The sequence below is a fragment of the Squalius cephalus genome (genome assembly GCF_949319135.1).
Source record: "Squalius cephalus genome assembly, chromosome: 18".
Classification (NCBI taxonomy): Eukaryota; Metazoa; Chordata; class Actinopteri; order Cypriniformes; family Leuciscidae; genus Squalius; species Squalius cephalus.
In genome coordinates, this window is record NC_137139.1 from 30,402,946 (window position 1) to 30,475,034 (window position 72,089).

General features: G+C 40.6%; 4 protein-coding genes across 4 annotated transcripts in view; 1 reads left to right on the plus strand and 3 right to left on the minus strand.

The window, feature by feature from the left end:
• LOC307146288 (protein-glutamine gamma-glutamyltransferase K-like) overlaps positions 1 to 6,604 on the minus strand; it is a gene marked incomplete at its 5' end in the record, with an annotated part of 6,958 nt that extends 354 nt beyond the window's left edge. The window contains 12 exons of the mRNA XM_079850186.1: positions 43 to 179; positions 325 to 485; positions 1,383 to 1,667; positions 2,090 to 2,243; positions 2,552 to 2,738; positions 2,850 to 2,988; positions 3,099 to 3,276; positions 3,411 to 3,518; positions 3,597 to 3,715; positions 3,849 to 4,100; positions 6,063 to 6,254; positions 6,403 to 6,604. Coding sequence (XP_079706312.1) covers positions 43 to 179; positions 325 to 485; positions 1,383 to 1,667; positions 2,090 to 2,243; positions 2,552 to 2,738; positions 2,850 to 2,988; positions 3,099 to 3,276; positions 3,411 to 3,518; positions 3,597 to 3,715; positions 3,849 to 4,100; positions 6,063 to 6,254; positions 6,403 to 6,604 — 2,114 coding nt within the window. The remainder of the gene's footprint in view (positions 1 to 42; positions 180 to 324; positions 486 to 1,382; positions 1,668 to 2,089; positions 2,244 to 2,551; positions 2,739 to 2,849; positions 2,989 to 3,098; positions 3,277 to 3,410; positions 3,519 to 3,596; positions 3,716 to 3,848; positions 4,101 to 6,062; positions 6,255 to 6,402) is intronic.
• A 7,099-nt stretch (positions 6,605 to 13,703) lies between these two features.
• On the plus strand, positions 13,704 to 19,129 carry LOC307146213 (uncharacterized protein). Its single transcript, XM_079850091.1, has 3 exons — positions 13,704 to 13,915; positions 18,359 to 18,512; positions 18,623 to 19,129. The coding sequence occupies exons 2-3, from the start codon at positions 18,362 to 18,364 to the stop codon at positions 19,036 to 19,038; spliced, it is 567 nt and encodes a 188-aa protein (XP_079706217.1). The 5' UTR covers positions 13,704 to 13,915; positions 18,359 to 18,361; the 3' UTR covers positions 19,039 to 19,129.
• Positions 19,130 to 21,482: 2,353 nt separating this feature from the next.
• On the minus strand, positions 21,483 to 35,492 carry LOC307145366 (cytochrome P450 2J4). Its single transcript, XM_079848436.1, has 11 exons — positions 35,334 to 35,492; positions 29,519 to 29,568; positions 28,489 to 28,691; positions 28,233 to 28,395; positions 27,364 to 27,513; positions 27,074 to 27,234; positions 25,567 to 25,743; positions 25,205 to 25,343; positions 24,933 to 25,120; positions 23,098 to 23,239; positions 21,483 to 22,733 (listed from the first exon to the last, which is right to left on the minus strand). The coding sequence occupies exons 3-11, from the start codon at positions 28,684 to 28,686 to the stop codon at positions 22,558 to 22,560; spliced, it is 1,494 nt and encodes a 497-aa protein (XP_079704562.1). The 5' UTR covers positions 28,687 to 28,691; positions 29,519 to 29,568; positions 35,334 to 35,492; the 3' UTR covers positions 21,483 to 22,557.
• Positions 35,493 to 54,000: 18,508 nt separating this feature from the next.
• LOC307146289 (uncharacterized protein) overlaps positions 54,001 to 72,089 on the minus strand; it is a gene marked incomplete at its 5' end in the record, with an annotated part of 23,641 nt that continues 5,552 nt past the window's right edge. The window contains 11 exons of the mRNA XM_079850187.1: positions 54,001 to 56,457; positions 56,540 to 56,681; positions 57,360 to 57,547; positions 57,640 to 57,778; positions 60,719 to 60,895; positions 61,073 to 61,233; positions 61,676 to 61,825; positions 61,922 to 62,084; positions 62,166 to 62,368; positions 62,802 to 62,953; positions 64,341 to 64,746. Coding sequence (XP_079706313.1) covers positions 56,282 to 56,457; positions 56,540 to 56,681; positions 57,360 to 57,547; positions 57,640 to 57,778; positions 60,719 to 60,895; positions 61,073 to 61,233; positions 61,676 to 61,825; positions 61,922 to 62,084; positions 62,166 to 62,368; positions 62,802 to 62,953; positions 64,341 to 64,746 — 2,057 coding nt within the window. The 3' untranslated portion in view covers positions 54,001 to 56,281. The remainder of the gene's footprint in view (positions 56,458 to 56,539; positions 56,682 to 57,359; positions 57,548 to 57,639; positions 57,779 to 60,718; positions 60,896 to 61,072; positions 61,234 to 61,675; positions 61,826 to 61,921; positions 62,085 to 62,165; positions 62,369 to 62,801; positions 62,954 to 64,340; positions 64,747 to 72,089) is intronic.

Sequence of the window (72,089 nt, forward strand, 5' to 3'; positions counted from 1 at the left end):
TGTAATTTATATCAAGCAGTGCAAATTAATATTGCGTCTTACCCATAGTTAATTGTTCTGATACACTGCAATCCCAGTCCTTCAAAATGGAAAACTACATTCTTCAGCACACAGGGCAGTGGGTTCTGGAATTTGATTTTGAATGTCATCTCTTTGCCCACTAACCCACCACAGACGGGCTGAAAAAGAAAGGTTTACAGAAGATAATCAGGCAAATTATGGTGAAAAAAAAAAGTAAGAACTGGGTTGCAAAAACTCTAGCTCGAACACATACACTGGCAGATGATATTTCTATATAAAGAGTTCATAAATAAGAAAACTCACAATGATAATGAGATCTGGTGTGCGCAGTCTGAAGTTGAACTGGGTGGCCAGTATCTGTGTCGTCTCTGAGACCCGTCCAGCGAGTGTAAGCATCAACGCCGCTTGATCAACCAGGTGGTCCTTATAGTCCTCATACCGCAAGGTCCACTCCAGAATCTGGACTACAGATAAAAGAACCCAAGAGAAACAGTGAGTGAATACAAATGCTTTCATAACAAATTTTCATTTGAAATGAATGATCATCCTCATCGTTATGCTTTTCTTCACAGCTGATATACTGTATGTGAAGTCTAAGATGAAATTGGTCCTATAGGACTCGGTTAACATGGTTTGTGGCAAATTAATACACAACTAGAAAAGGTAAGTATGTCAAGACAAGCGTTGATGTCGGCTTTACAAAGTATTTCCTGAAAGTTTATAAAGGGTCTAAATTTGCATTTTAAAGGTGCACTGTGTAATTTTTAGCAGCATCTAGTGGTGAGGTTGCGAATTGCACCCAACAGAAGTTACGGTGGCCGACAGGAAGTGATGTCGTCGTCTGAGACAGCAGAGAGTCTCCATAAGCAATGAGGTTTCTTTACAAAGATAAATTAAGAAATTAGCTTTACTTAATTATTCAGTAAAACGATATGCTATTGCGAATATTATTGTTACTTGTTCATCATTGTGTCAGTGTTTTATTCGCTGACTTTAGTTATCTTCTTTGCACGAAGAACAACATAGTGACGAAACGCGTTTGTCCGTTCAGGGCCACTGTAGAAACATGTCGCCGCATTTCAATGTAAGAGAAGTGTATGTAGATAGAAATGGCTCTCTAAGGTAATAAAAACATAACGATTCACTGAAAACATAGTTATGTATATGATATTGCATTTCTGTCTACAGATCCTCCTAAATATTACACAATGCACCTTTAAGTCAGAACAGCCTGAAGGATTGTGGCCAGTTTGGAACACGTCTGTCATCAAAACTAATTCTTCAAGTACAATAATTCAGTACACTATCTGATCTATTTTAGACTATCTTTCAAAGTATTTCAACCTTCTATCATATCTCACCCTCATAAGAGTTGAGCTCAATGAGTGTCTGGTTCTTTTTCACCAAGGCCCTGCCGGCTCCGGTGTAGTGCATGGCTGCCACCTGGCTGTAAAGAGTGAGGCTACGAGGATACATGCAATTGTTCTTCAGAATGATGGAAAGCACAGCATCCTGACCAACACATGGTCCATCGCCCTGCATGTTGACCTCAATGATCACATCCTCACTGTAAGACAATGAGTAAATGGACCGTTTTGAGCCATGGCGACAGGCTGTTTCTTCAGCAATTCGTGCCCCATCCGAACCTGATGAATACATCAAATAATAAACGATTAACTGTAATATGAATATTAAAACGTCTTTATATCCATTAATCACTGCAATCACATCACAGAGACAGGACAAACCTGTTAGAAAACTAGCAAACTGAAATGTTCTTTGTTTAAAGAGGTCTATAATAATATGATGAAATGCTTGTTTTTATATAATAATATACTTAATTTTATATTTTATCAGAATACATGGCTACGTTTGAATGGCAGTCAATGGAGAAAGATGCTTTTCCCCACAGCATGGTGTAGTTAGCTCTGCATGCTAACCAGCCAAACCTAATACAGAAACCAAGACATTTGGCTTTAGTGACTAGTGTCATTAAGATCCTTTATACAAGAGCTGCGCCAGCTACAGCATGCATGTGTTTCTGTGATGTACATGTGTAGGTTTTCACCTTCTGGGTGTTTGTAGAGGTGTGTGATATCTACACATTTGTCTGAGCCGACAGCTTTGGTGCTGATGCAGTGACCCACTGCGCTCTTGTCAACCCGAATCACAGCGAAGTTTTCATTAGCTTTACGCTGCCAGTAGACTTTATCGCTGTTCACCTACAACACAGAGACAAACATTCAGTCCACCAGGTTTGTGCATCTGTCCATTCCACTTCAGTTCCTAGATGCAGAATTGTAATTTGAATCTAAGGGTATAGAATTATTAATTTTATTTAATACATTTCATTTTTCAATTATTAACCAAAATCGTGTTATCATCATACACACAGAATATGACATTTCCTGAAACATTACATGACATTTATACTTAGAATTTAAAAGAAATTTGTACTTGTATGTTTACATGTGGAAATATTACATGCAACATCAAACCCTGGATGATGGAAGGTAAAGCATTAACATACTCCAGCGAAAAGGAAGGATGCATCATGCTGAACCTGTCCACTGCGGATCGCAGCAACAGATGTTGGGCCGCAGCGGAAGAAGCCCTGGCTGGTCATTTGAGGAGTGGAATCAACCACCTGCCAACCTCCAAAACCAGATGGCATGTCGGGACGAGCCATCCAGGCCTCATTCCACACGTGGAAGTTCCTACATAGAGAGAATAGAATAGAATCAACCAAGAAGGGTATAGAAATTGAAATTAATATGGATGTAGTGTACTCAAAGAAACAGGAATGTTTTTACGCCATGTGATCTTACCAGACCGAATAACGGTTTAGATGTTCAATTGGCTCAAATTTCTCATCTAAATAAACATCAGTTGTCAATGAAACATCAGTGTCATGAGCAGAATTGAAGTTTGAGACCGGACGAGTGGGAATTCCCAAACATCTCAACACTGAGGATGGAGAGATTGAGAGAAGAATTAATCCAATACACATAACTTCATCAATTCTCCCAGTCGCGTTATTGCTCGCTTTTTTCCATCCAATATGTTTGACATCTTACTTGTGTTGGTGACTCCAGCAAAGACCCAACACTGTCCATATTTGACAGGTTTTCCTCCACTTTTGTGGTATTGTTTCAGGATGGCACTGCTTCCGCACCAGGATGAAGGGGAAATTCCGTCTGTGTTGGTATTTGACCAACTACCCATCATCACACCACTGTTGTCATTGCCATTAATCTGTCACATTGATAAAATATCAATGTTATATATATTGTCATCTGCTCTTTTACCTAAAGATTGTTGTTCTCATTGTCTAATCAGGTTGTTACCCAGACCCAAAAAAATAGTTTGAAAATGTCTGGAAAACTCACTATTGCAGATGCTACTCTGGCCACGTTAACAGGGTCGCCCCATCCTGAACAAAGACCTCCACTGTTCTCCAACACAAAGAAACACGCACCCAAGACTCCTTCATCAAACTAAGAATAATAAGAAATGTAATTAAGACATGTTTGCATGTACTTTTATATGAATATGAATGAACGTTTGGCTCTTACTTGACCAAAGTTCCATGTCCTGCAGCCAATCTGCTGTTTAGTCCCATAGTAGATTCTGCCCATGTCGTTCAGCACATACTCGACTCTCTCCGCCTCTTCATGCAGGTACACACCGTCATCTGATAAAGAGAAATTATTCTATATTTAACAGCGCTTTCTAGTTCTTCCTCATTTTTTGCTCAGCATCAGGCTTCAGATGTGATTTAAAAGCCCACTAAAATAAAAAGAGACTGCAATATCATGTGCACATACCTTTACACCAGGGGTTGAACAGCATGTAAATGTCATTTTCAGGAGTGTCTTGTGAAGTGGCCTTTCCTCCTGGGCTGTTGGTTATGACAGTGAGCTTGTATCGTCCAATAGAAGATGTTGACTGAGAGTAAACACTCAGTTTGATTCGGTTTTGCATTTGTTCAACAATCTTGGCTTCCCAGCAGTCTTCCTTGAATTCCTTCACTAATGGAACCATCATGAGTGTCTCGTTCCATGTTGATGAGATGTTACCTATAAAACATACGACACAAGAAGAGGAAATTATGGTGTGGATTTATCCATATAAATGGATTGGAGAGAACTGTACAGAGGGTAAGATGTTTTTCCAGCCAATGAAGCACAAGATGCTTTGGATCATCTCAACTCATACTGGAGAACATGATCAACAGGACATTCTTAAATTGTCGAAAATGTTCATTGTTTCAATGTAACTGTTAAAGGGGGGGTGAAATGCTATTTCATGCATACTGAGTTTTTTACACTGTTAAAGAGTTGGATTCCCATGCTAAACATGGACAAAGTTTCAAAAATTAAATTGTACGTTTGAAGGAGTATTTCTGTGCCAAAAATTGTTCTTCCGGTTTGTCACAAGTTTCGGAAAGTTTTTTTCGAGTATGGGCCTGCGTGACGTCAGCTGGGGCGGAATTTCCTTATATGGGTCCTAAGGGCTCTTCTGCCGGAAAGCAGCGGGCGCGGGCGCGCGCGCACTCGTAGACCAGAGCAAGAGAGCGAAAGCAGTTCGCCCATCAAAGCGCTCTGCTCGGCTTTTGGAAGTCAATGTCACCAAAGAAGTGGGTTTTTGGTTGCCAGGGCAAGACAACCCTGCACAGATTCCCAAAGAACCCAGCGTTAAGGGACCAGTGGATGTAGTTTGTTTTTCCAGAGTTGTGCAAGACTGTTTGTTCCCTGCATTTCGACGATGATTGTTTTATAAACAAAGCCCAGATCGACGGATTTGCAGATCGTCTAATGCTTAAGGATCGAGCAGTCACAATGATAAAGGTTCGCGGTCGCAGGCGGTGAGTAAAACTGCTTCAAATGTCTCTGTGTGTTGTTAGCAATCGGCGCGTTAGCACACAGCTTTAGCTTCGCTCACACGGCCCGCCCCCAGCCGCTCGTTTTTTTCCGGAAAGACTCGTTACAGCCTATCTTTCTTTTATAAATATAATAAAACTAAAGACTTTTTGGAGATATGAAGGATGCAATACTACTCTATAGGTACTCAAGATTAACAGGAGATTGAGTGAAAATGAGCATTTCACCCCCCCCCTTTAATCTGATACACATAATTTCTCAGTGGTCTCAGACATTTTGGACTTGTTTTGCCTTCTAAATGTAATATCCAGATTTGTCATGACAACTCTCAGAGAGATTGGCATGGTAATGGATACGGCAATGTTAATGTATTTGGTCATGGTATTGGCATGGTAATGGATACGGCAATGTTAATGTATTTGGTCATGGTGGAGTAGATCTGCTACACTGCTGCTACCGAAACTTGCTACTGCCAATACATTCAGATCTATACAGGTGGAGCTGGGGAAGGTGTAGGGTTTCTGAAAGCGCGCTGCAGACTGCTAACAGCAAACACTACCCAGCTAGCAACAGCCGTCATTTCACCGTCTAGGTTAACTATAGACCCGATATAGTCCGGCTATGAGTAACCCACTTCTAGCCATTAACCTTGAATTTGGTTACATGTCGTTTTTGCCAAAATAACTTGCGAGATGTAAGCATCGTGTAAGCAAAGTAAACGGTGATTACAAGGTGTTTGGTTTTATTTCTTCACTCATTTCATTTCTTTGTTATCTAATTGATGACTAGTCTATTCTTGGTCTATGGTTTATACGTCTATTAAATCTTCACTGACAGCCCAAATTTTCCTTGTTTTAGCCTAGACTTCTGGGCTGTGTTTGGACGGCTATTAGACATCTTTTAAACGCAAAATTGCTTGCTGGGTACCGAATTTGAATGTTGAGCCACAGCTCATTGCCCGCTGTTACAACAGCAACCAATCAGTTGCGCTTTGGATAATGATGTGATCGCGGCCAAATTGAGTTAAGGACCTATCAGCCTGCGCCATCTACAATTTCATGACAGAACTTGGTTTTTATTCATTTTCTTTAGGGTGTCAGAAGGGTGTTCATCTGGCTGGGTATTCTGACAGCATCAACCAAAAATGCCTTAACTGACATAGTCTCAGCTCCAGGTGAAGTTGTTCACAGTTTGGATTAAAGGGACGGGACAGCTCAATCCACATCTCAAAACATTGTCCTCTACGGATGATGAGGTGATCGCTAAGATAACAATCCGTGTGATGCTCTCGTCGATTTTGTCCTGTCCTGGATTTGATGAGGTCAACAGAACACACATGCAATGGCAGATCTGAGAAATAGAAAACAGTTAATGAATAGAGTAGGGCAGTCAGTTCATTAGAATTTTGAATCAAATTCATCCTGCATACAATTGGCTGATGTAGAAGTTATGCTTAAGCACATCTTAAATCATGCATTACATCCCAAAGACTTCTTACCATTCACCACATGCTCCACATGTGTCCTAGAGTCTGTGCAATAATTTGTAGTTCCGGTCTTGACATGCTCCTTGTCATAAGATTTTTGACATGATTTGAAGTGATTGCAACAGCAATGCTCACAAACGGACACGCTGTCCTCCTCTGTACACTTTTCTGACTCCAGTATAATGGATTTGAATGACCTTTTACAAGAATGCATGATTAGATCATCATCAGTGGTTGTTAAAAAACAGAACTCACATAATGAACCATTTGAAAGAAGGTTGTTGAGGTTTGAAGCCTTCATGGCTTTCTCAACTTCTTTAACTCTCAAACGGATTTTAGCAACAAAACACTAATAAGGATCCACATCCTTTTTTTTTTTGTTAATCCTGCCAGGATATATTTTTTTGCCTTTATAACTTTATCATTCAGTGACTTTTACATATACAGATACAGATTACCTCTTCACATAATCAGAGAACAAATATAAACAGTCTGCTAAAGACGTTCCTGGACTTCACTTGACCAAATTTTTAGCAATATGGAAATAAAATCAGATCACAAGAGCATAAAACAATATTTAAGTTCATTACTTACATTGTTGTAGTTCTAAATGTGTTTCAAGAGTGTGCTATCTGAGTGTGTGTCTCTTCTTTTGTGCAACTATTTCTCTCCAGATCAGCCCAGTATATATTCAAACCTCTATCTCCACCCCATCCACAGCTCAGAGCTGAAGAGTGTGAAGAATGATGAGAGAGAGTTTAGTGCTTAGGATGAGTCTCACAAGTTAATTGTAACAGCTTATTTCAATACTGCATCAGCGCAAATTTTCATTGCCAAACCATCAAGGTATTAAAGATGGAATGTGTTGTAAATGGCTCCAGTGAACAGTTTAAGCCTCTGGAAAAAGAAAAAGACATTCATCAACATGGCCAACAGAATGTCTCATTGACACACAGTAATTCCTCACTTAACTACAGACACACCAAATTCCACATTGTTTGCCTATATCAATAATTACAAACATCTCAAATTTGCTATGCCACTGTTAGCATGTACAGAAAAACAACATTTTTTTTTTGTATATAATGTATATAATGTAATATATGGCCAAATATGTGGAAAATCCACTTAAACAAGCTCATGACCAAAAATTGGAAATAACATCACAACATTTTTTCCATCAAGCTGTGCATCAGTTTCTGGTCAAGATCTTGTATAGTTAATGCAAGAGTCCAGCACTCTGTAAAGTCTCCTCAAGCACATCCTAAAGACTTTCAATGAATTTAAGCTCTGGACTCAGAGTCGTCAGTTCATGTGTGAAAATGATTCTTCATTCTCCCTCTCAACCATTCTTTCACAGTTTGATCCTGATGAATCTTTACATTGTCATCCTGGAATATGGCCATGATGTGTTTTTCTACATGATTGTTTAAGATATGAAAAGCTACACACTCCAACAATTAGGGTTAGAAGAACTGTTCCCAAACATATAACATGATAGAAAATTTTATTGTTTATATGTCTATGTGGTGTTTGTAATATGCTTTAAGACAAACCATGTGTAAATTCATGTCAACACCATTGCTGAGTATTTTCTCCTTAAAACTGCAGTGAACCAAAGACAGTCTCAAAAACACAGTTTGAAATCGCTGGTGTTTCTGACGTCACAAACTACCTTGTAACCAATCAGGTCAACGTGTGATCGTCAACGAGTGGATCTCTGAGCTGCTGTGAGTGAGTGGAGGCGGGGCTCATTTGCATATTCATAGAACCGCGTATACTAAATGAAGCAAGGGTGTAGAGATACATTCAAGCTATGTTAAGGGATTACGTTTTTTTTTTTTCAAGGAAAATACGTTTAAATATGTAATTTTGGTGATCAAAGATGAGTTTTAAGGGATAAAGTGATTGACTACTGGGGAACTTTAAGCATTTGCCTATTTAAATACAAACAGCAACTTTTTTTTTTTTTTTTTTTTTTGCCGGGCAGTGGTGCAGAAATGATAAAATTTAGAGAAATAATGCATTAACACGTTTTTATTTTGACATCTTTATTTTCCATTTATTTCTTTGTACTTTTATCAGTGTTACAGAAAATAATCAAGCAAAACAATAACTTTCTGCTACATTTTTGACTGTAAACTAAGGACAGCAGTCATCACAATCCAACACACAGTAATCACATCATGTTGTCGATTGCACTGGCATGAGTCGGCTTGCAGCACGGCCCTTCTGAATCCAGTTTGATGACTGGAAAGCGCCCAATCATCTTGTTTCCACATGACTGAATGCCTTTGCAGTCACTGCTAACATTCTTGACGTCTTGATCAAGGCATGACATCAGAGTGTTGCGCTCACAAACCGGCTTGCAGAAAGCCTCTTTTGAATCTCCTGAATGGATAACTTGAAAACGCCCGATCACCTTTCTTCCACATGGTGGCACGCCATTGCAGTCATCTTTAATATTCTTGCAGGAAACTTGCTTATAATCATAGTCAAAGCATGGTGGGATGTAGTTGCAGAGGTTACTGCAAGGATTGTTGCATGGCACTTTATTGCTGTCGTCCTTAAAACCATAATCACAGCATGATGGGACACAGTTGCAGAATTTAGTGCAAGGTTTAACACAGCATGCCACTTTCTTGCTGTTGCTCTTACAACCACATTCACAGCATGATTGGATGAGGTTGTAAGGACAACTGCAAGGGTTTTTGCAAACCGGCACACAGCATGGCGCTTTCTTGCAATCGTCCAGCGTAGTGACTGCAAAGAGTCCGACCGGGCAACACTTGATGATTGACTTTTCACAAGACATAGTGTGAGCTGCAACAAACAAATAAAAAGAGTGTGAGAGAAAGAGATTGGGAGAGAATAAATGGAAAGACAAAACTGTCTTTTAGTAGTTATTCAAAAACAGATAACCCTTGTCATTGGATAAAGCATGTTTCCTAGAGTTTGCCTTATTAAATATTCATGCACTTATAGTCATAAAGTTTCTGAACAATTCAATTGTCTGTCAGACACAGTTCAAAATGTCTAACAATGACAGCAAATGTTTTTAGTAGTTTTTTAGAAATTCAAATAAATGGATGAGAAATGCTTCTCCCCAACATCTACAAGGTCATTCTCTGAAATCTGCATGCCCGTTGTCTGAAAGCACCAGAATCTGCGTTAAAAACTCACGTTTTTCTTGATTGTGTTGAAAGACTCTTGTCTGTCTTCTCTCGCTCTGATGTTTCTGTCCTCTGCAGCCCGGTATATATTCACCTCTTCATCTCCACCTCATCCACAGCTCAGAGCTGAAGAGTGTGAACAATTTCTCCGTCTCGTGAGAGGGACAGTTTAGTGTTCAGGATGAGTCTCACTTATTTAACTTAAAAACAGCTCCAGTGCAATCTTCACATTATTACATAAGCAAATTGTGTTAATTAAGTAATGATGGGGAGGGAGGTTGAATGAGAAGTAATGAGAGTATAACACAATGCCATTCATTGTTATCTAGACTAAAATTCAATTTCATTATAAATGAATGAGAATTTTTAAGCATTTGTCTGTATGTCCTTACCATACCACAGTCTTCTATTATTTTATAACATAAATTAGAAATATATACTTTAAACAAACCAAAATAATGATAATTTGTTCTAATAAACCTTTTACATAATCTTATATATTTGTAGTCTCATCTAAAAGCCACAGTGCAGAACATAATAGTGTAATTATTGTAATATTATGTTTTTATAATTATGCAGCTGAATAAGTCAGCTATCAGTCTTTACTGACTCAAGCCTGCAGTTTGTGGACTAGTCATGCTTAAAATCACACAAGATGCTTCATTCTACCATCCAGTCAGTCACATGACATCATCAACAAGGATCATCAATGCAAACTGCTCAACTGAATGATTCAATCCTCTGGAAAATAGGCAAATTATGTTCTATATGTTTCTCACTGAAACAATTAATTGCAACAAAAGGCACACCAAAGTTTGGACTACGTGCTTAAAAGCAACAAGTTTCAATTTTCACATTTTACATAAAAAATGGTTTTGTGTGTGTGTGTGTATGTTACGTTTTGTAATACATGTATTTCATGCCCTGGGCCATCCGGGACACTATTAGCATGCTAGCCAGGGTTCAAAGCATCAATTGCGAGTAGAAATCGGCGTTGAAATTAGCCTGGTTAAAACCAGACCATTCTCAGTAGTAACTGAGTTATGGTCTGGCAAAGCTTCTTTAATAACTCATTTCCAAAGGGGCGTCACCAACGGACGTCGCTCAAATGCCTCCGGGCGCAATTGGATAGACCTAAAACTCCTAAAACCAATCAGAGCGATCGTCATCGTGCAAAGCCATATGCTGTGTCCCAAGTCGCCTTTAGTTACACTACGCCATAAAAGTATGTACTCTTTTTGTGAAGAAAAGGTATTTACTTTTGAATGTGTAGCAAAAAAGTAGGCAAGCTTTTGGACATACTACTTCGTCATCTTTATCGGACGGATCTGTCACGTACATCCTGTCACGTAAACTGCCCTGTCAATCATCGTGTTACAGTTAAAATCCTCTATTAAATCTAATTTAATTTCCTACCGTTTCGGAGAGAAATGTAGTAGCACGTTCATCTGCCAGTGGGTCTTTCATGGAGACTGTCCTCATGTGTTTGCAATTTGAATTTAAAAGTTGGTGCGCTTCACCAACGGATGTCGCTCAAATGCCTCTGGGCGCAATTGGATAGGCTAGACCTAAAACCAATCAGAGCGATCGTCATCGTGTAAAGCCCGCCTCAACGTTTCTGATTGGTGCCGCGATTTCGACGGCTTGGAAATGGGCTTGAATGAGCTCTTTGCCAGACTACTTGCAGAGCAAATCTAAATTTGCCGGAAGTTGTCTGGGTTTTCCCAGGCTACGTTGAAATGGCACTTTTTTTTATGAATTTTGACAATGCATGGTGGAGAGAATGTGATATGGCTTAGTGCGTTCATCAAATCGCAGTGGTTGTGATGTAAGAATATAAATATATAGACGGACGTGTTGCATGTTCTAAAACAATATAAAATAAGATAAAAAATTATGTTAATAATAATTATTAACATTGTTAATAATAATAATAATAATAATAACAATTCTATTAATACTTTTTTATAACATATTGTATTATAATATATTATTATTTCATGATTATTAAATACTCTATTTTCAAATTTTACAGTACAATAGTATATATTATTGCAATTTAGGATGTATCTTTTTTTAATTTGATAAAAAAAATTAAATGGGGCAAAAAATTAAAAAAATTAAAATTAAAAAATTAAAAAAATTAAATCTCCTTCTTTTTTGTCTTTAGCTGATCACATGCCTGTCGCTGTTCGCTAAATCGAGTGTTGAATAACGAATTTTCCTCTGTGGAGAACAATGCCATGTGAAAGGAACAATGTTTTGATACTTTTTCATATTGAATATGATTGCAGGGTCTGTTTACAGTGTATTCAGGGTAGTAGGCCTATTAATGTTTCTCTAATATTGTTGTTGTTAAGGGGGTGTTATAAAATATTCAACTAACACAATTAATCCCAGCCAACACTGTATGTGGGGCCCATATGGGTATGAAATGGGCTGAAAAATGAGCCCCATATAGAATTGTCCACGGGTTCCATAATGGCCCCAAGTTAATTGCCCAGATGATGGACTTCATGCAGGATTGCACCTGCCACTAGGTGGACTCAAGTGGACAACATGCACAAGACCCATCTCGGTCCCACCTTTAACCCAGCCAGCATTTTGAAATGGGCTGAAAAAAACACATTGGTTCTAGACTTCAAATGGGCTCTATATGGGATTGTCCGCGGGCTCCATAATGCCCCATGTTAGTATCCCAGATGGATTTCATTCAGGACTGCACTTACAAGGTGGGACTCAAGTGGGCAACATGCACAAGACCCATCTCGGTCCCAAGACAAAAAAAGCATACATGCAGATTCTTTTTTTTTTAGATTGTTTTAGTCAGTGAGCTTTTTTTTATATTAAAATGTGTTGTATTCAAATGTGAAAATATCCCACATTCTGTTCTGATCTCTATATTTGAGTTCAGTAACACAAGTGCATGTTTAGAACTATAAGAATAATCCATCCACACGTGCATATTCTTTGTAAAGTTTTTATTTTTCATTTCTTTGTATTTTTAGCCACATTTTTCCATTTTCATTCAACGTCAATTTAACAATAACATTTCTTTTATTCTTCCAAACAGAAGAACCCGAGGACTGAAACATCACAGTCCAACATAATCACAGCTTTCTGTCAGTTTTTGTCAGTTGATCACAAGCCGGATTGCAGCTCACGCTCTTCCACTTATTGACTGGGAATGAGACGGACACTTCATTTCCACATGGTCTCCTGCCTTCATCCTGGATGAGCGTCTGGACTCCATGATCATGGCATGACGTCAGGTCGCTGCAGGGGTTGTGCTGACAAACTGGCTTGAAGCAGCCGTACACCTGCTGTCCACACACTCCACTGCACTTCCAGTCATCCTGGAGGACCACAGCCTTACGACCACAGCTCGTCTCACAGCTGCAAGAGTTCCTGCCAACAGCAGCGCAGCTCTTCACTTCACTGCAGTCGGCCTGGAGTTTAACGGCTGGGAAACGGCCCACCTGGCAACAGTTGTTGATGTCTGACTGATCACAGGACATAGTGTGAGCTGAAACCATTGAGAGGAGAGATTGATGAATAGCAAGAAAACACGCAATCAGCTTTTTGAACGGCATGATTATCTAAGTTAAATACTTACATGTTTTGAGTCTTTTTTCCTGAATGTATTTGAATAATGACCTGTGTCTCTGTGTTTTCAGTCTCACTGGAAGCAACTCACTGTTGTTTTTCTCTCACAAGTGACCCGGTATATATATTCACATCTTCATCTCCACCCCATCCACAGCTCAGAGCTGAAGAATTCAATGTTTCATGAAAGGGCAGGTTAAGTGTTTAGAATTAAATATAATTATTTAAACTTAAATACATTTAAATGCATTTTTTTGCAGTGCTACATATGAGAAAAAGATTGTTTCACTAGCCATATTTAAGATAAGTGTATTTAGCATTGTATAAATTAAAGTGTGAGTCATTTCAGTGATAATGGGAAAGGTTTAACAAGAAGTAAAAATATACCTCAGCTGACCTTACAAAATTAATCAGACTAATTAACCAACTAATATCTTGATTTGATGTCTTCAAGGCCCTGTTTACAGCCGGTATTAAGATGTGTTTTAGTTGATCGGATCACAAGTAGATGAGGGAGAAACAAACCCGTTTACACCTGGTGTTTTAATCCATCTCTTTTGTCCACTTTCAACCACTTCTGTCCTGATTTCTTCAAGAGGAGGGTCTATGGGCGGGTAAATGTTTGGGCTTTTTTAGTTCTTTCGAGCTGATGGACAAAATAATCTCAAGCTATTTACATATGAACACGACCGGAGGCGACAGGAAAACATACAGAGAGCAGCAATGAGTGTTAGAAATCAGGAAAGGTGAGAGAACATTGTGCTTGGTACATTTTTCATCTTCAAACCAAACTTGAATCTTCAGTCAGCAAAGTTTAAATCCCGTTTGGCTAGCACACTTCCCATAATGTTCACGTATTAGATCAACAGGCGGAGAGTAAACAGTATTTTGGGGCTGTTTCTGTCACGGCAAACTAAGAACAAAAATGTGAGGACTCAAACGCTGGAGAAAAGTAGTATTTAATAACAAAAATGCAAAACAAAACCCACGAGGGGGAAAAATAGAACCAAGTAAATACAAAAACAATAAACAAACTCAGAACACTCTGGCAGGTCTCGGGGAACAGGAAACAAAAGACAATGTACCGACACAGACTGCAAACAAGAGGGAACTAATAAAGGGAAACTAATCAGGAGGGAACAGGTGGATGAACTCAAACAATAATCAGATAACAAGGGGGAGGGATCAGACAACAACAAGAGCACATGGCCCAAAATAACAAAACACCCATGTGCAGCACAAGACAGGACAGGCATGTGACATTACCCCCTCCCTACGGAGCGGCTACCAGACGCTCCATAAGACCCAGACGGGACAGACCAGGGCGGAACGGGAGGGACAGACCAGGGCGGGACGGGAGGGACAGACATGGGTGGGACGGGAGAAACAAAATGATTGTGACACCAGAGTGGCCCACAGGGTTCGAGAGACCAGGACGGCAATGTCAGTCCATCTGGTGGCCAGGGTGGAGACTTTCCCTCAGGTGGCCAGGGCGGAGACGACCCTTCAGGCGGCCACGGCAGAGATTCTCCCTCGGGCGACCAGGGCGGAGAAGATCGTGTAGGCAGCCAGGGCTGAGACGATCTGTCAGGAGGCCATGGCGGAGACGACCCCTCGGGCGGCCATGGCGGAGACGACCCCTCGGGCGGCCATGGCGGAGACGACCCCTCGGGCGGCCATGGCGGAGACGACCCCTCGGGCGGCCATGGCACAGGAACCGACACCGGCTCAGGAACAGGAACCGACACCGGCTCAGGAACAGGAACCGACACCGGCTCAGGAACAGGAACTGACTCAGGAACTGGCACCGACAGCACCGGCTCAGGAGCTGGCACCAACGGCTCAGGCACTGGAACTGGCACCAACGGCTCAGGCACTGGAACTGGCACCAACGGCTCAGGCACTGGAACTGGCACCAACGGCTCAGGCACTGGAACTGGCACCAACGGCTCAGGCACTGGAACTGGCACCAACGGCTCAGGCACTGGAACTGGCACCAACGGCTCAGGCACTGGAACTGGCACCAACGGCTCAGGCACTGGAACTGGCACCAACGGCTCAGGCACTGGAACTGGCACCAACGGCTCAGGCACTGGAACTGGCACCAACGGCTCAGGCACTGGAACTGGCACCAACGGCTCAGGCACTGGAACTGGCACCAACGGCTCAGGCACTGGAACTGGCACCAACGGCTCAGGCACTGGAACTGGCACCAACGGCTCAGGCACTGGAACTGGCACCAACGGCTCAGGCACTGGAACTGGCACCAACGGCTCAGGCACTGGAACTGGCACCAACGGCTCAGGCACTGGAACTGGCACCAACGGCTCAGGCACTGGAACTGGCACCAACGGCTCAGGCACTGGAACTGGCACCAACGGCTCAGGCACTGGAACTGGCACCAACGGCTCAGGCACTGGAACTGGCACCAACGGCTCAGGCACTGGAACTGGCACCAACGGCTCAGGCACTGGAACTGGCACCAACGGCTCAGGCACTGGAACTGGCACCAACGGCTCAGGCACTGGAACTGGCACCAACGGCTCAGGCACTGGAACTGGCACCAACGGCTCAGGCACTGGAACTGGCACCAACGGCTCAGGCACTGGAACTGGCACCAACGGCTCAGGCACTGGAACTGGCACCAACGGCTCAGGCACTGGAACTGGCACCAACGGCTCAGGCACTGGAACTGGCACCAACGGCTCAGGCACTGGAACTGGCACCAACGGCTCAGGCACTGGAACTGGCACCAACGGCTCAGGCACTGGAACTGGCACCAACGGCTCAGGCACTGGAACTGGCACCAACGGCTCAGGCACTGGAACAGACACTGGCTCCGGCTCAGGAACAGACACTGGCTCCGGCTCAGGAACAGACACTGGCTCCGGCTCAGGAACAGACACTGGCTCCGGCTCAGGAACAGACACTGGCTCCGGCTCAGGAACAGACACTGGCTCCGGCTCAGGAACAGACACTGGCTCCGGCTCAGGAACAGACACTGGCTCCGGCTCAGGAACAGACACTGGCTCCGGCTCAGGAACAGACACTGGCTCCGGCTCAGGAACAGACACTGGCTCCGGCTCAGGAACAGACACTGGCTCCGGCTCAGGAACAGACACTGGCTCCGGCTCAGGAACAGACACTGGCTCGGCGGTGGCCATCTTGTCCGAAGACACAGGTTTGGTGGTGGCCATTATGTCCGAAGACACAGGCTCGGCAGACGTGACGTGAATAGTCTCTGTGGCGGCCATCTTGTCCGAAGACCCAGGCTCGGCAGACGTGACGTGAACAGTCTCTGGATCAGCAGAAGTGATGTGAACAGTCTCTGTGGCGGCCATCTTGTCCAAAGACACAGGCTCTGCAGACGTGACGTGAATAGTCTCTGTGGCAGCCATCTTGTCTGAAGACCCAGGCTCGGCAGACGTGACCGGTCGCTGGGGTGGTGCCGGCAGGACGAGCAATTTGGGCGAGACCGGCAGTGCGAGCAGCTCGGGTGGGGCCGGTAGGGCGAGCAGCTTGGGCGGGGCCGGTAGGGCGAGCAGCTTGGGCGGGGCTGGCAAGGCAAGGTACCAGGGCGACGCGTCAGGGATGGCAGTCACCTCCGGGATGGCCTCCGGGTTAGGAGCCGCCGGAAAGGTCATTGAGGAGGCTTTTCTCTTTCTCCTCCTTCCCCGGACCACCGGAACTGGGACCACCGGAACTGGGACCACCGGAACTGGGACCACCGGAACTGGGACCACTGGACTCGGGACCACTGGACTCGGGACCACCGGACTCGGGACCACCGGACTCTGGACCACCGGACTCGGGACCACCGGACTCGGGACCACCGAAACTGGGACCACCGGACTCGGGACCACCGGAACTGGGTCCACCGGAACTGGGTCCACCGGAATAGCCACGGAGGGGTTCTTCCTTCTCCTCCTCCGTTTCGGAACCACTGGAACTGGGACCACCGGAACTGGGTCAACCAGAACTTGGATCACCGGAACAGAGACCACTCCCCTGGCGATCCTCTCCCGATGGCGAATAAAACCCTCCACCATCGCCTCAAAGCTGACATGGTCAAAAGCCCTACAGATCAGCCAGTCCATCGGTTCATCCAGCGCATAATTAAACAGATCCCTGCAAGCCTCCTCGCCCAGGTTCAGCCCTTCAGCAGCGCGACGGAACCTCTGACCAAACTCCCTCACCTCCATCCCCTGCTGACGGAGGGAGACCAACTCCTGAAAACGGAGAATCCGCTCCCATTGCGGACAGGAGACTGGTGACGCCTCTCTTCTCCGCTGAGTCCTCATAATGGTCGGTACATTCTGTCACGGCAAACTAAGAACAAAAATGTGAGGACTCAAACGCTGGAGAAAAGAAGTATTTAATAACAAAAATGCAAAGCAAAACAAAACCCACGAGGGGGAAAAATAGAACCAAGTAAATACAAAAACAATAAACAAACTCAGAACACTCTGGCAGGTCTCGGGGAACAGGAAACAAAAGACAATGTACCGACACAGACTGCAAACAAGAGGGAACTAATAAAGGGAAACTAATCAGGAGGGAACAGGTGGATGAACTCAAACAATAATCAGATAACAAGGGGGAGGGATCAGACAATAACAAGAGCACATGGCCCAAAATAACAAAACACCCATGTGCAGCACAAGACAGGACAGGCATGTGACAGTTTCAAGCATTTGAGCGTTTACACTACAAAAGCAATCCAGTCGAATGAGTCTTTCATCTACCTCTGGAAGTGGTCGAAAGTGGACAAACTCAAATTGATTTAGACCCAGTTTACGCCTGTATTTAGCATCGTCCACTAGTGATCCAATCGACCAAAACACATCTTAATTCAAGGTGTAAATGGAGGCCTTATGAATTGTGTGAATCCAACATAACAGAATGATTACATTCTATCCTCGTATTCATAAATAAGAGGGGTTTTTTTTCTACATAGTGCATGTAGTATGAAAACATAATTTGAGAATAAATGCTCCTGCTGAATTTTTTTTCTACTGCATATATGGAGATTCCACACGTGCCGTTTATTAACTCAGTTTGAGTAAACATCCATTCCCAGTGATAAAAACTGACACTTTCTTTTATGTAAAGCTGTAAAGATTGCACTAATGCTGTACTTAAAATTAATTAAGTGAGACTCATCATAAACACCAAACTCTCCCTGCCAGTGCATGAGACAGAGAAATTCTTCACACTCTTCAGCTCTGAGCTGTGGACGGGGTGGAGATGAAGAGGTGAATATATACCGGGCTGATCAGGAGAAAAACACCAGAGCGAGAGAAGAGACTTACTCCGAGTGCAATAACTCAAGACTAAATACATGTAAGTATTCAACTCAACTCTTTACTTCTGTTTCATTTTAAATGATAACCATTGGCTTCAGATTGTGTGTTTTCTTGCTATTCATCAATCTCTCCTCTCAATGGTTTCAGCTCACACTATGTCCTGTGATCAGTCAGACATCAACAACTGTTGCCAGGTGGGCCGTTTCCCAGCCGTTAAACTCCAGGCCGACTGCAGTGAAGTGAAGAGCTGCGCTGCTGTTGGCAGGAACTCTTGCAGCTGTGAGACGAGCTGTGGTCGTAAGGCTGTGGTCCTCCAGGATGACTGGAAGTGCAGTGGAGTGTGTGGACAGCAGGTGTACGGCTGCTTCAAGCCAGTTTGTCAGCACAACCCCTGCAGCGACCTGACGTCATGCCATGATCATGGAGTCCAGACGCTCATCCAGGATGAAGGCAGGAGACCATGTGGAAATGAAGTGTCCGTCTCATTCCCAGTCAATAAGTGGAAGAGCGTGAGCTGCAATCCGGCTTGTGATCAACTGACAAAAACTGACAGAAAGCTGTGATTATGTTGGACTGTGATGTTTCAGTCCTCGGGTTCTTCTGTCAAGAATTATGAAGCAGAAATGTAATGCAAAAGTTTAGAATTATAAAGAAATATCAAATGAAAAATAAAAACTTTACAAAAAGAAAATGTGTGTATGGTTTATTTCTGTAATATAAAGAATCTTTCTTTAGTGTGTAATGTAAGGACCATCCATTGGCCCAACGACGGAATCCACCGGCCTGGCGAAGGTTTAAAGCGTGTATGTCTTTTCAGCTCTCCAGTGAAGTTCACTTAATCTATTGGAACCTAGTTTTAGTATTACTTTAGCTCTATGCGTAATCTGACTCCAATTTCAAATGATAATCAAATTTAGATTGTATTTCTGATTAGAAAATAATCATAAATATTGATTATGAATTAATTTAGATCTTTGATTATTCTGATTATCCCATACTTTCAATTATTCGTTCATTACGGACCTAGTGTCGCTTTGAGACGTCACGTCGCGACTGCGCGCTCACGATCACAAACTAGCCAGTCCTGAAATAGTCAGAGGGTGCAGTGCAAGTATTTTACCCTATGCAGTCGCGCACTACAGACTCATAGGCGTAATTTTTTATAATATTTGCAGCATACAACATGCTAAGTCAGGGAATAGTCAGAAATCAGGAGGTCTTCCTAAGATGTGCCCCATGGTCCATTCAAAGTGCCTCCAGTTTGATCTATTCTGGACAAAGTTTTGCGGAAACACCAGACTACACATTAATCTACTGGAAATAATGATTTCAGAAGAATGCAGAATAAATCAAGATGTAACATTTATTTGTCAGGTAAAAATATATCATGCCAATTACAGAAGTAAATGATTAAAACCCAATTCAGAAAATATATGACATCATTTACTCAAAGGTGACTCTAAAAGTAAGTAATGTTTTCCTGACAAAGACATAGTAATGTGTCAGGGCTTTCCAACTGAAAAGCACTGAAACATCACTATGGGGGATGATCCTGGTAAAGAGTCCCAATGATTGCTCTGTCCCCTCACCTTAAATACCAGACCAGAACAACAGGGGTTATACAAATGTTGTTTAGAGTTGTTTGGGCCAATCCATGTACCCCAGGGGGGTAGCACCTGGTTTCTTGAGATATCGTAAAGAGATATCAGCCAGCGAGGAGAAACAGGATTCTCCTAAGTTCTCAATCTTTCTCATTAAACCAATGACTGCAATGAAATTAAGACCATTTTACCAATCGCACTGTGCCCTTTAAAATGACACCAAACATGAAAAGGAAAAACAACATATTCACAAGATGCACCATATGTTAAATAGACATTCCTTGAGGAAGGAGAGGGGGGATGAGTTGAAGTCCAACAAGGGGACAATGAGATAAGTTTGGGCAGGACAAGGTTCTGTGCTCTGTCTTTGTTATCTGTTGTCCAGGGTGCATTTTATGGCGTTATTGCAGGGTGAGTTTTGTTTTAGCAGGAAAATCAGTTCTTACAGTAATGTTGCTGTTTGAGCATGAAAAAGCTCTGCAAAGTTATAAAGTCTCTCCAGCGGGAGTTATTCTCTATATACCGTAAGTGTCAGTGTTTCTGAACTCCCTGAAACGCCTCCATTGTAGTCTTGAGTTTTCTTCTGGGAATGAACACGTCACAATATTCCTCATTTTTGGGTATTCTTCGAATTTTAACAATTCTGATTCTGTTTATCGATTACGATACTTATCGATTCCTAGTTGGGATTCCAATAAGGTAAAAATTATTCTAAATATTATTTCTGCAAAACATTTCATTGCAGCTGAATACCATGAACAAAAATTAACAGGCTAAAAAACACTTACACCGGGAACTTCTGCCTGTGGTTTAAAAATACCATAGCAAAAACAACTAGCTTAAATTTCAAGCATTATTAAAGACAAGTAAACAATCAGTGATTAAAAAAAAAAAAAAAACTAGCAAATCACACAAATAAATGCAACTGGACAAAGATATGATGGAAAATAACATTGTTTACAGGTACAGAATCTGTAATCAAATGTAAAATAACACCACTTTATAAATAAAATATATATTATAAATATAGTTACAAAAGTTATTCAGTCAATAACTGCAAGTGAATTTTCTCTGTCTTTTGTTTGATTAACATTAATGTCACAAAGTGACAGCAGCCTAATAAACCTGCTGTCGTCAAAGACCTGACGCACAGACCCATTATACCGTTACACATGAGTTTTCCTTCTCAACGGTTTAAGTTGAGACATAATTAAGACATAACCGACTGTGTTTATGTGGATATTGTGACATTTTTGTGTGTATTTGTGCGTTCAAGTGCAAAAAGACGCGGAAGAGAACTCAGTTCAGTATTGGTGTGCGCACAGCACAGAAAACAGCACTCAGGTTTTCTTGCGCTTGAATGGTTAAAAGTCATATTAAAATGCACACAGAGAAATCAAAAAGAAGAATCAAAATTTTAATCTCATAACAAGTGTCCGATTTTAATTATACATAAAAGGTTAAAAAAGGTACCATCAACCAACCTGAAACTACCAAAATGACCTGCTTATTATTACAAGGCTACTTATCAAATAAATACACAGACGTAAAATAGTAATTTAAATGGAGGTTATTTTATTATCCAAAACAAGCGCAAGAAGCAAGAAGAGATGTGAAACTAGAGCAGCTGTGTAGGAACATGGTCAATATGGTGTAGAACGCAGTGATTCATTTCAATAGCAGTTTCTCAGCTGAGCAAGTAAGTTACTCACCAATCTTCATAAATGCCATTTGATTAATGAAGACAGGAAAATGACGTCATCATGACAAAAATGATGGCACCACAAGAATATACACAGACCCAAAACCTTCACGAGAAAATATCCTAAACCGTGACGCCAGAGACAGTCATGCTTTTAATACACCTTATTTTTAAGAGCGGGTGCAGCCATTGCTAATTTAAATGTGTGAGGCTTCTGGTATAATTCACTTCCAGTTATTTTAGCTGTACAAAATAGTCCGTAATTCTGGTTGATATTGCAATATGGCATGTTATTTTAACCTGTCATCGTTATCAACACACTGGCTTGTAGCACAAATAGTTTTAGTTTACTGCACTTTGTTATTGTTCTTCATCTCCCTATAGCGCTAATGAATCAGAAGTCTCGCACGTTCACAGAAAAGACCTTTATTCCGCATTGCATTTCAATTGCATTCTTTCACAAGCGTTTTGCATTCGCTCACAAAACTTTTGCATTCTAGGTGAGCGAAAGTTGCACCCTAAATGGCTTAATCTAAAAGCTTAACCTTTGTGAATATTTCATTGACTCTGACTGTGCAGCAAAGTCGACTGCCTTCGATTTCCAACACGTCTCCTATGTACTGTAGTAGCCTGACTACTGACCTTGTGTATGAAATGAAAATAAAAATGACATATTCATAACTACATGTTTCGCATGTTACCAGAGAAAGAAATGGTTATCTGTACTTCAATGTGCTTTAATGAGGCAATTCTTTCATTTAGGTTGCAATAGTGTCGCATTATCGAAGTAAAGCACGAATATGGAAAGGTTCAGGAGCAGAAGCGATGGCAGCTGTTCTTTTGAGACTCAGCGTTTGTCCCTCAGGAGGCAGGAAGGTAAAACGCTGCATCAGAGATGTGAAGAAGAGGAAGAGCTCCATACCAGCGAGCTGCTCACCTGGACACATCCTCTTACCTGGAAATCATGGTCTGAATCAGTAAAGCTAAGGTAAATTTGATAAAATCTCATTTTAGTGTATATTAGTTTATATACACTACCATTCAAAAGTTTCGGGGTCAGTAACTTTTTTTTTTTTACATTTTACTCAGCAAGGACACATTAAATTGATCAAAAGTGAGAGTAAAGATGTTACTAGAGATGAAAGATATATCGGCCAACATATTGGTATCGGCCGATATATGTAAATTTTTAATGTTATCATTATCGGCCCGATAAGAAAATTTGGCCGATATATTAAAGCTGATACAGTAGTGTATGTATGCATGTATATAATTCTTTTAGTTAAAAATGTATATATTGTATATTCCTTATGACCTACCAATTGAATAGGGGATAAAATGTTCTCTCTTCAAAAATCTGCCATTTTCATCCAGAAAGTGTGCAGGATTGAATTCATTCGGAGTGCTGTACTCATTCTTATCCAGTAAGATTGGCTTCAGCATCGGCAGCACCATCACACCCTGTCATAGAACAAAACATAAGAAATTAAGAACATTACAAACATTAAACAAAGTGTTTGTTTACTGAAATAGAATCATGTTATCAGTACAATATATAGTTGTTGTTTTTTGTTTTTTGTTTTAAATCTGAACTTTTACCAAATTTAACCCCAATTTTAAAAAGTTAATCTGAGGTATTTAAAGGGCAAAAATGTCTGTAGCAAAAAAATGATAAAAATTTGGAGCTTGGGTGCAGTGTCATATTTTTTCCCATTAGATCCCAGCAAAGCTTTATATCTTTATATACACAGCGCTGGGATTTATAGGCCAAACCTGAGAGAATGGTGGCGAGCGAATGAATGAATGCATGAATGAATGAATGAATGCATGCATGAATGAATATATATATATATATATATATATATATATATATATATATATATATATATATATATATATATATATATATATATATATATATATACACACACACACACACACACACACACACACACACACACATTTAATTTTGAGGCCATGCCAACAGTCTATTAACAAAGACTGCATCACTTTATAGCTAAATGGCCCTGGGATTAAAAATTACGTTTTTAATGGGTTTCAATGGGGACATTGTTGTCCTTTAGGTCCTAAGTGTAATTATTTTGTGTTACAAGTGTAAAATTCATTTATGAAAGGAAATGAGGGTGAAATATTAAAATTCCAATAAAAATATACACTTCTGCCAAAATGTATGCAGTTAGCAATTTGCATTAAAGGGGTGGTATAATGCCCTTTTCACAAGATGTAAAATAAGTCTTTTATGTCTTCAGAGTGTGTATATGAAGTTTTAGCTCAAAATACCCCACAGATATTTTTATATGGCATGTTAAAGTTGCCACTTTTTGAGGGTGAGCAAAAACGCACCGTTTTTGTGTCTGTTCCTTTAAATGCAAATGAGCTGCTGCTCCCAGCACAGAGGGCGGAGCTACAACAACTCGTGTCCTTTTACCTCACACAGACATGCACTGAAAATTCCAAAAACTTTTAGCCTTTTATGTTCAAACCGAAGTTAGATAATGATGGAGAGACTCAAAAAGAAGTGACAACATGTAGAATGCAACAGGACATTTCTGAATGGTTAGTTGATGAATTTATGTAGCTTATGTGTAGTTATCTTCTAGTCATTGATTAGCATATTCTGTCTTGATAATCTATAAATCGTGCTCAGGGGGCGGGGTTTATGTAAATTCTAGGGTTATTGATGTCACTAACCCGGGAGGAAGCTCGTGTAGTCTCTACCAGCCGTTTGTTGTAGTCCTTAAAAAGTGATTTCTTTAAAAGCAAATATCTCCCTTTGCTTTGAACTTTGAGCATTGTAACTTTGCAGATGTTGTTTATGCTCAAACAGCAACATTACACACTAACTAAAGTTAGAAAAGTGAAATCATAATCAACCACCCCTTTAACACAGGCAAAATTATATTTATACAAAAAAAAAAAAAAAAAACTGAAAAAGACAAATCTCCTTAAGGACGCACAAGGGTTAACTCAAAGAAACTCATTCTCGTTGCTACCATAATCGTGGAATTTGTGCCAATTAAAAACCTGTACAGTACAGTAATGCAGAAGCTAATAAAAGAGAAAGCAATAAAATAAAAATTGTATTCTTATTTTTGATTTTGAAATATGCAACAAACAGTATTTTTTAACTTACCTTGGGAATGAGGCATCCAGCTACTGTGGTGTCTCTGCTAGCAACTCTCGGTGGAATAAAGGCAAGAACATTTGCGAACCTCTGAATTTCATGGATCACAGCGTAGGTGTACGGCAGATGTGTCCTGTCTTCCATCGATGGCTGACGTGTCTGTCCAATCACCTGATCGATCTCAGACTGGACTCTCTCTATGGAAAGTGAACATGCAGAGTATGTGGACACACACATACACATTTAACTAACAAGTAGGTCATAGGAGTGGAGCGGCCCACCTTGCACATCTGGATACTTGGCCATGTAGAGTAAAGCCCAGCTGAGTGATTTAGCCGTGCTTTCTGTTCCGGCTCCAAACAGATCCAACACACAGTGTATCAGGTTCTCCTCTGTGAACTCTGCCTCACTGTCCTGACACTGGGACAGGATTCAACCATGAACAGAAAGAGGGGTTAAAAAGAGATGGCTAGAGCGCTTCTAAAAACAGATAAATGGAAAGTAAAAATATGGGATGTGTTTTGTGCACAAGTGTATCCTTTGAGTTCACTTGAAATGCATGAATTATCAGTGTACAAACACTCCAAATCAGAAGAGAAGATTTCCTGAAATCACTATGCCAGGATCTGCTAAAACCGGTTACCTTCTCAATTTCATCCAGATAACAGTCGATGTAGTCTCTGGGACTGGAAGGGTTTCTGTCCTCTTTGTGCTTCCTGATTTCCTCCTGAAAAAAGAGCTTCAGCTTGGAAAGATTGGCAAATGCAGTCTGGTGCTTTCCTGGCAGCAAGGACATCACGGCGGGAAACGTGTTATACAGCTGTTGAGGGACAAATACATTTGGTCATCCGTATTTCAATCAATCTTTGCAGTAGATCACACATTTTAGTGCACGTAATGAAAATACCTGACCAGAAAAAAAAAACATCGACCATTGATCTCGCTTTGTAGTCGACATAAAATCAAAATAATATATATTTTTTTAAATACTGTACATGTTCCTGGTCTTTACTAATTACAATTTAGACATTAATCATAGTTGGGTAAACTCCTATAAATAAACTACAACAAATCAAATTTGTGTCCCCTTTTGCTAAAGCTAAAGTAAAAAAAAAAAAAAAGGGGAGGGGGGGGGGGGGGGGAGATCCATGTTTAACATGTCTATGATTAAAAAAAAAAAAAAAAAATTATATATATATATATATATATATATATATATATATATATATATATATATATATATATATATATATATATATATATATATATATATATATATATCAATTAGTTACATTGGTCAGAAAATATAAACCAGATTTATGATGTTAAAGTGCCCCCATGATACTTTTTAGAATATTACTATTCATGCAGAGTGTATTACAGCTGTTTGTGAATGTAAAAGGTCTGCAAAGTTTCAAAGATCAAAGTGCATATAAATGGAGTTATTATCTCCTAAAAGAAAGAACCGATTCTGAACCTGCTGAAACAAATTGTCAGTAATTCCATGCTCTTAATTCCTGTTTCATACCCAAGTAACAATGTAACAAATTTGCTTAATGTCTTCATTGGCTGTCTGTGAACAACATCTACTTTGACCCTCAAACACTGTAGTTGTAGCTGAGACTGGAAGAGTTTGGTTCGTGTGTCGACATGTTGAGAAGACGCTGTTTTCTGCACTGCGAAAGCAAATTCACTTTGCAGCACTTCCAAAGCATGATCAGAGATCAGAGCTGAAATTTAGATATGTTATAGACGTTTGGTTTCTGACATACGCTGTAAGTGGTTGACCAATCACAACAGACTAGGCCATCTGACCAATCAGAGCAGACCAATCACAACAGACAAAGCCATCTGACCAATCAGAGCAGAGTACACCAATCACAACAGACTGGGTCATCTGACCAATCAGAGCAAAGGAGGCTCTCAGAAAGGAGGGGTTTAGAAAGACTGGATCCTTTATCGAACCGATTCAGACACTGTGAGAAAATAGCTAATGCTGCAATGGATAGCATGAGAAAATAAAGTGTTTTTGACCTTGGATGCATGCAAACCTATTCTAGGAGGCTTAAAAGATTTTAAAATAGCACTTTTGTGAAAAAGGTATAATATAGTAAATATTATATAATTATATAGTAAATTTGGTCTCATACCCGGCCCCAGACATTGATGGGAAGCTTGAAGGTGTCATCTGAATACTGCAACAGCTCATGAAAACGATGGTTGTCATACTCAAACTTGTAGCCAAAAACCAGGCTGCATATTATATTGCCCACCACGTAGTTCAAGATGTGATGAGGGTTGAATGGCAAACCTTAGAAAGCAAAAGAGAGGAAGAATGGTTACGGCTACAAACCGTACTTTCAAATCTTCGCCTGTAGAGAGCAGTATGTACTTGTAGTCTGTTCAGATGTATGAATTCAGGCAGAAATGGTGCTCTGACCTTGCTTGGTTTGAAAAGAACTACAGACAAAGAGACACTCCTGCAGGATGGAGTTTTCAAGTGTTTTCTTGCCCACACCAAAATACTTCAGTGTTGCCAGAGCAAAACGCCTCTGATGACGCCACATGTGCCCACCGGAGAAGATCAAACCTACATACAAACAGATAAAAAGATCAAAATCTATGATTGCTAAAGTGTATTCCATTGAGGCTATGTAAACACAATTTTTACAAGTGTAAGTGGTAACTGCTATTATTTAAGGTGGCCTGCAATATTTGCTCTACCTGATCCTTCAAATTGTTGCCACGTAAATGTGGGCAGTCATCTTTTAACAAATGTTCCTTCCATACATTACTGAGTGAACATTTTGCATCATATAGTTCAAATATATGGTCACGAGGGAGTTTTGAATTCTGAAAATAAGTTTTCATAGAACTAAATGAATGAACTTCCTTATTTCAAGAGAGAAAGGAAAATTCAATTTCTCACGTTACAATAAATCCAGGATCACTGTAACAATCTACAGAATGTCATGAACAGTTCTGCATATTTTCAAAGCTATATTCTAGCCACTGCAAAAGGTAATTTTACCAATTATACAACAGTTCTGGTGCACTGATTGACTGTACAACAACAACAATGTAACATTTCAGTTCAGTATCAGCAAAAATAAACAAATTTGTTGTGTCTGAAAGTCCATATAACGCCTTGAATAAAAGGTGAATTACAAGATGTTTCCTGACGTTCCACAAAAAGATGAATTGGTGAGCAGTTTATGATTGATAACAGACTTAATGTTTTTGAACATTTTAATGTGTAAATGGTGTCACTCATAGTGATGTGTATGGTGTTCTTTTAGCTGTTTTCACCTTTTCCTTTACAGATTTTGTCATTCACAGGGAAGTACGGCCGGTCTGTGAAGATGTCCGCCTGTTCCACAAAAGCCTCTTTGAACGTCTCATATCCAGTGAGCAGTATGCAAGGTTTGTTTCCCAGATAAAATGTGCTCACATCTCCATACCGTTCAGCAATCTGATCAACATGTCAACTTGTAAATGTACACATCTCTTTTAATAAACGTACACATCTCATTTAATAAACATATGCATCTGAGAAAAGACATACCTTCGGAAAAACCTCCATAGGATCACTAAAGCCTATACTCATTACGTTTCCAAACAAGGGCAGAGGGAAGGGTCCTGGCGGCATGTTCTTTGACTGAATATCTCGCAGGTGTTTCACCAACAGCAGAACACACAGAAATATCAGGAGTCCCTGAACATCCATCCACTGACCCATCAGCTGTGACAACACTGACGCCATGCTTACTGAGAGACCAGAGAGATTTTGCACACATTAATGGTCTTTATAAGTAGCCTATTCTTCAACTGTAAGCCCACGTAGGTCACAATAAATGTATGAAAATCGTAGCATTACATATAAAATATTAAAACAAATTTCTGTCTGCGCTCAAAATGCTGCAGGTGCTTTTCTCAAAATGACTGGTCAAACCGGTGTTTAAAGGGATCGTTCACCCAAAATTTAAAACTCTGTTACTTCATGTCGTTCCAAACCCGTAGCCTACTTTCGTTCATCTCCAGAACACAAATGAAGATCTTTTGTTGAAATCTGAGAGCTTTCTGTCTCTCCATTGTCGACAGCTAACTACTTTGATGCTTCAAAAGTTCATGAAGAGATCGTAAAACTAATCCAAATGAATTGAGTGGTTTAGTCCAAATATTCTGAAGAGACTCAATCGCTATGAACGATGAACAGATTACATTTTATTCACATAATTAAACATTCATCAACTCTCACATCACTTGTGGTAAAACTGGAAGCTGTCTGTCAACTGAGGGACAGAAAGCTCAGACTTCATCAAAAAGATCTTCATTTGTGTTCTGAAGATGAACGTCTTATAGGTTTTGACGACATGAGGGTGAGTAATATTTTTTTTCATTTTTTGAGTGAACTATCACTTTAAGTGATTTTTAGACGACGTCAGGCTAATCAATTCTCCGCAGGTTCACATAGTGAAGTTCATCATTTGCTAGCCACACTCACCAAAGTTGTAGTGTTACACACTGCACAATATAGCCTACTAGGCTACTGCAAACTAAAGAATTGCAGATGAAGGGAACACGGTTGTACTTACCGAGAGATCACAGCGTGTCTTAATTTGTTTTCCGACTTTCATCAATAAACCTAAAGAAAACACAACAATGTAAGCTTAAGCTATACTGTAGATGCTCTGCAGTGTCAGTGGTTGCCTCAGCCTCCCTAACGATCGTTCATACCGAAACTACTCAACACATCTCACTCACATGATTCACTTTGGTAGCCTACTTGATTTTAGTAACAGGTGATCTTTGACGTCAGAGGCGTCGTTACATTATAGGCTACATTATCTCTTTAACTGTCTCGTTTAAAATAAACGAATGAATGAATAAATAAAGGTTAGAGCGATTTGTTTTAGAGGGTAAGTTACATTTTAACCGCGTTTTCAGGTTACCTGACGCCAATCCCGAACAGAACGGAACAGTTGTCGCGTTCGTAATAGAATGCTCGAAAGTTTCCCGTGGAATTTACATATATTTACATATGGCAATTGTAAATACATATAAACAAATAAAATAAAATAGTGATGACTAGTTTTTTTTTTTTTTTATACAAAAACTGGTCTAAATAGTCACCATCTGATCCAGGTCCGGACCATTTGACTCTTATCTTTATTGTCTTTTGTATTCTTCTGTTATCTCGTCAACGTTATATAACGTGTGGATAGCTGCATCTCTTACATCAGGGAGAGGGTGAGTGAAATAGTCCGTACAAAGTTCGAACCGTTTGGTGGCATCTAACAAAACTTGATATTGTAGCTTTTTGAGCTAATCAAAAATACACGGAGGCAGGATTGCAGTGTGAGTAGAACAGTAGTTGTTTTTTATTAAACATGCGTCTGAAAACGCGCATCTACCAGCCCCCCCCAAACTATCATGAACTCCATCTTAAAGGGGACGTGTCAAATATGCATGCGTGTCGGTGATGTGTGAATTATGTCAGTAGATCAGTGATGTGTGAGCTTGTATCTGCCCCTACAATATACAACAACAACAACAACAACAAAAATTGATTTCGGTCCTCAAACATAATTTTCCAAAGTAAAGAAAAAACCAACAAACATAATAACCGAAAAAGGTGTAGGCTGGGGCCTATGCTTATGCCTATACCTTTATACATAGTTATTTAATGAGCGTCACTTTCCTCTCTGGATTTGATCCATTCAAAATAAACAAACATACGTAATAAGCATATCAGCAGAATTTGTAGATAATGCTACTATAAAGTAATCAGAGTGTGAATTTACTGCATCTGCCAATTAGATGTTACACAAGGTTTGTCACGTTCATTTGAGATAACCAAAGCAGCAGCAAACCCGTTCGAGAATAAGAATCGGACGCTTCATCGACATTATTATCACTTTAGTAAATGCATATCTCAAAAAAAGTTTTAAACAGTTTGTTAACAAGACTGGTCCATTGGGTTAAGCTTCTGACTGTTATAGTTTTGATGTATATGTGTGGGCTCTGATACTTTGTGTTATCTTCCATAATCTTTTTGTCTTAATTGATATACAATGTGTGCAATTAGTGTATTGACCAATAAGTTCTTTGAACTCAAACATAGAAAACAGATGGGAGACAGCACATAGTACAAAGGTATGAGGCGCCACGAAGGATTTAAATTAAACTTCGCTTATACATACATAACACACGTGCATATACACCTATAAATTAATCGCACATGTATACTATTGGATGTTCAAAATACATATATGAAATACACGTGCACACTAATATGAAATCCATACCAATACATATTATGTTATGAATGCATATACACTTGTGAATACTATACAAACTTGACACACGCATACACCTATAAATACTCGCATATACATATAAACTTCCATGCATATACACTCGCACTCGCACATATACACTCGCTGCACGCAGACACACCTATAAACGCTCGCACATACATATAAACTTCCATGCATATACACCTATAAACACTCGCACATACATATAGCCTACACTCGCTGCACGCAGACACACCAATAAACACTCGCACATACATACTTAAACTTCCATGCATATACACCTATATCACTCGCACATACACTCGATGCGCGCATACACATCCATAAAACACTTGCGCATACATACAAAATAAAACGTGGATGCATGCTTTAGTTGTGTATATATGCGAGTGATTTCATATGTGGATGTGCGTGAACTTTTCAGTGCAAACCTATTTTTTTACAGTCTATGGTGCAAACGGAAGGCATTTCAGTGTAATCGGAAGTCATTTGTGCGTACACAGAAGTAACCTGCCTAGCTTATATTATGACAAAATGATTTGAATTTGAATTGTGTAATCTAACAAAATTGAATTTTAGCTCGTAGTTTAAATAGTTCTGAATTAGATTTTTTTTAAACGAATATTGAATATTTGAAATTTAACAAATTGAAATGTTTTTATGGCATTTTATAGACATGTATTTTCAAACAGCTAGTTTTTTTGTTCTGAATTCTTATACTGCAAATATTCAGTTTACAAAAATACAGATTCAAGTTTTCAAGATGAAGAAATCTGTGTATCTTTCGTTCAGTCGTTTTTTTTATTTTAATATTAAGAGTAGATAAATGAGAAAAACAGCTTGAGTATTAGATTTCTAATATTCTAGAATAATAGTCCGCTATTATTACACGTAGGCTAGGCTAAATCAGCGTCTTCACAGCAAGGGAAATGTTTGGAATAACAAGTAGGACTGTGTGCGGCACAGCTTGCCCTTTATATTGTACAACAGACCAATTAAATTAGGCAGAATAACTTTTAATATGTTTGGTTGACTGTTTTATTTTGATAATGAGCAGTCTGCGATATGAAGCAACGCCAGAACTGATACTATGTTGTGTGAGAGCGCGATGCGCCTGCGCCATCACTTGGATTTGTTCCACTGCTGGGAAATAACTTAATACTCTGTTATTTATAGTCATACAGATAATATGACATCATTCGAAACAGTAAAATGTATATTTTTATTTGTGTACATTCAAAATGACTACAAAATATCATGCCATTGAAAAATAAATAAAACATGATGCGCTGCTTTAGCGCGTCTCGGTCTCTTTAGATCTTTCTGGCGCTCACCAAAAATGAACCAAAATACAGAGAATAGCCTTCTTGGCGCACCTACTTTTGAAAGTCAACATTTAGATTATTTAACTTTAAATGCATTATATATGCCTGAGTCACTTTGGAATAAATCACAGCGTGTTATGATAAAACGTGACTTAGCCTATACAGTCCGGAAAATAGGCTATAGGTTATAGCAAATTCAGCCCAACTGCTGGTCTACACAGAGAGACAGCCCTGTCTAGGGTCTTCTGTTGTACCGAGCCATTCGTTAGTCTAGTTGTTTGATGAGAAAATTAAATGTAGCCTATAGTTGCAATACACGCGTTAAGTTTTGTAAGCTCCGTGCAGCTGCTGCAGCGGACTATTATTACTAGAATATTAGAAATCTAATATTCAAGCTGTTTTCTCATTTTTCTACTCTTAATATTAAAATAAAAAAAACGACTGAACGAAAGATACACAGATTCTCTTGAACCACCACCGCGTTTGCGGCAGAAAACTACTGCAGTGCAGCCAAAATGCTCTGTTCGACTTACTGAGATCCTTTCTGAGACCTACTTTCTGTAAGCTCTGAATTTTTGAGTTTGAATTTTTGAGATTGAATTTTAGAAAACTGAATTTGAAGTTCCGAATTTCTTCATCTTGAAAACGTGAATCTGTATTTTTTTTAAACTGAATATTTGCAGTATAAGAATTCAGAACAAAGAAACTAGCCTTTTGAAAATACATGTCTATAAAATTCAGCCATAAAAACATTTCAGTTTGTTAAATTTCAAATGTTCAATATTCGTTTAAAAAAATCAAATTCAGAACTATTTAAACTACCAAATAAAATTAAAAATTTTGTTAGATTGCACTTGCAAATAATTCAAATTTACACAATTCAAATTCAAATCATTTTGTCATATTATAAGCTAGTCAGGTTACTTCCGTGTATGCACAAATGACTTCCTTTTATTTATATAACTTTCTATTCATCAAATAATCCTGACATATAAAATGTATCACAGTTTCCACAAAAATATGAACATTGATAATAATCAGAAATGTTTCTTGAGCAGCAAATCATTAGTGACTCTGGATCACAAAACCAGTCACCAGTCGCACAGGGTATTTGTAGCAATAGCCAAAAATACATTGTATGGGTCAAAATTATCGATTTTTCTTTTATTCCAAAAATCATTAGGATATTAAATAAAGATGTTTTATATTTTGTAAATGTCCTACCATAAATGTATAAACATTTATTTTTGTGAGTGAATATAGCAATATCGCAAACATAAATGGACAACTTTAAAGGCGATTTTCTCAATGTTTCGATTTTGTAGCACCCTCAGATTCCAGATTTTCAGTTGTATCGGCCAAATATTGTTCTACCTTAACAAATCATACATCAATAGAAAGCTTATTTATTCAGCTTTCATATGATGTATAAATCTCAATTTAAAAAAATTGACCCATATGACATTGACCCATTGAGTGGTTTTGTGGTCTAGGGTTACTAGAATGATTTCTGAAGGATCATGTGACACTGAAGACTGGAGTAATGATGCTGAAAATTCAGCTTTGATCACAGGAATAAATTACAGTTTACTATATTCACATAAAAAACAGATATTTTAAACTGTAATAATATTTCACTCTTCTCCTATAATGGTACTCTGCTCTTGCTGCAGGGTCAGAATTTTTTCGCTTGGCAGTGGCATCTGGTAAAATAGATTAAAATAGTTTTAAATAAATAAATAGGCAATAATAAATACACTACAAATAAATGCATTATTACTAAACTGAAATTACATGCTCTAATTTTTTTTTGTTGCATTTTTCTCATATTGCACAAAGAGTAAACATAAACTGTCAAAAATATCCCAAATTGCATACAAATCTATTCCAAATGATACTAAAGTAAAGTACTTTTTTTATATAAACCGTCAATTGAATATAAAAGCATAAAACTGCCAATCTAGGACATATATCTATCATTGAAAACAGTCACCACATGATATTTGGTCGCACCACATGATATTTTCAAATTCAGTCATAATTTACAGGCACAGAATTGGCCACCTAAACAAAACAAGCTTGCCAAAAGAGGTCACTATGACATTTATAATATATTTGTAGAAATAACTTTAATATTAAATTTTTTTTGAGGTCATACCACATGACATCCAAATTTGGCAACTACATACCAACCATTACAAAGGTTTATTTTTTTTTTTCCAATTTGAGAGAATTACAAACCTGCTTGATGCTTCCATGGGTCCTTGGCAAATTGGTTTATGATGTAACTTCCTGTGTTTGAATAGTTTTCAACATATAAGTCCCAAAATGGTAGTTCCTTGATGGTCGCACCACATGATATTTCATAAAATGGACATCATCGGACAAAGTTTGTTTGTATATTATGATGGAAATATAAATGCAAATGCTTTGAATTTTTTTAAAGGATTACAAAACATTTTGGAAATCATGCCAAATAGTGCAGAATATAAATTTGAATAAATTCAGAGTAATTTCAAAGACGTTTTCAAAACAGAAGTTATGGCCGGACGGTCGCACCACATGATGTTTTGACACTTTAAATATAAAAAATATAACAAATAAGTAAAGGTTTTTGAAAAGTTAAAGTGAGTACATACATGGGAGAGGTACTTCAAATATGCAGTATCTTTTTAGGCATTTAAACCCATTTTTGCCTGAAAAAAATGCAATCGGACAGAAAATTTAGGCGTCACATTGATCCATAAACAAAAATTGAATTTTACCTTGAGTGCTTTGAGCAGTGGCTGCTGGCTGAAGATTTTGCCAATAAGAAAGCGGTCAGTGTGTGTCTCTTGGTGGTTGCTTCAGACATTTATGGACTGTGGAGGAATTTGATCTCACCAACAAAACCGAGCTCCATGTCTTATGACACACTGCAGGGCAATTCTAGGAATTTTCAAAGAGAGGTTCAGAATGACTAAAATGAGAAAATATCACACATGTGATCGTTCTACCCATGAGCACCAGCACAGGTGTCCTTGATTCACAACATAAACAGAGTCTTGTTTTTCAGTACATGATGGAGAAAGACCAACTGTAAATTATAAAATCCACAGGTTATTTAACAAAAGTATGTAATAACAGGTTGGTCTGGGGTTAAGGAGAACTAAATATTAATCTGAATGTTTCTTGAGCAGCAAATCATCATATTGGAATGATTTCTGAAGGATCATGTGACGCTGAAGATTGGAGTAATGATGCTGAAAATTCAGTTTTGATCACAGGAATAAATTACATTTGACAATATATTCAAATTGAAAACAGTTATTCTAAATTGTAAGCAGACTTCTTTCAAAAACATTTAAAAAATCATATTCAAAACTTTTTCCCAGTAGTGTATATAAACAAATTATATAATTTATAGGGTGAAATCCGTTAAAAATCATCTACAGCATTAGTGTGAGGTCCATGAAGATCTCTGTGGTCTCAAAAAATAAATAAACAGTCTTTTATTTGATTTGAAGTATACTTTTAGTATGACGTGACAATGCATTTTTGCAGTGGTCCTTGATAGCAAGAGCAGAACAAATTTCTGTGTAAATCATTGATAAATAAGTTCTTACGCTCTGCTTGTATTTCATGTGTTTATGCGGTTTCCAGGGAACACACAAACTTGTGAACAGTTGTAACCAGAATGCACTGAAAGTCACTTGACTTAAATATAATTGTTACAATAAGAACATAAAGTGAAATCTACACTACTGTTCAAAAGTTTAGGGTCAACTAAGATTTTTTTAAGTTTTTGAAAGAAGTCTCTTAAGCTCACCAAGAGTGCATTTATTTGATCAAAAATACAGTAAAATCAGTAATATTGTAAAATATGTTGGAAAGGTGGGGCTTAGCACACCTGTCAATCATCGTCCTGAGGCAGAATGAAACTAGAGAGAGAATCGCACGGGACCGGGAGAAATAACCATTATTTTGTGTGCTAAAGTGTGCGTCTATTACTGATTAACCACACATACAGTGAGGAAAATAAGTATTTGAACACCCTGCTATTTTGCAAGTTCTCCCACTTAGAAATCATGGAGGGGTCTGAAATTGTCATCGTGCATGTCCACTGTGAGAGACATAATCTAAAAAAAAAAAAATTCAGAAATCACAATGTATGATTTTTATGTTAATATTTGGTACAGTAGCCTTTGTTTGCAATTACAGAGGTCAAACGTTTCCTGTAGTTTTTCACCAGGTTTGCACACACTGCAGGAGGGATTTTGGCCCACTCCTCCACACAGATCTTCTCTAGATCAGTCAGGTTTCGGGGCTGTCGCTGAGAAACACGGAGTTTGAGCTCCCTCCAAAGATTCTCTATTGGGTTTAGGTCTGGAGACTGGCTAGGCCACGCCAGAACCTTGATATGCTTCTTACAGAGCCACTCCTTGGTTATCCTGGCTGTGTGCTTCGGGTCATTGTCATGTTGGAAGACCCAGCCTCGACCCATCTTCAATGCTCTAACTGAGGGAAGGAGGTTGTTCCCCAAAATCTCGCAATACATGGCCCCGGTCATCCTCTCCTTAATACAGTGCAGTCGCCCTGTCCCATGTGCAGAAAAACACCCCCAAAGCATGATGCTACCACCCCCATGCTTCACAGTAGGGATGGTGTTCTTGGGATGGTACTCATCATTCTTCTTCCTCCAAACATGTTTAGTGGAATTATGACCAAAAAGTTCTATTTTGGTCTCATCTGACCACATGACTTTCTCCCATGACTCCTCTGGATCATCCAAATGGTCATTGGCAAACTTAAGACGGGCCTTGACATGTGCTGGTTTAAGCAGGGGAACCTTCCGTGCCATGCATGATTTCAAACCATGACGTCTTAGTGTATTACCAACAGTAACCTTGGAAACGGTGGTTCCAGCTCTTTTCAGGTCATTGACCAGCTCCTCCCGTGTAGTTCTGGGCTGATTTCTTACCTTTCTTAGGATCATTGAGACGCCACGAGGTGAGATCTTGCATGGAGCCCCAGTCCGAGGGAGATTGACAGTCATGTTTAGCTTCTTCCATTTTCTAATGATTGCTCCAACAGTGGATCTTTTTTCACCAAGCTGCTTGGCAATTTCCCCGTAGCCCTTTCCAGCCTTGTGGAGGTGTACAATTTTGTCTCTAGTGTCTTTGGACAGCTCTTTGGTCTTGGCCATGTTAGTAGTTGGATTCTTACTGATTGTATGGAGTGGACAGGTGTCTTTATGCAGCTAACGACCTCAAACAGGTGCATCTAATTTAGGATAATAAATGGAGTGGAGGTGGACATTTTAAAGGCAGACTAACAGGTCTTTGAGGGTCAGAATTCTAGCTGATAGACAGGTGTTCAAATACTTATTTGCAGCTGTATCATACAAATAAATAATAAAAAAATCATATATTGTGATTTCTGGATTTTTTTTTTAGATTATGTCTCTCACAGTGGACATGCACCCACGATGACAATTTCAGACCCCTCCATGATTTCCAAGTGGGAGAACTTGCAAAATAGCAGGGTGTTCAAATACTTATTTTCCTCACTGTACATGCCTCACACAGACAAACAAATCCTCAGTGTTCAATAAACCCCTTTGATCGAATCAGACTGTCCTGATCCATTCCTGTGTTCTGAACGACACACCAAGAGGAAGGCTATATTAGAACCAGCTCAGAACACAATCCTAGTTTAAATTTAACAATATGGTTAAAATGTAAAATAACTGTTTTTATTTGCATATATTTTAAAATGTAATTTATTCCCGCTGGCAAAGCTGAATTTTCAGCATCATTACTCCATGCTTCAGTGTCACATGATCCTTCAGAAATCATTCTAATATGATGATTTGATGCTCAAGAACAATTTCTTAATATTATCAATTTTGAACACTTAATATTTTGTGTAAACCATGATACGTTTTTTTTTTCTCCAGAATTTTATGATGAATAGAAACTTAAAAGAACAGCATTTATTTCAAATACATGTAGAAATATTTTGTAACATTATAAATGTCTTTACTGTCGCTATTGATTAATTTAATGCATCCTTACAGAATAAAAGTTTAAAAAGTCCTTAAAAAAAAAAAAAAATCTTACAGAGCCTAAACATTTGAATGGTAGGGCAGATGGGAAAAAAACCAAACCTAATCTGAACCATGACTGACAGATAGCTGAGTAGAAATTATGGCATAAATTGCATGGAGCCATAAATCCAATTTAGCATTATGTTTTGATGGCCAGCTAAATGTCACAAAGCATACGTCATCCCAAGCTATTTCCACAATGAGCTCCTTGTATTCCAATGACCTCCACAGTCATGAGATCTAAGTTCTATAGAGCACCTTTGGTTTGAGGTGGAACGGCAGATTTGTGGCATGAATGGCGTCATCATGGAGCAAAATCTCCCTGGAAAGTTTCGAGCACTTTGCTGAATCCGGGTCACAAAGGATTCAAGAGTTTCGGAGGGTCATATCCTGTTAGAAAAGTGTACCAGATAAAGTGGCCAGTGGTTTTGAATGTACATGATCCACAAATGATCTACAGCCTGCTGAAAAAAATGGCTTAAAGGGTTAGTTCACTCAAAAATGAAAATTTTGTCATTAATTACTCTCATGTCGTTCCAAACCGGTAAGACTTTTTCATTCATCTTTGGAACACAAATGACGGTCTTTTTGATGAAATCTGAGCCAGTTCTGTCCCTCCATTGACAGCTACGCAACTACCACTTTGAAGCTTAAAAAAGTTCATAAAGAGATTGCAAAACTAATCTATATGAATTGAGCGGTTTAGAAACTAATAGTAACCAAATTTTCTGAAGAGACTCAATCGCTTTAAATGATGAACAGATTTAATTTAGGCTCTTTTTTTTTACATTGATTAGCGAACATTAACAAAAGCTCAACCGAACCTGCTTGATGGGCGAAAACAAACCTCATTGGTTCTCGCGGAAGCTCAAACGTGCTGCGTAACACGAGAATGAACCTCACTGGTTCTTGCCGAAGCTCAGACGTGCTGCGTAACACAAGAATGAACCTCACTGGTTCTTGCCGAAGCTCAAACGTGCTGCGTAACACAAGAATGAACCTCACTGGTTCTTGCTGAAGCTCAAACGTGCTGCGTAACACAAGAATGAACCTCATTGGTTCTTGCTGAAGCTCTAACGTGCTGCGTAACACAAGAATGAACCTCATTGGTTCTTGCTGAAGCTCAGACGTGCTGCGTAACACAAGAATGAACCTCACTGGTTCTTGCTGAAGCTCAAACGTGCTGCGTAACACAAGAATGAACCTCACTGGTTCTTGCCGAAGCTCAGACGTGCTGCGTAACACAAGAATGAACCTCACTGGTTCTTGCTGAAGCTCAAACGTGCTGCGTAACACAAGAATGAACCTCACTGGTTCTTGCTGAAGCTCAAACGTGCTGCGTAACACAAGAATGAACCTCATTGGTTCTTGCTGAAGCTCAAACGTGCTGCGTAACACAAGAATGAACCTCACTGGTTCTTGCTGAAGCTCAAACGTGCTGCGTAACACAAGAATGAACCTCATTGGTTCTTGCTGAAGCTCAGACGTGCTGCGTAACACAAGAATGAACCTCACTGGTTCTTGCCGAAGCTCAGACGTGCTGCGTAACACAAGAATGAACCTCACTGGTTCTTGCTGAAGCTCAAACGTGCTGCGTAACACAAGAATGAACCTCATTGGTTCTTGCTGAAGCTCAAACGTGCTGCGTAACACGAGAATGAACCTCATTGGTTCTTGCTGAAGCTCAAACGTGCTGCGTAACACAAGAATGAACCTCACTGGTTCTTGCCGAAGCTCAGACGTGCTGCGTAACACAAGAATGAACCTCACTGGTTCTTGCCGAAGCTCAAACGTGCTGCGTAACACAAGAATGAACCTCATTGGTTCTTGCTGAAGCTCAAACGTGCTGCGTAACACGAGAATGAACCTCATTGGTTCTTGCTGAAGCTCAAACGTGCTGCGTAACACGAGAATGAACCTCATTGGTTCTTGCCGAAGCTCAGACGTGCTGCGTAACACAAGAATGAACCTCACTGGTTCTTGCTGAAGCTCAAACGTGCTGCGTAACACAAGAATGAACCTCATTGGTTCTTGCTGAAGCTCAAACGTGCTGCGTAACACAAGAATGAACCTCATTGGTTCTTGCTGAAGCTCAGACGTGCTGCGTAACACAAGAATGAACCTCACTGGTTCTTGCTGAAGCTCAAACGTGCTGCGTAACACAAGAATGAACCTCACTGGTTCTTGCCGAAGCTCAGACGTGCTGCGTAACACAAGAATGAACCTCACTGGTTCTTGCTGAAGCTCAAACGTGCTGCGTAACACAAGAATGAACCTCATTGGTTCTTGCTGAAGCTCAAACGTGCTGCGTAACACGAGAATGAACCTCATTGGTTCTTGCTGAAGCTCAAACGTGCTGCGTAACACAAGAATGAACCTCATTGGTTCTTGCTGAAGCTCAAACGTGCTGCGTAACACAAGAATGAACCTCATTGGATCTTGCTGAAGCTCAAACGTGCTGCGTAACACAAGAATGAACCTCATTGGATCTTGCTGAAGCTCAAACGTGCTGCGTAACACAAGAATGAACCTCACTGGTTCTTGCCGAAGCTCAAACGTGATGCGTAACACAAGAATGAACCTCACTGGTTCTTGCTGAAGCTCAAACGTGCTGCGTAACACAAGAATGAACCTCACTGGTTCTTGCCGAAGCTCAAACGTGATTCGTAACACGAGAATGAACCTCACTGGTTCTTGCTGAAGCTCAAACGTGCTGCGTAACACAAGAATGAACCTCATTGGATCTTGCTGAAGCTCAAACGTGCTGCGTAACACGAGAATGAACCTCATTGGTTCTTGCCGAAGCTCAAACGTGATGCGTAACACAAGAATGAACCTCACTGGTTCTTGCTGAAGCTCAAACGTGCTGCGTAACACAAGAATGAACCTCATTGGATCTTGCTGAAGCTCAAACGTGCTGCGTAACACAAGAATCAACCTCATTGGATCTTGCTGAAGCTCAAACGTGCTGCGTAACACAAGAATGAACCTCATTGGTTCTTGCTGAAGCTCAAACGTGCTGCGTAACACAAGAATGAACCTCATTGGATCTTGCTGAAGCTCAAACGTGCTGCGTAACACAAGAATCAACCTCACTGGTTCTTGCCGAAGCTCAGACGTGCTGCGTAACACAAGAATGAACCTCACTGGTTCTTGCCGAAGCTCAAACGTGATGCGTAACACAAGAATGAACCTCACTGGTTCTTGCTGAAGCTCAAACGTGCTGCGTAACACAAGAATGAACCTCACTGGTTCTTGCCGAAGCTCAAACGTGATGCGTAACACAAGAATCAACCTCACTGGTTCTTGCCGAAGCTCAGACGTGCTGCGTAACACAAGAATGAACCTCACTGGTTCTTGCTGAAGCTCAAACGTGATGCGTAACACAAGAATGAACCTCACTGGTTCTTGCTGAAGCTCAAACGTGCTGCGTAACACGAGAATGAACCTCACTGGTTCTTGCCGAAGCTCAAACGTGATGCGTAACACAAGAATGAACCTCACTGGATCTTGCTGAAGCTCAAACGTGCTGCGTAACACAAGAATCAACCTCACTGGTTCTTGCTGAAGCTCAAACGTGCTGCGTAACACGAGAATGAACCTCATTGGTTCTTGCCGAAGCTCAAACGTGCTGCGTAACACAAGAATGAACCTCACTGGTTCTTGCCGAAGCTCAAACGTGCTGCGTAACACGAGAATGAACCTCATTGGATCTTGCTGAAGCTCAAACGTGCTGCGTAACACAAGAATGAACCTCACTGGTTCTTGCCGAAGCTCAAACGTGCTGCGTAACACAAGAATGAACCTCACTGGTTCTTGCCGAAGCTCAAACGTGCTGCGTAACACAAGAATGAACCTCACTGGTTCTTGCCGAAGCTCAAACGTGATGCGTAACACAAGAATGAACCTCACTGGTTCTTGCTGAAGCTCAAACGTGCTGCGTAACACAAGAATGAACCTCATTGGATCTTGCTGAAGCTCAAACGTGCTGCGTAACACAAGAATCAACCTCACTGGTTCTTGCTGAAGCTCAAACGTGCTGCGTAACACAAGAATGAACCTCATTGGATCTTGCTGAAGCTCAAACGTGCTGCGTAACACAAGAATCAACCTCATTGGTTCTTGCCGAAGCTCAAACGTGCTGCGTAACACAAGAATGAACCTCATTGGTTCTTGCCGAAGCTCAGACGTGCTGCGTAACCCGAGAATGAACCTCATTGGTTCTTCAAGTGAACATGTTTGAGCTTCTGTTTACCACAGCTGATGTGTGAGTTGATAAATGTTTACATGTGAATAAAAGCCTAAATTCAATCTGTTCATCATATAAAAACGATTGAGTCTCTTCAGAAAATTTTGACTAAACCACTACATTTATATGGATTAGTTCTTCGATCTCTCATTTTTTGTACGTTTTTGAAGCGTCAATGTGGTAGTTGCGTAGACTGTCAATGACCTGTCACGATTTTTCTCCAGTTGATGAATAATAAAAACAATGACAGCCAATCAGAATCCATCCTGCTTTAAAGGAACACTCCAACGTTTTTTCATATTAAACTATGTTATTCCCTTAACTAAGACGAGTTGATACATACCTCTCTCGTCTCAGTGCGTGCACTCAATCGCTCTGGCGTGCGGCGACACTTTAATAGCACTTAGCTTTGCCCAGTTCATTCATTAGGGACCAAACAGAGATGCGACCAAACACCTCCACGTTTTCCCTATTTAAATACAGTTACACGAGTAGTTACACGACCAAGTATGGTGACACAAAATAAAACGTGGCGCTTTTCTGGTAAAAAGGATAACTATAATGTATGGTGGAATTTAAAACTTCAATCCTCCGGCCTCTCCGCACTTTGGAGGTGTATGGGAGAGGGAGACCCGGTCTGTAAAGGCTGCTCTTCGTGCAACCCTAGGTTCAGAAACGGTGTCCGAAGAAGTGCTTCAGACAGTTTTGATTGAGATCGAAGCCATTCTAAATTCTAAGCCTTTAGAGCAGTGATCTCAAACTCAATTCCTGGAGGGCCACAGCTCTGCACAGTTTAGCTCCAACCAGCTCCAACTCACACCTGCAAGGAAGTTTCTAGAAATCCTGAAGACCTTGATTAGCTGGATCAGGTGTGTTTGATTAGGGTTGGAGCAAAACTGTGCAGAGCTGTGGCCCTCCAGGAATTGAGTTTGAGATCACTGCTTTAGGGTATGTTTTGGCAGATTTGGCTGATATGGACGCAGTTACTCCAAATTGCCTGCTGATGGGGCGGACAGATGGTTCCTTACCCCAAGTGGTGTATCCGGAATCTGAACTTTTCACAAAGCAGAGATGGAGGCACTCCCAGCTATTAGCTGACAGATTCTGGACTGCATTTATAAGGCACTATCTATCGGTAATGCAGACAAGAGGAAAGTGGCAAAGACCATCACCTGACATTGAGCCTGGCACTGTAGCCATGTTAGTTGACCCCCAGCTACCTCGGTCCCTATGGCAAATTAGGAGAATTCTGAAAGTCTTCCCAGGAGCCGATGGCCGTGCCAGAACAGTGGAGATACAGATAAAAGACAGAACGTATACTCGAGATCGTATACTAGAGATATTAGAACCACCTCAGAACACAATCCTAGTTTAACTATTTAACAATATGGTTAAAATGTAAAATAACTGTTTTTATTTGCATACATTTTAAAATGTAATTTATTCCCGCTGGCAAAGCTGAATTTTCAGCATCATTACTCCATTCTTTAGTGTCACATGATCATTCAGAAATCATTCTAATATGATGATTTGATGCTCAAGAACAATTTCTTAATATTATCAATTTTGAACACTTAATATTTTGTGTAAACCATGATACGTTTTTTTTTTCTCCAGAATTTTATGATGAATAGAAACTTAAAAGAACAGCATTTATTTCAAATAAATGTAGAAATATTTTGTAACATTATAAATGTCTTTACTGTCGCTATTGATTAATTTAATGCATCCTTACAGAATAAAAGTTTAAAAAGTCCTTTAAAAAAAAGAAAATCTTACCGAGCCTAAACTTTTGAATGATAGAGCAGATGGGAAAAAACATCACCTAATCTAAACCATGACTGACAGATAGCCGAAATTATGGCATAAAATGCATGGATCCATAAATCCAATTTAGCATTATGTTTTGATGGCCAGCTAAATGTCACAAAGCATACGTCATCCCAAACTATTTCCACAATGAGCTCCTTGTATTCCAATGACCTCCACAGTCATGAGATCTAAGTTCTATAGAGCACCTTTGGTTTGAGGTGGAACGGCAGATTTGTGGCATGAATGGCGTCATCATGGAGCAAAATCTCCCTGGAAAGTTTCGAGCACTTTGCTGAATCCGGGTCACAAGGGATTCAAGTGTTTCGGAGGGTCATATCCTGTTGGAAAAGTGTACCAGATAAAGTGGTTTTGAATGTACATGATCCACAAATGATCTACAGCCTGCTGAAAACAATGACTTAAATGGTTAGTTCACTCAAAAATGAAAATTTTGTCATTAATTACTCTCATGTCGTTCCAAACCGGTAAGACTTTTTCGTTCATCTTCGGAACACAAATTAAGGTCTTTTTGATGAAATCTGAGCCAGTTCTTGTCCCTCCATTGACAGCTACGCAACTACCACTTTGAAGCTTAAAAAAGTTCATAAAGAGATTGTAAAACTAATCCATATGAATTGAGCGGTTTAGTAACTAATAGTAACCAAATTTTCTGAAGAGACTCAATCGCTTTAAATGATGAACAAATTTAATTTAAGCTTTTTTTAAACATATAAACATTGATTAGCGAACATTAACAGAAGCTTAACCGAACCTGCTTGATGGGCGAAAACAAACCTCATTGGTTTTGCCGAAGCTCCAACGTGCTGCGTAACACGAGAATGAACCCCATTGGTTCTTGCCGAAGCTCAAACGTGCTGTGTAACACGAGAATGAACCCCATTGGTTCTTGCCGAAGCTCAAACGTGCTGTGTAACACGAGAATGAACCCCATTGGTTCTTGCCGAAGCTCAAACGAAGCTCAAACGTACTGCGTAACACGAGAATGAACCTCACTGGTTCTTGCCGAAGCTCAAACGTGCTGCGTAACATGAGAATGAACCTCATTGGTTCTTGCAGAAGCTCAAACGTGCTGCGTAACACGAGAATGAACCTCATTGGTTCTTGCAGAAGCTCAAACGTGCTGCGTAACACGAGAATGAACCTCATTGGTTCTTGCAGAAGCTCCAACGTGCTGCGTAACACGAGAATGAACCCCATTGGTTCTTGCCGAAGCTCAAACGTGCTGTGTAACACGAGAATGAACCCCATTGGTTCTTGCCGAAGCTCAAACGAAGCTCAAACGTACTGCGTAACACGAGAATGAACCTCATTGGTTCTTGCCGAAGCTCAAACGTGCTGCGTAACATGAGAATGAACCTCATTGGTTCTTGCCGAAGCTCAAACGTGCTGTGTAACACGAGAATGAACCCCATTGGTTCTTGCCGAAGCTCAAACGAAGCTCAAACGTACTGCGTAACACGAGAATGAACCTCATTGGTTCTTGCCGAAGCTCAAACGTGCTGCGTAACATGAGAATGAACCTCATTGGTTCTTGCAGAAGCTCAAACGTGCTGCGTAACACGAGAATGAACCTCATTGGTTCTTGCAGAGGCTCAAACGTGCTGCGTAACACGAGAATGAACCTCATTGGTTCTTGCAGAAGCTCAAACGTGCTGCGTAACACAAGAATGAACCTCACTGGTTCTTGCCGAAGCTCAAACGTGCTGCGTAACACAAGAATGAACCTCATTGGTTCTTCAAGTGAACATGTTTGAGCTTCTGTTTACCACAGCTGATGTGTGAGTTGATAAATGTTTATGTGAATAAAAGCCTAAATTCAATCTGTTCATCATATAAGCGATCGAGTCTCTTCAGAAAATTTTGACTAAACCACTACATTTATATGTATTAGTTTTACGATCTCTAATTTTTGGTACGTTTTTAAAGCGTCAATGTGGTAGTTGCGTAGACTGTCAATGGAGGATCAGAAAGCTCTCAGATTTCATCAAAGAGATATTAATTTGTGTTCCGAAGATAAACGAAAGATGAACAGGTTTAAGGCCCGTTTAAGTCTTTAAGGCCCGTTCAGTGTGATAATTATAGCGATAAATACGATAAATATATAGTTCTAAAAATCGCTCTAAACATAAAAGAATAGCATAGTCCACACAACTATAACAGCACAGAGGAACGATATCATTGGAATCACTTTCCGAATGATTTTTCTCCAGTTGATGAATAATAAAAACAATGACAGCCAATCATCCTCCATCCTGCTTTAAAGAGCTTGAGCATTTCAAGCGGCAGACGACAAAACTGTGTGCAGAACGATATCGTCGTGGTGTGGACGCTAATATAGTTATCTTTAGTTATTTTTACAGTTATCATTCTTGGTGTGAATGGGCCTTTACACTGCATGAATGATTTTTAAGAGCCACTTCTATCTGGCCGGCCCTGACCAATTGCATAGTTTTATTTTTATTTTTATTTATTTTATCTTTATTAGGAGTTTCATTTGGCATGAAACGTAATTTGCGATACATGAAACAGAATTATTATACATCTGTGTGAAACGTCTTCTCGAACAAGAAAAAAGTAGGGCAGGACTTGATTTGTTCATGGGGAATTGATTGGATGTTTGATGTTTGTTGTTTGCTATTGGTGGATCTCATGTGAGTGACAGGTTGCCCCGCCTTCAACATCAGAGAAGAGATGTCTCTACAAGAGGGAGGGGAAGTTATTTTGATTAAAGATTACGAAGGCACATTCATTTAAATAAAAAAATGATGTGCACGGATAAATCATTTATAATAAATACTGCAATCTTCCATAAAAATAAGAATAGTCAATTTCATGGTGACTTTAATGTCCAACATACTTGAGCTTCTTTAGTTGACAGGATCTGGATGCTTCAGTAGATCAGACAGCCGAGATTGAGGTGATTGTAGCAGATCCAGCTCTCTGAAGTGTGAAGGGTTTGATCTCAGAGCTGAACTTTCTTCTTCAGGTCGGCTACCATACGGATAACCTACAAACATTGAAGTTGATATTATCTGTGACATCAGAGCTGATAACATACAAGTTTTATATCTTTTAATACCCGGAATGAGATGAAGAACATTTTTGCTGCAGGGTTAACACTTAAAAAGATTGCATGCAATGTCTGCTTCTTTTAAGCAGTCGGTTTACTAAAGGAATTATGGGAATGAGGCTACAGTGCAAACATACCCAAAAAAGTGAGTAGATTCTAGCTGGTCATGTGATCTTGACATTGCTCCATGTAAGATAATGCTTTTTTGGCCACTGATATGATTTGAAACTTAGCTGCTAAAGCAGCCCGTTCTGAAATACTTGGATACTTGAATGCATTAAAACGTTGCAGTGTTTTTATTATTATCATTATTTGTGATTCCTTTCATCTCTGCATAATGAAATGTTTAACTGTGCATTTATTTTTGCAAGGCCAGAAAATAAGTGGGTAATACTTTAGTTTGAATGTATAACATGGTATGGGAGCTACAGTAAAGGAACTGAAACTGGTGACATTTTTAAAAATATTAAAATAAATGAACAGTATTTTTTACAGGCCTTATTCTCCCCCCCTTTTCTAGAGGCAAACCTAGAAAAACAACAATGAAAGAAAAAAGGAAGATGCACTGTTAAGAGATTTCGGAAAATATATTCATTTAAATAAGAGGACAGATGATGCATGCTTGACCTTCAGAAAGAGACTTGCTCTTGTATATTTTGGCCTGTAGAGGGCAGCACGTACTTTCTATACATGCAACTGTTTACGCAAGACTCAGATCATCATGATATGTGACCCTGGACCACAAAACCAGTCACATAGTTAAATTTTTGGAAATTGAGCTTTAATACATCATCTAAAAGCTGAATATATAAGCTTTCCATTGATGTATGGTTTGTTACGACAGGGCAATTTTACCGAGATACAACTATTTGAACGTCTGGAATCTGAGGGTGCAAAAAAATAATAATAATTGAAACATTGAGAAAATCGCCTTTAAAGTTGTCCATTTATGTTTGCGATTGTGCATTCACTCACAAAGATAAATGTTTTATATATTTATGGTAGAAAATGTATACAAAATATCTTCATGGAACATGATCTTTACTTAGCCTAATATCCTAATGATTTTTGGCTTAAAAGAAAAATCGATAATTTTGACCCAGACAATGTATTGTTGGCTATTGCAACAAATATACCCGTGCAACTTGTGACTGGTTTTGTGATCCAGGGTCACATATTAAACCTAAAATGTTATATCACCAATGATCTGACCTGGTTTTCTATTTGTATATACACTATTGTATATAATAATCCATAAAGGATTATTAGGAACACCAAACTAATACTGTGTTTGACCCCCTTTCGCCTTCAGAACTGCATTAATTCTACGTGGCATTGATTCAACAACGTGCTGAAAGCATTCTTTAGAAATGTTGGCCCATATTGATAGGATAGCATCTTGCAGTTGATGGAGATTTGTGGGATGCACATCCAGGGAACGAAGCTCCCGTTCCACCACATCCCAAAGATGCTCTATTTGGTTGAGATCTGGTGACTGTGGGGGCCATTTTAGTACAGTGAACTCATTGTCATGTTCAAGAAACCAATTTGAAATGATTCGAGCTTTGTGACATGGTGCATTATCCTGCTGGAAGTAGCCATCAGAGGATGGGTACATGGTGGTCATAAAGGGATGGACATGGTCAGAAACAATGCTCAGGTAGGCCGTGGCATTTAAACGATACCCAATTGGCACTAAGGGGCCTAAAGTGTGCCAAGAAAACATCCCCCACACCATTACACCACCACCACCAGCCTGCACAGTGGTAACAAGGCATGATGGATCCATGTTCTCATTCTGTTTACGCCAAATTCTGACTCTACCATCTGAATGTCTCAACAGAAATCGAGACTCATCAGACCAGGCAACATTTTTCCAGTCTTCAACTGTCCAATTTTGGTGAGCTCGTGCAAATTGTAGCCTCTTTTTCCTATTTGTAGTGAAGATGAGCGGTACCCGGTGGGGTCTTCTGCTGTTGTAGCCCATCCGCCTCAAGGTTGTGCGTGTTGTGGCTTCACAAATGCTTTGCTGCATACCTCGGTTGTAACGAGTGGTTATTTCAGTCAAAGTTGCTCTTCTATCAGCTTGAATCAGTCGGCCCATTCTCCTCTGACCTCTAGCATCAACAAGACATTTTCGCCCACAGGACTGCCGCATACTGGATGTTTTTCCATTTTCACACCATTCTTTGTAAACCCTAGAAATGGTTGTGCGTGAAAATCCCAGTAACTGAGCAGATTGTGAAATACTCAGACCGGCCCGTCTGGCACCAACAACCATGCCACGCTCAAAATAGCTTAAATCACCTTTCTTTCCCATTCTGACATTCAGTTTGGAGCAGAGGTGTCAAGTAACGAAGTACAAATACTTTGTTACATTACTTAAGTAGAAATTTTGGGTATCTATACTTTACTGGAGTAATTATTTTTCAGACGACTTTTTACGTCTACTCCTTACATTTTCACGCAATTATCTGTACTTTCTACTCCTTACATTTTAAAAATAGCCTCGTTACTCCTAGTTCATTTCGGCTTGTTTTCATTCCGGCTTGTCGTCGTTAAAAAAAAATTGGCCAATTACACAAACGGGTAATAGATCTGAGTCCCGCCTCCTGAACACACATCGCTAAACTGATTGGCTCTGTGTTTTCTTTCTAACTTGTGAGAGGCTGTAGTCACATTTGGTTGTGCGAAGCGCCAAAACTCCTCCGAGTCCTAAGGAAACCTAGATGCGGTAAGCGAGGGACAAATCAACAGTTCTGTGCTCAAGAATACGGGGCAAATCGCGTCAAATATTGATTTGGGGACAGACGTTTTTACAATATAATGACAATCGTAACATAACACTAACATAATCGTTAGTGTGTGTGTGTGTGTGTGTGCGAGAGAGAGTGTGAGTGTTGTGTGTGTGTGTGAGAGAGAGAGAGAGAGAGAGAGAGAGAGAGAGAGCGCAACTACATTATAGGGTCAAAATATCCCCACAAAGATGTCAATATCCGAAATCCTTGTGGGGATTTTTTTTTTTTAGCTTATAAATCAGACTTTTGTATTTTGAAAATGTAAAAATGCAGACAGTTTTCTGTGATAGGTAAGGTTAGTCTATAGAGAGCCTAAGTCCCGCCCCTCCGCTTCCGGCTCATGGGACCTTATTTCGGAAAAAATATGTATGGAAGTCAATGGCGAGAGATAACTTATCTTTTTATTCCGTCTGAACTGTGCCCTGAACTACACATATGATGTTTGTCAATTTAAAAGGTAATTATGAAAGTCAAGAAAGTCGCAGTTTGTCATAAAACAGAAGAGTAACGTTTAGTTTTATGTGAAAATCGCTCAATGAACTACATCTCTCGTCTCGCACTATGTACGTCACAAGATCCGTTGCTCGTATGTGTGTATTCTGGCTCAAAACACTCAGGCATGACGGCGTAACGTTACGATTATAATGTAAGACTATAGAAAAAATGACAGACGTTAGCTTCAGTAAAGTTAGCTTCATTCATTGAGAGAAAAGGTATGACGTCGCATGTGCGCCTTCTGGGTTTGTAGTCTTTGTAATTACGTATTTTCACAGTCTTATACCTCAGCAGTTTTACATCAAGCTGCGACTTTCTTGACTTTAAAATGTATCTTTTAAATTGACAAACATCATATGTGTAAATCAGGGCACAATTCAAACGAGATCAAAATATTTGTTGTCTCTCGCCATTGACTACCATACAATATTTTTCCGAAATAAGGTCCCATGGTGGTCGACCGGAAGGGGTGGGACTTAGGCTCTCTATTGGGGGCTAGAATACACAGTTTGTTTGTACAGTATAAAAATCATTATGTCTATGGAAAGTCCCCATAAAACATGAAAGAATAACATTTCTTGGTCTGTTGAAGGCTGGTCTTGTTGAAATGAGAGGCATGTTGATCAAATCATCCCAGTCTCATCAGCTGGACTGAAAGAAGTTTCAGTGCTCTTAGGACACTGTAAACATGGCTCAGAGCAATGGTCACAAGTGACACTTGACAGTATTGCTGTGTGTCGTGTCCAACAGGACAAACTGGACAGAATTGATGTGAAACATATGCCAACAGTTAATTTCTGTTAAATGATTAGTTCACTTAGTTAAAAATGAAAATTCTGTCATCATTTACTCACTCTCGAGTTGTTTCAAACCAGTTTCTTTCTTCTGCTGAACACAAAAGAAGATATTTTGAAGAATGTCGATAACCAGACAGTTGATGGTAGCCATTGACTTCCATAGTATTTTTTTTTTTCCTACTATGGAAGTCAATGGGGTCCATCCACTGTCTGGTTATCGACATTCTTCAAAATATCTTCTTTTGTGTTCAGCAGAAGAAATAAATTCATACAGGATTGAAAGTAAATGATTTTCATTTTTGGGTGAACTATATCCCTTTAATGAAAGATGCAGACATGTGTTTGGCTTCTTCAAAAAGCAAGGAACAAGACAGTATTGCACTACTGCATTGCACTATGAGCGGAGTAAAGTTAAGTCTCTGTTAAACTGCCACCATGTCTTTATTAGTTATTTGTAACATTACAGAATTAATTAATTTACGTATTGTTAAGGTCAATATAGACTAAAAACCTTAATACATTATCCTATTAATTTCCTGATTCCTCCGCTTATTTAGCTTATTTATTTAGAAAATTAATTTTCTATGGGCATATATATGGCTGAAACAGTAGCCCCCTAGTGCATCATCCCAAATTTTTCAACATCAACATTTTAATATAATTATAGTCATTATGGCCTTTAGAAAAATGTGTTTTTTTGAGCTGGGGTAGTGCACTATATAGGCCCCTGTGGCGCGGCCTAAGCTTTTGTCCTTAATGGCATTTTTTTCCTTACATTACTTTTACTTTTATACTTTAAGTAGTTTTGAAACCAGTACTTTTATACTTTTACTTAAGTAAAAAGCTTGAGTTGATACTTCAACTTCTACAGAAGTCTTTTTAAACCCTAGTATCTATACTTCTACCTGAGTAATGAATGTGAATACTTTTGACACCTCTGGTTTGGAGTTCAGGGCTGCGTTCAGCCCCGACAAAACGTTGCACAACGTTTTTTAAACAGAAACAGTGATGCGTTGAACACACTGTTCTGATGACGCAAGAGTTGCAACTATGGCAGCTGAGAAGGCCATTCTTTGTGAAGAATTTTCTGAGCCTGATGAAGTCGGTATAAATATGTTTTTAATACTACAAAATATGCCCGTTGTTAGAGTTACTGCACTTGCCGCCCAGAACAAAAGAGAACATCCCAATCGAGTGAAGGGATTGCTGAAACTGAAATGGAAGCACACATCTTACCTAATTCAGACTAAAACACATCTATTTAGCCTCACATACTGACTTTATTCGTATACTGTTTTAATACCCTGTATTTTCTTTCTCATTTTTAGGAAAAGCACTTAATTACCATTGTTTATTTCTATACCAAATGTTATACACTTGCAATGAAGCTAAAATACATCATGTTGATATCCTATATTTTTACAATAAAACTTACGACAAACATGTCTTCTAATATCCTCAGTTGTTGCGTATAACGAGCTGCATCGAACACATTTGAACCCATTGTGCGAGTTTACTTTAATACTGTGTGCTTTATATACATGTTGCTGCTGATTGGACTGCAGTTCTGACACACCCACCAAACAAGAGAAAACGTATCTCAAACCCCGTTGCAAACCGGTGCACGCCGTTTCCAGGAAACATGACATTCAACCCGGAAACCGTAGCAAAACGTTGCGCACCGTTTTGAACTTGAACGTGCCCCAGGAGATTGTCTTGACCAGGACCACACCCCTAAATGCATTGAAGCAACTGCCATGTGATTGGTTGATTAGATAATTGCATTAATGAGAAATTGAACAGGTGTTCCTAATAATCCTTTAGGTGAGTGTATTTGAAGCCTTTAATGCATTACATAAAAACAAAACCATGAATTCTGCATATAAAAAAAAATAAAATAATCGAGAAGGTCCAGTTACACACGCAGTATGAGCATTCTACGTCGTCACAAAAGTTTAAAAAGAAAGAGAGAGAAAGCTTAAAAGAGAACAAAAAGACAAGTCGAGAGAGCGGTTATCTCCCTTGCAAACCATGAACCAGTGTCTAAATGATTTCTACCTGATGATCTTGGATGAATTATATACATTTAAAGACATTAAAGTCAAGTCAAGTCACCTTTATTTATATAGCGCTTTTTACAATACAAATAGTTTCAAAGCAGCTTTACAGTGATAACAGGAAAATAATGCAACAAAGTCTGTTTCGGCTGTACAGCAGATCTAGAAGAACATAGTGTCGTAATCCAACTTTAGTAAGTTCAGTGATGGTTCATTTTTGTTGTATAAAAATTATTCATTTAGTTCCTTTATCTTTACAGCCGCTCGGGATAAAACAAGGATTTCATCATCCAGCTCATTTGTACAATAAAAAATAATAAAACATTTGTATAATAAAAAGGAAGAGTACTGTAAGTCTTTTATTGGTATGATTAACCAAGCCCTACAATTTAATCAAATAACCCATAAAGACACTTCATATTGAATGGCATTAGATGATTTGTTGACGTATGGTAAACCATACTCGGAATATGTCCTCTGCATTTAACCCGTCCAAGTTAGTGCACACACATTAGTAGCAGTGAGTAGTGAGTAGTGAGTTGTTCTGTAAAAGGTGTTTTAATGCATATTTGAATGTTATGACCAGCAGGGTCACCAGCGTGTGACGTTTCGAGCTCTTCAAAACAGTGAATCATTTTGTGAAGCAATTGGTTCCATTGATTCAAAGTTTGATCATGGTTGGAGCAAAACTCTGCAGGAAAGTGGGTCTCGAGGGCCAGAGTTGCCTAGCCCCGTCTTAACCACTTTTTTCGCCTGACGTCACATTGAATTAGTGCATTCTACATCACCCGAAGAACTTTCCACTCCCATGGCTGGATGCTAATTTGCACTGTTTAGTAATTGTGGCCCTTAATGTCTAAAATTGATATGATTAAGAATTGCATCCATGATGTCTAATTAATATTACATTAACTTCAACAAGCCATATTTAAACTCATATAGCCCTTTTCCACCAAAAAGGAACTGGTGCTGGTTCAAAGTTGGTTCAACTTCTTGAAGAACCTGTTTGTTCTTCCACTGACTAGAGAGCCCAGCGAACGACGTCGTTACGTCACTGTGTACGTTGCCATACGTCTTAACTTTCCCAGAAATACTTGCGCCAACTTCAAGCATAACAATTACAATGGCGGACTACATCGTCTTTCTGCAAATGTTTCTCCTGGCTTTGCGATCCTATATTGGGGTCAGAAGACGACGTTTAGAACACATTTGTGCTGCTCGTCTGGATTACTATATAGACGGAGTTTATGTTCGAGAAGAAGTTCGACAACAACCACGCCCCCATCCCCCGACGTAAGCATGACGTGGTAAAAGAGTTGGTGCCGCTTTGGAACCAATTTTCCTGGCCGAGAACCGGTTCTTTGGCTGTCGAAACACAAAGAACTGGTTCGCGAGTAGGCACCGGCTCCGAACCGGCACCAGCACTGCCTTGGTGGAAAAGGGGTAATAGTCAAGTTCCCATTTTCAGAGATTTTCACGTACCATGTCAGAAAATACACCTAACTGTAAATCAGGTCTCTCTGTGGGGTCTGTATCTGAGAAAGCCATTAGCTCAAAGAAATTATATTAAACTCTCTACCTCATCCCTATGTTCATCACCTGAGACTTCTGCAGAGCTAATGGCCCTAGATTAGGCCTACTGCCAGTTTACTTGATTTTCAAGGGTTTATTGGTTTTGTCGGACGTTACAGGGTGAAAATCACTATTACTTGTCAACTGAACTAAATCAATGATCATGATTCTGGGCCTAAATTAGTTATTAAAGCGCCAATTAAAGTACCATTCAAAAGTTTGGGATCAGTAAGATTTTTTTTTTTTTTTTTTAAGAAATAATACTTTTATTCAGCAAATTATTGATCAAACATGACAACTGATCAAATAAGACATTTATAATGTAGATTTATATTTCAAATAAATGCTGTTAACATTCTATTAATCAAAGAATCCTGAAAACAAAACAAAAAATTATCACCAAGTAATGATGGTGTAATGATACTGAAAATTCAGCTTTGCATCAATAAAGTACATTTTAAAATATATTTAAATACAAAACAGTTATTTTCACAATATTACTGTTTTTACTGTATTTGATCAAATAAATGTAGCCTTGGTGAACGGAAGAGACTTCTTCAAAGGCATTTTAAAAATCTTACCGACCCAAAACTTTTGAACGGTGGAGTCGGGCAGGTCTGAGTAACTATCGTATCAAGTTTGTTGTCTCTGCATTTTGATGCCCAGAATCCATGTAATGAACACTGGTGCTTGAACATGATTCAGGAACAGAACTGCTTTAAGGAAGCTAAATTTTAAATGATTAAAATCTACACTAACGAGGCACTGCACATATCTGGAAGGGTTCAGGACCAGACGAGACGCTTATAGATCCTTTCAGACTCAGTGTTTGTCCCTCCAGAGGCAGGAAGGTAAAACGCTGCATCAGAGACGTGAAGAAGAGGAAGAGCTCCATACGAGCGAGCTGCTCACCTGGACACATCCTCTTACCTGGAAATCATGGTCTGGATCAGTAAATATGCTGATAATCTGAGTAAACTCATGATGATAGAGCTGTATGGACATAACCTACCTATTGAAAATGGGATGAAAGTGTCTTTTTTCAAAAACATGCCATTTTCATCCAGAAAGTGCGAAGGGTTGAATTCATTCGGAGTGCTGTACTCATTCTTGTCCTGTAGGATTGTCTTTAGCAACGGCAGCACCATCACACCCTGTAATAACAAAACATATTGACTTGAGTGAGTGATAGATTCATTACAAAGGACCTATTATGCCTTTTTACAAAGTCTTGATTTTGTTTTTGGGCTTAACTAAATAGGTTTTCATGCTTGCATGTTCAAACAGGTTATTTTCCTCATATTTGATGTTTTTGCAGCTCCTCTCTTCCCAGTCTATCAGTAATGCTCTGTTTAGTTCCTGTCTCTATGAAGCCCCTCTTTCTCAAAAGCTCAATGTGCTCTGATTGGTCAGCTGGACCAGTGTGTTGTGATTGGTCAAGCACTTCAAGAGTGTTTGGGAAATGTCCCGCCCCTTACCCTAAACACGAGTTTCAATATACTACTAACTAACTCAACCAGGCCCCACCCCTTTATTTTGCGTATGCCTTGGGTGGGAATTATTTAAATGAGGAATATTGTGACATGTTTGTTCCCGGAAGAAAACTCAAGACTACAATGGAGGCATTTCAGGGAGTTCAGAAACAGTGTTACTGATATTGAAAATAACTCCCATTGGAGGGACTTCGTGTTTTTGAACTTTGCAGTCCTTTTTCAAACAGTAACACTAAAGAAAGTTGAAGATGCATAATAGGAATTTTCTTAAGTTAAACTGACCTTGTTTAATCACACAAATGCTGTATGGTACAGTACATAACATAAAAATGCAATGACCTTCGGGATGAGTCGTCCTCCCACTGTTGTGTCCTTGTTGGCCACTCTTGGAGGCGTAAAGGTGATAATGTTCGCGAACCTCTGAATTTCATGGATCACAGCGTAGGTGTATGGCAGATTTGTTCGGTCATCCATTTGTAGTTGGCGTGTCTGTCCAATCACTTGATCGATCTCAGACTGGACTTTCTCTGAAAGAAAACAGTCAACTAAGAACATGCTGAAAGTACCTTTTGAGGACAAGCAACAGGAAGTCACTTTTGTTGATTGACTGACATCCCACCTTGCACATCTGGATACTTGACCATGAAGAGTAAAGCCCATCTGAGGGTAGTAGAGGTGGTCTCTGTTCCGGCTCCAAACAGATCCACTACACAGTACATCAGGTTCTTCTCTGTGAACTCTGCCTCACTGTCCTGACACTGGGAATGATGGAACACAAAAAACCTTCCCATATGGCATAAAGTATATATTTTCAGAAACTATAATACATCATTACAGAGAGAGAGAGAGAGAGAGAGAGAGAGAGAGAGAGAGAGAGAGAGAGAGAGAGAGAAACCTACTTGGTGTTATTTAATAACTTAGTAGCAGAAGGAATGAACACATTTTTAAACCGGTTAAATCTACACCTTGGCATTCTTAATCTCCTTACCAATGGCAACATTTCAAACTCACAGTTCAGGGTGTGTGTTGTATCATGTAGAATCTTATATGCCTCCCTCAGCATAGATTTTTCGTACAAGGTCTGGAGATAAAAAGGTTCTATTCTGCCCATGATCTTCATTGCAGTTTGAATAAGACGTCCAAACATATCTATAATACATATTTTTAAAATGTATATATTTTAATAATATATACAGTATAAATAATAATAAAAAAAAAAATTAAAAAAAAAATATATATATATGTGTGTGTGTGTGTGTGTGTGTGTAAATCAACAGTATATATATATATATATACTGTTGGCGTATACGACAGCATGTTCCAGGACCTGCCAATATCCAGCAACTTCGCACAGCCATTGAAGAGGAGTGGACCAACATTCCACAGGCCACAATCAACAACCTGATCAACTCTATGCGAAGGAGATGTGTTGCACTGCGTGAGGCAAATGGTGGTCACACCAGATACTGACTTGTTTTCTGACCCCCCCTTAATGACCATGACAACTGATAAGTGAGCGGGAAAGCTGAACAAAGGAAAACAGGAACTGATGAATACAAACTAAGAGTCCATGAAAATGAAACTAAAAACAAGATAACTAAAAGTCTGTGACATTACGCACCCTCTCGGAAGGTGCAAACTCGTGTTGTGACAAGGGAGATGAGGGGGAGGGTGGGGGCTTTGGAGGAGGACGTGAAGTTGGCGAAGGGCTGGTGAAAAGGAGCAGGTGAAGGGCTGGTGAGAACAGGCAGACAGACAGGCAGAGAAACCATGGAGGAGTAGATGGTGGGAGCATCGATGAGGAAGATGACTGGAGGAATGGCCAGATGTTGAAGACCCAGAGCAGTCGACGGAAGGAGGAGCCAAGATGGTGACTTAGCTGACAACATGCGTGGACCGCATGACTGACGGAGATTGAGCCGATGTCAGGGGATCCCAGGGCGCAGACGGAGAGCTGCTAGAACATAGCAACACTGCTGCCACTGGAGACCGAGTCGGAGCCTCGGCGCCTAGTGTCCGAGGTGAAACCTATGTGCCCCAGGACCAAGGCGGAGCTGTGGGGGGGGGGGAGACGCTGAAGCAGTAGGGGTGGAGAGAAGGAGCACAGCAAGTCCGTGACGCATGTAGGGTGACGACTGACCAGGGTGGAGCCAGAAGGACAAGGGAACCCAGTGAAGCCATAAGGCCGAGGGTCTCTGGTGGAGCCGAGGCTGGGAGGAGCCAAGGCGAAGCCGACAGGTCGCCAGGCCAAGGTGGATCGAAGGGATCAGAGGCCGGAGGCGAAGCGAAGGGATCCTTTCACTCAGGCGAGGCTGGTGAAAGCATAACCTGAGGCTTCACAACGCTGCAAGATATCACAGGGGAAGGCGAAGGAACCTAGCTGAGGCGGGGCTGAAGGACAGGCTGAACTTAGTAGTGGAGGTGGGAGAGGGAGGCTGGGCGGGATTACTGATAACAATTCAATGTTCATACAGGATAAAGACTGAGGAATTATACTGGGCTGAATCAATGATGAAGATAGTACAGATAAATAATGTTGGGATAGGCTGCAAATATTCCCTTTGGGACGACTGTTGCCGGCTCACACCCCTGGTCAGACTCACGTCGGGGCTTCGGCTCCAGGGTGTTAGTTGGCGCTGACTTCACAGGCTCAGTATACGCGGCGGGCGGAAGCTCTCCGTCTGCCTGGGGCTCTGCCGTAGTCGTCGCCGTAGTGAGGGGTGATGGTGGGCTGTGCTCTGGGTCTGGCTGCGCAACATCTGTGAGGTGTGGCTGGATGAGGCTGCTGTCATCCTCCACTTCGCCCACTGTGAATGTGGATCCATTCACCCACAGAGCGAAGTTGATGTAAGCCTTCAGGGTCCAGCAGGGATTGCCGTGGGACATGATGAAGCAGAGATCTTCGTCCAGTCCACACCGAAATCCCTCAATTAAACAGACGTCGTTGCAGGTGGCATGATGGCAGATGTCGAGGAACTCCTCCACATATACTTCCAGGTCTCTGCCATACTGTAACAAACAGTCACTCCTTTCAGAATTGTGTTGCCCCTAATAGAGCAATGTTAATGGAAGCAATTCCCATATTAGGTCTTGGGTCCGTTCTTCTGTCACACTCGGTCGCAGCAAACAGATGATAAAGAGGAAGATCAGTTTACGAGTGTTTAATAACATATTTAGAAGGTAATCAAACAAATACAGACGAAATAGCTCAACTGATGCATTAACGAGAACGGGTCAGCGGTTGCGCTAGTGCGACCACCTTGCTTTTTCCTTATCAGTGCGAAAGAGCCCCCATCACAAAATGCCATTTTGGAGAATTTTATGTCTCCGCATTCTAAGAGATAAGAGCAGCACTTGCATGCCCAAGAGGCGTTTCAAATATGGCCGCCAAGTGAAATGACTTGTCTTAAAGGGACTTTGGCTCTATGTGTGCACAATTCAATTCTAAAGGTTCATATTCGAAATAAATTGGTGGCATTTAAGCTCCAGCACTTATTTCACTAAGGAAATTTGGAACTGGCAACAAGTGGTTAAGGTTTGACTAGTTAACATGATACAATAAGCTGTAAGATACTGTACACAATCTCTGTAGGGCAGACATGAATATTCAAAAAGGAGGTGATAACACATGTTCCAAATTCTAATAAAGCCCTCTTAAAGGAATATAAATACACCAGGACATCTTAGGACAACACTACCTTCTCAATTTCATCCAGATAACAGTCAATGTAGTCTCTGGGGTTGGTCGGGTCTCTCTCCTCCATGTGTTTTTGGAATTCCTCCTGCAGAAAGGGCTGAAGTTTAGACATGCTTGCGAATGCCGTCTGGTGTTTTCCTGGCAGCAACGACATGATGGTGGGAAACTGATTATATAACTGTAAAGAGACAAATAAAGGACAAACAATTTTCAAAAAATGCAACAACTTAACAAACACTACTATTCCTTGAATGAAACTGATGTTGTTAACACTTGTCAATAAAGCCAATTTCTTTTTTTATTTTTAGATTGTTAGCCTTGTGTATGACATTGTGATAGCAGGGTGAACTCGTACCCGACCCCAGTTTGAGATGGGAAGCTGTAACATGTCATCCACATACTTCTGCATCAGATGAAACTGATGATCATCATACTCAAACCTGTGACCAAACACCAACCCGCTGATTATATTAGCCACGGCACTGGTCACAAGATGCTGAGGGTCAAAGGGCAAACCTAGAAACACAACAACCAAGTTAAAGAGCAATGTTATTAGATTTAAGAACAGAAAACCTGAAAAACCAACAAACATCTCCTAAAAAATATATTTTCCTTTCTCAAATATATAGTGGCATCCAAACCTCTGAGAATACTAGGAATCTCACATTTAAATATAAAGAGAAAATTAAGGAAAGATGTGGTTTCCCAGATGTTTGACCTTCAAAAAGACACTTGTACTTGCAGATAGTGGCCTCAAGAGGATAGTATGTACACACAGCCCTTAACTACATGATTATGACATTGAACAAGATTTAATTCCCTGGTTATAATACATTTTCAGATTTAAAAAAAGTGCATTTATTCTGTTTACATATTCTTGAGTTTTAAATGAATGACAGCAAATCTTGCGAGTGAAGAGAATAAAATGGTGTCTGGCAATAAAATGATGCTCACTGACCTTGTTCAGTCTGTACAGACTCACAGAGACAGCGACACTCCTGCAGGATGAAGTTTTCTAGAGTTTTCTTCCCCACACCAAAGTATTTTAGTGTTGCCAAAGCAAAACGCCTCTGTTGACGCCACATGTGGCCATTTGACATAAATAGACCTACAAAAAAAAGAATGATTTTAGGCAATGTTTAAGATTTTGCCAGTATTTAAATCAGATAGGTGCCGTGCAATATAACTTTTTCTCCATCTGTACCTTTCCCTTTACTGAGCATGTCATTCACAGGGAAGTGCGGCCGGTCTGTGAAGATGTCCGCCTGTTCCACAAATGCCTCTTTGAAAGTCTCGTATCCAGTGAGCATTATGCAGGGCTCGTTTCCCAGATAAAGTGTGCTCACATCTCCATACCTCTCAGCAATCTGATCAACATGATCTTCATGTTATACAGTACATTCACATACAATAATTTTACATATTTGTATGCATCATGTGAGACTTACCCTCTGAAAGGAGCCCAGTGGATCACTAAAGCCTATATTTATAAGGTTTCCAATGATAGGCAGAGGGAAGGGTCCTGGCGGCATGTTCTTTGACTGAACATCTCGCAGGTGTTTCACCAACAGCAGAACACACAGAAATATCAGGAGTCCCTGAACATCCATCCACTGACCCATCAGCTGTGACAACACTGACGCCATGCTTACTGAGACCAGAGAGACCATAACACACAGACATTTAAATTACAAAGACATTTATAATGTAACAAGAGATTTCTATTTCAAATAAACGCTGAAAAAATAAATGTTAAAGAGTCCATATTGTAGCAAGCCTGGTTGAGCTGATTGGAAAGCTTTTCCTGCATAATTTGAACTGTTTGAAACTGGACAGAGGTCAGCTCTTGAATTGGATATGTGTCTTACAGAGGATGCTCTGAGGCAGCTAGGAAGGCATATGAGAGTCCTGGCAAATGATATTGAAAATTTGACACGGCAAGCATATGCCCACATGCCACTGTCAGTTCATGGGATGCGATAGACCAATTCATCCAGGCCCTTACATCCTGTGGAGCTCCATAGGCACCCACCCAAGCATTGATGCTAGTCTGCCACATGTACATGTTTTCCCCACTCCCTTACCCCACACCTCAGCTGACATCTTCCCCAGGGTGGCCACACAATTCCCTTCAGAGCCAGTCTCGAGCCTCTCCAGGAGGTTTGGGCAGGACAACGCTGTTCTATTTCTGCCTCTCGACGAGGGGGAGGGGTTGGTTGCTTTGAAGGAGTTGTGCCTGAAGAATTGTGAGGGCTTGGATGAGAGTCAATGGGGGCAATTTTGGGATTTGTTGGTTAATTTCCAACAATGTTTCGCATTTGAGGAAGTGGATGTGGGGCGAACACTCCTGGCGCAGCACGAAATTGTGACTGGGGATGCCATGCCCATTAGGCTGCGGCCCCAAAGGCTCCCTTTTGCCCGTCAGAAATATGTCAGACAGTTTTTACTGGGGGCTTATGAGGAGAGATGTGGAGGATTTTTGTCGGCGGTGTGATGGTTACACTGCCCGCAAATTCCCCATAGGGGGCATAATGGGGAGAGTGGGTGAGGATGTAATGGGTCCTTTTCCATGTTCGGAGAGGGGTAACAGGTTTACCTGTTGATGGCTATGAATTATTTCACTAAATGGCCAGAAGCTTATGCACTGTCACGGTTCATGAATCGGCTGTCTCATTACTGATGTGTGTGTGTGTGTGTGTTGTGTGTGTGGGTGTGGTTACTCATTGTGGTGATTATTGTTGCCAGCTGTATTCAATCCCCGTTCCCTTTATATGTGCAGTAATTCCCATCTCATGTTGTCAGATCGTTGTGGCTTCCCTGGTGTCGTGTCCTGTTCCCGTGTGTGGCTCTCATCTCCTCGTGTGGATTCCGTCTTCGTGGATTTGCTTCGTTGTGTGTTCACGCGTCTGGATTGTTTATTGTTCCTGGTTCCTGAGCACGCTGTTCACCGCACACCATCACCGGGTTGCCCATTGAAGTCCCTGCGTCATTCCTACATCTGAGTGTTGTTCCCGACCTGTGTATTCTGACCTTTAAATAAACATTCTTTTACTTGCGATTGTATCCGTCTCTGTACTGTTACAGAACGATCTGACCAACTATGGATACAGCAAGTACTGCCAGATTGAATGAGTTCATCACGCATAGCGTCACAAGAATGGATCAACAAGGAGAAGAGATCGCGAACACAGGTCGCGCGGTTCAGACACTCGTGACGCAGGTGTCCGAGCTCACCCAACAGCTACAACTTCTTCGTGTTCCCACTGCGCCGCCCACACCGCCCGTTCAACCCCCCCCCCCCCCCCCGCCTCTGCAAGAGAATCAGCCGGAGCCTCGTCTGCCCACGCCAGAGAAATACTCAGGTGAGCCCGAGTATTGTAGGGCTTTTCTCACTGCTTGTTCTTTGCACGTTGCATTGCAGCCACGGACCTTTTGCACCGAACAGTCTAAAGTGGCGTTCGTGTTGACACTACTGTCGGGGAAGGCGGCTCTCTGGGGAACGGCGGTGTGGGAAAACCAAAACATCTGCTGCGCCTCGTTCCAGGCACTCTCCTCGGAGATGAGAAGAGTATTCGATCGAGCGGTGGCGGGTAAGGAGGCAGCCAGATTACTCGCTGATCTACGCCAAGGAAATGGCTCGGTGTCGGACTATTCCATCCAGTTCCGCACCCTGGCTGCAGAGTGCCAATGGAACGAGGAGGCGCAGTGGGACATGTTCCTGCATGGGTTGGCTGACCGCGTTCAGAGAGAGATTTACATCCTGGACCTTCCCAAGACCCTGGATGGCCTGGTGGATCTTGCGCTGAGGGTCGATGCTCGTCTTGATCGTGTGACTTCTCGTGCACAGCAGAGTCGACTCCAGCACCATCCTGAGGATCCACGGGCCAGCGGCGGGAACGCGGTCAGCCCAGTTCCAGATCATGAACCCATGCAGGTAGGGAGAGCTCGGCTTTCCCGGGAGGAGAGGGAGAGGCGGAGATCCCAGGGACTCTGCCTTTACTGTGGCAAGGCTGGCCACTTCCTTTTTTGCTGCCCGGTAAAAGAGCAAGCCCGATAGTAAGTATGAGGCTACTATCGGGTGGGATCTCCGCCGAGAAGACCTCATCACCATCATCGACCCTCCTCCCGGTAAGACTGAAATGGGCAACCTCCACGCATCGCACTCAAGCACTGCTGGATTCGGGAGCAGAGGGTAATTTTATGGACTTCGGACTTGCACTCAAACTCCAGATCCCTATCACTCCCCTTTCCCACAAGATCTCCGTCAACGCACTCAATGGACAAGAACTTCCTGAAATCTCCCACACAACTGAACTACTTAAACTTATTACTTCTGGCAATCACACCGAGAACATTTCCTTTTTACTCATGGATTCACCACTAGCACCAGTGGTTTTAGGGCACCCGTGGCTCACTCAACACAACCCCCATATCGACTGGCACAATAATTCTGTTTCCTCTTGGAGTAACCATTGTCATGAGTCATGTTTGGTGTCTGCCTGTTCGTCTGTGTCTGGTTCTGTGTTTCAGAGTGAGGCAGCGGATTTGTCTAACGTGCCCGCGGAGTACCTCGACCTGAAGGAGGTGTTCAGTAAGTCTCGTGCTGCTTCTCTTCCTCCGCATCGTTCCTATGACTGTGCGATAGATCTACTGCCAGGTAAATCTCCGCCTAAAGGCAAACTCTACTCTCTTTCTGTTCCCGAGAGGGAGGCCATGGAGAAATATATTTCTGATTCTTTAGCCTCTGGGTTCATCCAGCCTTCCTCTTCTCCTGCGGGGGCGGGGTTCTTTTTCGTTGGGAAGAAGGATGGCTCTCTGCGACCTTGTATTGATTACCGAGAGCTGAACAACATCACGGTAAAGAATTCTTATCCTTTGCCGTTGATGTCTTCGGCTTTCGAGAGGTTGCAGGGAGCATCCATTTTCACGAAACTGGACTTGCGTAATGCATATCATTTGGTTCGCATCAGGAAGGGGGATGAATGGAAAACTGCTTTTAATACCCCTAGGGGGCACTTTGAATACTTGGTTATGCCCTTCGGGCTTTCCAACTCCCCAGCGGTTTTCCAAGCACTCGTCAATGATGTGTTGAGAGACATGGTCGATCAGTTCATATATGTTTACCTGGATGACATATTGATTTTTTCTTCGTCTCTCCAGGAACACGTTCAACACGTCAGACGAGTGCTCCAGAGACTGTTAGAGAATGGGCTTTTTGTCAAGGCGGAGAAATGCGCGTTTCATGCACAGTCTGTTCCTTTTCTAGGGTACATCATCTCTTCTGAGGGAGTGCGCATGGATCCTGACAAGATTAAGGCTGTGGTAGATTGGCCAAATCCAGATTCCCGTAAGGCCCTACAGCGGTTTCTGGGGTTCGCCAATTTTTATCGGCGTTTCATTCGCAATTACAGCCAACTAGTCGCACCTCTGACTGCCTTGACCTCCCCCCGAACGACGTTCAGGTGGTCGAACACTGCCGAGGCAGTGTTCGTCAAACTCAAAGGTCGTTTTGTTTCGGCCCCCATTCTCATCACCCCTGATCCCACACGTCAGTTCGTGGTGGAGGTCGACGCGTCAGAGGTGGGAGTAGGAGCAGTGCTTTCTCAACGCGCTTCCTCAGACAACAAGATGCATCCCTGCGCGTTTTATTCTCATCGACTATCGCCTGCCGAACGCAATTATGACATTGGTAACAGAGAGTTGTTGGCAGTCAAGTTAGCGTTGGAGGAGTGGTGTCATTGGTTAGAGGGGTCAGGGGTCCCCTTTATCGTTTGGACCGATCACAAGAACCTTGAATATATTAGATCTGCTAAAAGACTCAACTCCAGGCAGGCTCGGTGGGCACTTTTTTTCGGACGTTTTGACTTTGTTCTCTCGTACCGCCCGGGTTCCAAGAACATCAAACCCGACTCTTTATCTCGTATCTTTGATCCTTCCGAACGCCCGGTGACTCCCGAGTGCATTTTACCTGAGAAAGTAGTTATCTCCACACTCGTATGGGAGGTCGAGTCGAAGGTCAAGACGGCCTTAGAAGGGGTAACGCCTCCGCCCGGCTGCCCACCGAATCGTTTGTTTGTTCCGGAGGGGTTACGGTCCGACGTTATTCGGTGGGGTCATTGCTCCAACGTGGCTTGTCATCCAGGAGTGACTCGCACCAGTTTTTTAGTTAAGCAACGATTCTGGTGGCCATTAATGGCTCGCGACGTTCACGATTTTGTTTTGGCTTGTTCTATCTGTGCCACTGGTAAGACATCCAACCGACCTCCGGATGGGTTACTTCGACCGCTGTCTGTCCCTTCGAGACCCTGGTCCCACATCGCACTAGATTTTGTTACCGCCCTCCCGCCCTCCAAGGGCATGACGGTTGTTTTAACCGTAGTGGACCGGTTCTCAAAGGCGGCACATTTCATCCCCTTGCCCAAATTACCTTCAGCCAAGGAGACAGCGGTCACGGTCATTGATCATGTCTTTCGGTTACATGGCCTCCCGACGGACGTGGTCTCTGACAGGGGTTCCCAATTTGTGTCCAAATTCTGGAAGGAGTTCTGTAAATTATTGGGGGCTACGGTCAGTTTGTCTTCAGGTTATCATCCCCAGACCAATGGCCAGTCTGAGCGGGCCAACCAGGATCTGGAGAGAACGTTGCGATGTTTGGTAACCAAGAATCCTTCGTCCTGGAGCCAACAACTTTCTATGGTGGAGTACGCCCATAACTCGTTACCAGTGTCATCTACGGGCCTCTCTCCGTTTAAGTGTAGTTTAGGTTACCAGCCACCAATTTTTCCGAGTCTGGAATCCGAAGTCGCGGTCCCCTCTGCTCACGCCTTCGTCCAGAGGTGTCGCCGCACTTGGACTAGAGCCCGTGAGACTCTTCTCCAAGCGGGGAGGGCGCATGAAGGCCAAGGCCGATCGCCACCGGTCAAAGCCTCCCGTATACGTCGTGGGTCAAAAAGTGTGGCTTTCTACCAGAAATATTCCTCTCCGCTCCGTTTCTAACAAGTTAGCTCCCAAATTTATCGGCCCGTTTCCTGTCACCAAGATTATTAGTCCGGTGACAGTCCGACTCAAACTTCCTCCAGCGTACAGGAGAATTCACCCCGCCTTTCATGTGTCTAGAATTAAGCCCGTGTTTTATTCTCACATTAATCCGCCAGTCCCAGTTCCCCCCCTGCCGCGACTCGTAGATGGGGAGCTTACTTATTCGGTACGTCGTATTCTGGACTCGAGACGGAGGGGACGCGGATTTCAGTACTTGGTGGACTGGGAGGGTTACGGTCCGGAGGAGAGAAGTTGGGTACCTGCTAGAGACATCCTGGATCACTCCCTTATCGATGAATACAATCGACAGGTAGGGTTATCGGGGAACGCCAGGAGGCGTTCCTAAGGGAGGGGGTACTGTCACGGTTCATGAATCGGCTGTCTCATTACTGATGTGTGTGTGTGTGTGTGTTGTGTGTGTGGGTGTGGTTACTCATTGTGGTGATTATTGTTGCCAGCTGTATTCAATCCCCGTTCCCTTTATATGTGCAGTAATTCCCATCTCATGTTGTCAGATCGTTGTGGCTTCCCCGGTGTCGTGTCCTGTTCCCGTGTGTGGCTCTCATCTCCTCGTGTGGATTCCTGTCTTCGTGGATTTGCTTCGTTGTGTGTTCACGCGTCTGGATTGTTTATTGTTCCTGGTTCCTGAGCACGCCGTTCACCGCACACCATCACCGGGTTGCCCATTGAAGTCCCTGCGTCATTCCTACATCTGAGTGTTGTTCCCGACCTGTGTATTCTGACCTTTAAATAAACATTCTTTTACTTGCGATTGTATCCGTCTCTGTACTGTTACATGCAGTGCCTGACCAAAAAGCTGAGATAGTGGTGAATGTGTTGGTGGATGCATGTTCAGCCGGTTCGGGGTTGCAGAATCCACACACAGCGACCAAGGCCGGAACTGAGTCGCACATAATGTAACATTACTTCTCAGTAATGTGCGAAAAATTAGGGATCCACAAAACAAGGACCACCCCTTTACATCCCCAAAGTGATGGCCTTGTTGAGAGGTTTAATTAGGGCTGGGCGATTTAAATCGTGATATTGTTATGCGCATCTCGTCAGTAAAGCCGGTTGCTTGATTAGTAGTAAATCGCCATCACCTGCTTTCAGATGGAGCGGCATTTACTACAGAGAGCCGTAGTTAACTGACAAGCTGAGCCATATCGCATTAAAATCGCGGACGTATCGCCAGCGATAATTAATGCGATATGGCTCAGCTTGTCAGTTAACTACGATTCTGACAATTAGTCAGAATGTCTGACTAATTGTCCTGAACTTTCAAACACTGCATTCAGACTCCTAAATATCATACAGGTTTCATCGAAGAATTCAGACCTGATAAATCAATTCACACAAAAATAAAAACATTACACTCTTGACCCTGTAAACACACAACTGTTGTCAGTTATGAATGTTTATGACAAGTGTGTTGCAGTTGATATGAAGTGGCCTGGTTTCTGTTGTTTACTGTTATTGTTAGCAGGTCAATTGTTTTACAGAAAAATAATGCATTTAATTCATTTTAGTATGAAAGACCACATTAAAATGCTTGATGTAATTTTATAGCTTGATTTATATTTTAAAGTTATAAAAGATTAAAAAAATAAATAATAATCGAAGTTAGCACTCATTTCAATTTAATTTGGCATTTCTATCACAATCCCATGCAGATCAGTATAAAACTCTGGGTCAGAGTTGTCTTATATATATATTACTATATATTAATTACTATATATTACTATAACTTTATTTCAAAACACTAAAACCGCTAACAGTCCTTTCACGGTAGAAACACAACGAAGTAAAAGTTGGACTTTAACCCGCCTGAGTTTACAGCTCAAACACAACTACAACTGAAGCAGCATCGTTAATGTCAAATAATCGTTACACTGCATAGATGTTAGTCAGGATATCTGTACTTACGAGAATGATGTTTATTAATCAAACAATGGACGGTCGTGGAAATGTATAAACGTAGGCTACAACCAAAACTTTAGGAGTCGGTCTGCAGGGAAGAAACTGTGGAATGTTGTTGTGATGACGTCACGGCGCGTCCGCTTACGAAACGTGTGTGTGTGTGTGTGTGTGTGTGTGTGTGTGTGTATTATATATATACTACCGTTCAAAAGTTTGGGGTCAGAAAGATTTTTAATGTTTTTAAAAGAAGTATCTTCTGCTCACCAAGGCTGCATTTATTTGATTAAAAATACAAACAAAAACAGTAATATTGTGAAATATTATTCCAATTTAAAACAGCTGTTTTCTATGTGAATATACAGTAAAGTGTAATTTATTCCTGTGATCAAAGCTGAATTTTCAGCATCATTACTCCAGTTTTCAGTTTCACTTGATCCTTCAGAAATCATTCTAATATGATGATTTGATGCTCAAGAAACATTTATGATTATTATCAATGTTGAAAACAGTTATATACATTTTTATTTCATGATGCTATGATGAATAGAAAGTTCAAAAGAATAACATTTATCTGAAATCTAAAGCTTTTGTAACATTAAACACTACCGTTCAAAAGTTTGGGGTCAGTAAGAATTTAAATTTTATTTTTGGGGGAAAGAAATAAAATAAATCAATACTTTTATTCATCAAGGATGAGTTAAACTGATTAAAAGTTACAGTAAAGACATTTATAATGTTAAATAAATGCTGTTCTTTTGAACTTTCTATTAATCAAAGACTTTTGAAAAAAAAATTGTACACAACTGTTTTCAACATTGATAATAATAATGAATGTTTCTTGAGCATCAAATCAACATATTAGAATGATTTCTGAAGGATCAAGTGAAACTGAAAACTGGAGTAATGATGCTGAAAATTCAGCTTTGATCACAGGAATAAATTACAGTTTAAAAATATATTAAAATAGAAAACAGTCATTTTAAATTGTCATAATATTTTACAATATTACTGTTTTTTTTTTATTGTTTTTTTATCAAATAAATGCAGCCTTGGTGAGCAGAAGATTCTTCTTTTAAAAACATTAAAAAATCTTACTGACCCCAAACTTTTGAACGGTAGTGTATATATATATATTTGTGACTCTGGACCATTTTTAATTGACATGTATGCATCACCCGGAAGCTGAATAAATATGCTTTCCATTGATGTATGGTTTGTTAGGATAGGATAATATTTGGCTGAGATATAACTATTTGAAAATCTGGAATCTGAAGGTGATGATACACAGGGCAACTTTTTGAGCAATATTGCTGGGCAATGTTGGCGTCAACGGGCAACCAGATGAGACACAGGGCCCACGACCGATCTAAATTATCCAGATAGAAATGTATTGCCCATTTTCAATGGGAAAGTGCCCAAGAAACAATCGACCGGCAAGATTACCCAGCAACATTGCTCAAAAAGTTGCCCTGTGTATCATCACCTTGAGGGTGCAAAAAAAAAAAAAAAAAAAAAAGAAATGGAGAAAAACCCCTTTAAAGTTGTCCATTTATGTTCGCGATTGTGCTGCATTCCCTCACAAAAATAAATGTTTTATATATTTATGGTAGGAAATTTTCAAAATATCTTCATGGAACATGATCTTTAGGCTACTTAATATAATGATTTTTTTTGGCATGAAAAAAAAAATCAATCATTTTGACCCATACAATGTTTTGTTGGCTATTTCCACAAACATACCCTTGCCACTTGTGACATGGTTTTGTGATACAGGGTCACACGCACATGTGTATATGTGTATATACTGTAAAAAATTTCTAACCCTCCCAAATCAAAAATTTCAAGTGACCGATAACATCTAAATTTTTTAATTGGCCCAAGTGAAATTCTGTAAATTTCAATTGGCCCAAGTGAAAATCTGTAAATTTAATTTTATAATTTACAGAATTTCACTTGGGCCAATTGAAAAATTTAGATGTTATCGGTCACTTGAAATTTTTGATTTGGGAGGGTAAGAATTTTTTTACAGTGTATATATATATATATATATATTGAACATTTATAATATTAATAATATTATGTATAATAATATTATTAGCATTATTTTTGTTTCTTTTAGTGCTGGACAACGATTAATTGCAATTATGCATGCAAAATAAAAGTTTGTGTTTACATAATACATGTGTGTGTACTGTGTATAATTATTTTGTATGTATATAAATACACATATAAATGTATATTTAAGAAATATTTGCATGTGTATACTGTATACATTTTTTTCATAATTTTTATATTTTATTATATTATAGCCTTGGTGAGTAGAAGAGACTTCTTTCAAAAACATGTTAAAAAATCATACTAACCCCAAACCTTTCGGGCAGGTCCGAGTAACTATCGTATCAAGTTTGTTGTCT

Excerpts from the sequence above, each read along its gene's own strand:
- LOC307146213 (XM_079850091.1), top strand. The coding sequence starts at position 18,362 with ATGAGACAGAGAAATTCTTCACACTCTTCAGCTCTGAGCTGTGGACGG. Across the intron at positions 18,513-18,622 it reads TAACTCAAGACTAAATACAT|CTCACACTATGTCCTGTGAT; the intron begins GTAAGTATTCAA and ends CAATGGTTTCAG.
- LOC307145366 (XM_079848436.1), bottom strand. The coding sequence starts at position 28,686 with ATGGCGTCAGTGTTGTCACAGCTGATGGGTCAGTGGATGGATGTTCAG. Across the intron at positions 28,396-28,488 it reads CTATGGAGGTTTTTCCGAAG|ATTGCTGAACGGTATGGAGA; the intron begins GTATGTCTTTTC and ends CATGTTGATCAG. Across the intron at positions 27,514-28,232 it reads CAAAATCTGTAAAGGAAAAG|GTTTGATCTTCTCCGGTGGG; the intron begins GTGAAAACAGCT and ends GTTTGTATGTAG.